This window comes from Anomaloglossus baeobatrachus, chromosome 5, assembly GCF_048569485.1.
Source record: "Anomaloglossus baeobatrachus isolate aAnoBae1 chromosome 5, aAnoBae1.hap1, whole genome shotgun sequence".
In the NCBI taxonomy this organism is placed as follows: domain Eukaryota; kingdom Metazoa; phylum Chordata; class Amphibia; order Anura; family Aromobatidae; genus Anomaloglossus; species Anomaloglossus baeobatrachus.
The window spans coordinates 25,794,122-25,866,210 of NC_134357.1; the positions used below are offsets into that span (position 1 = coordinate 25,794,122).

General features: G+C 49.4%; 1 protein-coding gene across 1 annotated transcript; it reads right to left on the reverse strand.

The window, feature by feature from the left end:
* Positions 1-18,315: 18,315 nt before the first annotated feature.
* On the reverse strand, positions 18,316-44,427 carry TNFRSF1A (TNF receptor superfamily member 1A). The gene is made up of 10 exons (XM_075348337.1): positions 44,112-44,427; positions 34,723-34,933; positions 26,849-26,977; positions 24,602-24,748; positions 24,392-24,473; positions 24,065-24,120; positions 23,788-23,931; positions 21,465-21,490; positions 20,680-20,824; positions 18,316-19,780 (listed from the first exon to the last, which is right to left on the reverse strand). Exons 1-10 carry the CDS (start codon positions 44,130-44,132, stop codon positions 19,521-19,523), a joined length of 1,221 nt encoding a protein of 406 aa, XP_075204452.1. The 5' UTR covers positions 44,133-44,427; the 3' UTR covers positions 18,316-19,520.
* Positions 44,428-72,089: the final 27,662 nt, after the last annotated feature.

The following is a 72,089-nucleotide window of genomic DNA, read 5'->3' on the forward strand; positions in this document are numbered from 1 at the left end:
TGGGGAGCAGGTTACCGGTGGAAACCCATTGGAGCCGTCTACACTACACAGGTGCAGGGAAAGGCAGTCACCGTCAACCCGCCGGGAGCAGAAACTACCGCAGCCGTCTGTGGGACCCGTCCATCCAGCCGTGTGTTTTACCAAGAACTGTGTCTTCATCATTGGCTGAGTGAGTACCACCGTGCCATGCGGCACAGCGCTGCCCCCGCGACCCTTCACCTCACCAGTACTAAAAGGATGGGCACAATACTACAAGGATGGGTACAATACTACAAGGATGGGCACAATACTACAAGGATGAACACAATACTACAAGGATGGGCACATTACTACAGGGCACAAGGATGGACACAATACTACAAGGATGGGCACAATACTACAAGGATGGGTACATTACTACAGGGCACAAGGATGGACACAATACTACAAGGATGGGCACAATACTACAAGGATGGGCACATTACTACAGGGCCCAAGGATGGACACAATACTACAAGGATGGGCACAATACTACAAGGATGGGTACAATACTACTGGCACAATACTACAGGATGGGGGACATTACTACAGGGCACACGGATGGGTGACACCACTACAAGATGTTGGCTAAGATTACTACATAATGCTGTTAATTGTAAAACAATATTACAGGAAGGTGATAAAATGTAAAAAAAAAACCCAAAATTTAAGCATGACATTATTTTTTTGCCATTAAAAATACTTTTTTATACAGAAACTTAAATAAACAAAAAAGTGCAGATTTGTCATAATAAGCAAGCAAAAACTGTTAAAAAAAAGAGATCCAAAGATGTATAGAAAAAATACATGGAATCACTAAAAATGTCACTAGGTCCTGCAAAGAATGTGGCCCCTCTCAATTTCTTTTTTTCTGTGCGTCCCATACACCCAGCTGAGTTTGAGACCCCTGATCTAGACCTAGCTTCCTGTCTCATTTTGCAGGGGGGCCACAGGACACCACTGTTAAAGCCAGAACAGTGTGAGCAGGTTCTAGGCTAGATGGCAGACAATGCTTCCAGTCTGTTTACCAGCACCACCCTGTCTTCCACAGGGTCCAGTCTGACTAGTCAAAAGTCAATATCACATAATCCTCACCCTGATCCTCCTTCCTCCCACCACGGCGAGTCTTAGGCTATGTGCCCACGCTGCGGATTTTGCGCGGATTTTGCCGCGGATTTGCCGCGGATTTTCCGAAAATCTGCAGCAGCGGCACTTCCAAGCCATTTCAATGGCATTTTGGAAATGCTGTGTCCATGCTGCGGATTTTTCCGCGGCGGATTTGCCGCGGATTTTGATCCGGAAATATCTGCAGCATGTCAATTATTGTTGCGGATTTTGGTGCGGATTTTGGGTATAGAATGGGGGAAAAAAAAAACAAAAAAAAACCGCGGTAAATCCGCGGCAAAAAAAGGTGCGGATTTGCCGCGAAAGTCGCGGATTTTCATGCAGAAAAATCCGCAGGTACATTCTACCGTGGACACCTAGCCTAAGGAACAAAGTGACCACACACTTGAACACTCTGAGGAGCTCATTACCTTTCCATTTATGGCTTTTTCTGGCCTCTCACCATGCACGTTTCAAGAGGTTCTTGGGGAGATTGTGTGCGGTGATACCCAAAAGTTTGAGCAGCCACAGTCAGAAGAAGGCAATGGTGATGAATGGCAATTACTGTCTCAAAAGGTAGATAATGATGACACCCAGTTGCCAACAAGTCATGTTAAGTCTACAACTCAGAAGGAGGATCAAAGTGCGGACGTGGAAGACGAGGTGGTGGACGATGAAGTCACTGATCCAATCTGACAAGGTGGCATGCATAGCAAGGACAATAGCTCAGAGGGAGAGGGATCCACAGCACCGCAAGAGGCTAGAGGGAAAAAGTGGACAACTGTTCCCCAGAGCAGCCACACGTGGTAAGATAGCAGGCCAAGAGTTAGGTGTTCCCTAGTGTGGCGATTTTTTTAAAGAAAGTGCAGAAAACAAGAAAACAGTGATTTGCAACTTGTGCGGTACCAAGCTAAGTAGGGGTCAGACCACTACCAGCCTGACCACCATCAGCATGCTCAGGCACATGTCATCCAAACACCCGACTAGGTGTGCCGAAAGCCTGGGTCTACAATTATTGTCTGTGGGTGACCCCACTGACTCTTCACCTGTGATACATGCTGGTCAAATCCCTGTCCAGGCGTGTATGCCTCCCACTCTGAATCTGTCTTTGCAAATTCGAAAACATCATCGATATCCATGTCCACTTCCTTGTCCCAGGCCTGGGAACACAAGTGGAAATACGCAGCCACCCACCCACAGGCCCAAACACTAAATGGGCACATTTGCAGACTGCTTGCCCTGGAAATGTTGCCATTTAGGCTTGTGGACACTGAGGCTTTCCGCAACCTGATTTTGGCTGTCCCTTGGTACTCCGTCCCCAGCTGTCAATATCTACTGGTGTGCCATCCTCGCCTTACACAAGCACATGTCTCATAACATCCCTTAGCAATGCAGTTACTGAGAAAATCCATTTAACCAAGGACACATGGACAAGTGCTTGTGGCCAGGGATGCTTCATTTCCCTGATGGCACACTGGGTGAACCTTGTGGAGGCAGGAAATGAGTTGGCGCCTGGGACAGCACACGTGCTACTATCACCTTGAATTGCAGGCCACAGTTACATGTCACAACTGCATACTAGGGATGCTGGCATCCCTCTGTGAATTGTGCAGTGTACCTGCTTCCATCTTCTCTGCTGTCTGCATGTAAGTGCAATCCCCAGTTTTTGTTCCTGGTAGATGCCCACGTGATGGTCGTCTCTGCTCCCCCCTAAACTGCAGGCTCTGCACATGTTGTGTGGGGTTTCACCTGTCTGAGTCTGGTGTCCTGCATGTAGTCCGGTTAACCATTGTCCCGGCGTGCTCAAGGAGCTACGTATTCAGGGACCGGCGTATCCAGTTCCTGGCAATCCCCCTGGACTCCATCCTGGTCCGGTGTCCTGTATTTCTGTTCCTGCCATGTGATTACCCTGATATCCTGCCGCAATGGATTACCCTGATATCCTGCCGCGATGGATTACCCTGATATCCTGCCACGAGGGATTACCCTAATATCCTGCCATGAGGGATTACCCTGATCTCCTGCCACAAGGGATTACCCTGATCTCCTGCCACGAGGGATTACCCTGATCTCCTGCCGCGAGGGATTACCCTGATATCCTGCCACGAGGGATTACCCTGATATCCTGCCGCAAGGGATTACCCCGATATCCTGTCGCGAGGGATTACCCCGATATCCTGCCATGTGATGTACCCGGATATCCTGCCATGTGATGTACCTGGACATTCTGTTGTGTGATGTACCCTGATATCCCGCCACGTGATTTCCCTGATATCCTGCCATTTGATGTACCCAGATATCCCGCCATGTGATTGTGGCGCCCTGGACTAGCCAGGTCGTCACAGGTACTGCACCAACACACCCCACACCCCGAGACAGGTACATCAGCCACACACAAAACCCTTGTTGCCTCCCTCCAGGGGCTGATGTCCACACCAGGTGGGGTGGAGCCAGGCGGTTGGCCCCACCCACTGAGGAGTTCACAGTCCTGGAGGCAGGAACACAGTCAGTTGGAGTTCAGTGTAGGAGTCCGAAGGTGTCGGACTGAAAGTTCAGTGGTAGACAGTGGAAGTGTGAGGAGCAGACTGGTGTCTGGGTCGGACCCTGGACACATCAGCAAGGTTGGCAGGCGGTGGTGGCCGTCTGCAGGAGGGCTGAATCAACGCGGAACCGTAGGATCGGGGTCGGGTGGTGGCCCGCCGGTACCGAACCGGGGAGCGAAGTGAAGCCAGCACAAACAGGCAGGGCCTGCGGACCCCGACCAGGCTTGGAGCCGCCGACAAAGGTCAAATCCGTTAGTGACCGGAACCCCAGGGGTTTCCTAGCCCCCAAGACCCGATAGAAGGCAACCGTCCAACCAACACAGGAAATACAGCTACCGCCAGAGCTAGAATTCCGAGGGCCAGCGCCTGCGGGCAAACAGGGCTCCTCTGGCAACTATATGCCGGGGAGCGGGCTACCGTTGGGAAGCCATCGGAGCCGAACACAGACACAGCTGCAGGGAAAGGCAGCCGCCACTAACTGTCCGGGAGAAGTCACAGCAGCCAGCTGCGGGATCCGTCCATCCAGCCGTTTTGGTTTACCAGAGACTCTGTCGTTAATCATCTGAGTGAGTACACCAGTGCCGTCCGGCACCGGACCACGCTGTCCCCGCGACCCTGCACCTCGCCGGCCCTGCAACCCCGACACCCCATCCGGGCCCGGGACCACCATCCCCTACCCACGGAGGGGGAAAACATCCCAGCTGCTCCCTAACAACGCTCCTGGGATCCCCGTCACCAGCAGCGGTGTTGTCCACCTTCACCACAAACCGTGGGTGGCGTCACGGACTGAATCCCCAAAACAAATACCCCTTTTCACTCACGGGCGCGGAGCGCCGCTCGAGTCCCCGGATCCAGCCCACCGCTTGAGCCACCGAGCAGCAGCAGCAAGCAGCAGCGCCGGACCCGAGCGTGGTGAGCGCAGCGCCCCCGCCGCCCGCGACATGATTACCCTGATATCCTGCCATGTGATGTACCCTGATATCCTGCCAGGTGATGTACCCTGATATCCTGCCATGTGATGTACCCTGATATCCTGCCATGTGATGTACCCAGATATCCTGCCGTGTGATGTACCCTGATATCCTGCCGTGTTATGTACTCTGATATCCTGCCATGTGATATACCTGGATAGTCTGCCATGTGATATACCTGGATAGTCTGCCATGTGATGTACCTGGATAGTCTGCCATGTGATGTACCTGGATAGTCTGCCATGTGATGTACCTGAAGTCGTGCTGTGTTACCTGATATCCTTCTGTGTGATGTACCCATAGTCCTGCTGTATCCTGTGAATAAAGTCGTGTTTATATGTTACCGGAAGTCTGGAAGTACCTACTGTGCTGACCTCACTCTGCTGAGTACCACGCCTGGTAGCCCACACCACCCTGCTGCGATTTGTGCTTATTGTTCTTGTGCTGCCCTGCTGTGGTCTTTGCCTGCTGTACACGATGTCCGGTGTCTGATGGCCTCTGCCCGATGTCCATGACCTCTGACTGAGGACCCATGCCGGAGGTCCTACTCCTGGTGTCTTGTGCCTGATGTCTCAGCTTCCACAGTCTCGGTCGCTTGCCCTGGGAGTGGCACCTGGCGTCCCGCCTCACAGCAGGCACTTAGCGAAGTCCCTCCCTCTGCTAAAGGGTAAGTCCGGGTTCCTCCTGTGGCCTAGAGGGTTCACTCTACTCCCGGATGCTCGTCGTCTTCCTGGATCCGTTGGCGGTGAGATCATGACATTACATCAGTGTTCCTCCACCTCCTACTCCAGTTCCTTTGGGTCAGGGAAGTCTTGCCTGTTGGGAGTCTGGCACACATGGCAGTCTTTATGTCCCGCTGCCTTTCCAGGAACAGCAGCGTTATACTTTTGAGCAACTCCGATTACTGATTGTGCATGTGCTGGTCAATCCCCTGTCCAGGATGTAGGCACGGATGCCTCCTGCCCTGAAACTGTCTAGGGCTCTGTGCGCACGTGTGCGTATTGCATGCAGTTACGCTGCGCTCTGCAGCGCAGCGTAACTGCATGCGTCCTGCGTCCCCTGCACAGTATATGGAGATTGTACAGGAGCCGTGCGCACGTGGCATTTTAGAGCGCAGCGCTTCGGCTGCTGCCCGAAGCGCTGCGTTCTAAGAAGTGTATGTCACTTCTTCCGTGAGCTTTGCATGCTGTCTATAGGGAGAGGCAGCATGCAGAGCGCACGAATTCTGCAGGCACCATGCGCTTCAGAATGCAGCTTTTCAGCTGCGCTCTGAAGCGCACCTTTTCTGTGCGGTGCAGAGCGCACACGTGCGCACATAGCCTTACACATTCACAAACACCACTAGAAACCATGTAGACTTCCTTGTCCCAGCTGTCTCTATCCCAGGCCTTGGAACACATGCAGTAATACGCAATCACCCATCCACCCAGGCCTAATTACTAAACGGCCACACTTCCAGACTACTTTCTCCACAAATGTTGGCATTTAGGCTTGTGGATAATTAGGTTTTTCACAACCCTATGGCAGTGGCCAGCCCTCAGTATTCGGTCCCCAGCCCACACTATTTCTCTTGGTATGAAGTCCCTGCCTTACACAAGCAAGCACATATCCCATAACAATAGTCGTTTTGCCTGAGGATAACAAAGCCTATGTTCACTTGTTTCAGTTTCTGTTGTGGTTTTTTAGCAGGATTTTTAATGAGTTTGCAGAAAGTTAAAAGGTGATTTTACAGTCCTAACAAAAGCTATTAGATTTCCATATGATATAGTCATTACACACAGAGGGATCTATTCCTATATATTATATAGAGTCATTACACACAGAGGGATCTATTCCTATATATTATATAGAGTCATTACACACAGAGGGATCTATTCCTATATATTATATAGAGTCATTACACACAGAGGGATCTATTCCTATATATTATATAGAGTCATTACACACAGAGGGATCTATTCCTTTATATTATATAGAGTCATTACACACAGAGGGATCTATTCCTATGTATTATATAGAGTCATTACACACAGAGGGATCTATTCCTACATATGATATAGAGTTATTACACACAGAGGGATCTATTCCTACATATGATATAGAGTCATTACACACAGAGGGATCTATTCCTACATATTATATAGAGTCATTACACACAGAGGGATCTATTCCTATATATTATATAGAGTCATTACACACAGAGGGATCTATTCCTATATATTATATAGAGTCATTACACACAGAGGGATCTATTTCTACATATTATATAGAGTCATTACACACAAAGGGATCTATTTCTACATATTATATAGTCATTACACACAGAGGGATCTATTCCTATATATTATATAGTCATTACACACAGAGGGATCTATTCCTATATATTATATAGAGTCATTACACACAGAGGGTTCTATTTCTATATATTATATAGAGTCATTACACACATAGGGATCTATTCCTACATATTATATAGAGTCATTACACACAGAGGGATCTATTCCTATATATTATATAGAGTCATTACACACAGAGGGATCTATTCCTATTTATTATATAGAGTCATTACACACAGAGGGATCTATTTCTACATATTATATAGAGTCATTACACACAAAGGGATCTATTCCTACATATTATATAGAGTCATTACACACAGAGGGATCTATTCCTATATATTATATAGAGTCACTACACACAGAGGGATCTATTCCTATGTATTATATAGAGTCATTACACACAGAGGGTTCTATTTCTATATATTATATAGAGTCATTACATACAGAGGGTTATATTCCTATATATTATATAGAGTCATTACACACAGAGTGATATATTCCTATATATTATATAGAGTCATTACACACAGAGGGATCTATTCCTATATATTATAGAGTCATTACACACAGAGGGATCTATTTTACGTGTTTATTTTATATATTATATAGAGTCATTACACACAGAAGGATCCATTTTGCGTGTGTATAATATATTATATAGAGTCATTACACACAGAGGGATCTATTTGACATGTTTATTTCTGTTAATGTTGAGGATTATGGCTTACAGCCAATGAAAGCCCAAAAATCATTATCTCAGAAAATTAGAATAATTATCAAAAAACACCTGCAAAGGTTTCCTAAGCATTTAAAATGGTCCCTTAGTCTGGTTCAGTAGGCTACACAATCATGGGGAAGACTGCTGACTTGACAGATGTCCAGAAGGCACTCAGTGACACACTCCACAAGGAGGGTAAGCCACAGAAGGTCATTGGTAAAGAAGCTGGCTGTTCACAGAGCGCTGTATCCAAGCATATTAATGGAAAGCTGAGTGGAAGGAAAAAGTGTGGTAGAAAAAAATGCACAAGCAACCGGGATAATCACAGCCTTGATAGGATTGTTAAGAAAAGGCCATGCAAAAATTTGGGGGAGATTCACAAGGAGTGGACGCTGCTGGAGTCAGTGCTTCAAGAGCCACCGCACACAGACGTGTCCAGGACATGGGCTACAAGTGTCGCCTTCCTTATGTCAGGCCACTCATGACCAATAGACAATGCCAGAAGCGTCTTACCTGGGCCAAGGAGAACAAGAACTGGACTGTTCTCAGTGGTCCAAGGTGTTGTTTTCAGATGAAGGTAAATTTTGCATTTCATTTGGAAATCGCGGTCCTAGAGTCTGGAGGAAGAGTGGAGAGGCCACAATCCAAGCTGCTGAGGTCTAGTGTGAAGTCACCACAATCAGTGATGGTTTGGGGAGCCATGTCATCTGCTGGTGTAGCTCCACTGGGTATTATCAAGACCAAAGTCAGCGCAACCGTCTACCAGGAAATTTTAGAGCACTTCATGCTTCCCTCTGCTGACAAGCTTTTTGGAGATGAGAATTTCATTTTTCAGCAGGACTTGTCCCCTGTCCACACTGCCAAAAGTACCAATACCTGGTTTACTAACCACAGTATCACTGTGCTTGATTGGCAGCAAACTCACCTGACCTAAACCCCATAGAGAATCTATGAGACACCAGAGCCAACAATGCAGACGAGCTGAAGGTGGCTATCAAAGCAACCTGGGCTTCCATAACACCTCAGCAGTGCCACAGGCTGATCACCTACATGCCACATTGCCGTATTGATGCAGTAATTCATGGAAAAGGAGCCTGACCAAGTATTGAGGCATTTACTGTACAGACTTTTCAGGAGGCGCCAACATTTCTGAGTTTAACATCATTTCTTCAGTTGTTCTTATATAATATTCTAATTTTCTGAGATAATGACTATGAGCCATAATCATCAACATTAACAAAAATAAACACGTGAAATAGATCCCTCTGTGTGTAATGACTCTATATAATATATAGGAATAGATCCCTCTGTGTGTAATGACTCTATATAATATATAGAAATAAATCCCTCTGTGTGTCATGACTCTATATAATATATAGGAATAGATCTCTCTGTGTGTAATGACTCTATATAATATATAGGAATAGATACCTCTGTGTTTAATGACTATATAATATATAGAAATAGATCCCTCTGTGTGTAATGACTCTATATAATATATAGGAATAGATCCCTCTGTGTGTAATGACTCTATATAATATATAGGAATAGATCCCTCTGTGTGTAATTACTCTATATAATATATAGGAAACGATTCCTCTGTGTGTAATGACTATATAATGTATAGAAATAGATCCCTCTGTGTGTAATGACTCTATATAATATATAGGAATAGATCCCTCTGTGTTTAAAGACTCTATATAATATATAGGAATAGATCCCTCTGTGTGGAATGACTCTATAAAAGGTATATGCGTTTCCCTTTTTGTATTGCATTTCTGAAGTAAATTAACTTTTTGATGATATCCTATTTTCTTGAGATGCACTTGTAGTTTTCAGGAGTGACCTGTGAGTAAGAGATGTGTCCAGGCGTCTACCTCATGCTATTCCCATTCCATTTCAATGGTGTTTCCATCCATTTCAGTAATTTTCAGGACCCCCTCAGACCTCCCGAGGGGGGTCTGCAGGAAAAGTGCTAAGATTTCCGAATGATTTCAATTATGATCATTACTAGAGACGAGCACCTGATCATTAGAAATTGCTCGACTTCAGTAGTGAGTAGAGTTGAGCGATGTTCGAGGTTCGTCAATTTTATGTTCGAGTGATTTTGGGGGGTGCTCGAGATCGAACTCGAATGCGAGCTTTTTGCTAAAAGCTCGATAGCTCGAGTTACGCTTGATAACGGTTCGATCAGCAAAAAGCTTAGCTAGTTACTAGCTGGCTTTTCACTGTAATAGTGTGAGTCACTGTGATTCACGCTATTATCAAATTTCAGTGTATAGTGTGCGGGGGGGACGCGGTTTAGATCTGTGCTACTGAGAGAATGACGATCGCCAATTTTTTTTTTCCTAAGCGCGCGTGCAGTGGGGCGGGCCAGGATGTCAGCCAATCACAGACACACACACAGCTAAGTGCATTTTTGCCAGACAAGCAAGGGCATGTGTCATAGGCTGTGAATGTCACATGTCCTTGCCTTATAAAATACGGCTATTTTCCCTGTCGCCGCCATTATCTCCTTTGTGCGTGTGGGTGACAGTCACCACTCACGCTGTTGCCGACGATCCTGCTGTGTGCGCTATAGACATAGTGCAAGCTACACCGCGCTGTAGGGATTAGGGACTGCTGGTTATTTCAGCCCTTTTCAGGGCTGATTTCCAGGCGCTCATAGCCATAGCTGACAGACAGGTCCATGCAAACGCTGTGTACAGCTTTAGATAACAGCGTCTGTGTACCTCAGCTCAGGGAATTCCTTGCTGCATTTCATCATTAGGAGGGATATAAAGTGAGGCTTCCTTTCCTGTCCTGGTACCCACAGAACCCGGGCACTCTACCCACCTGCCCAGTTTTGCCACGCAATTTTATTTGCCCAAAGAGCTGACACTTTTTCTGCCATCCTAAAAGTGTCTGTAATAGTAACTCAGTATTCCTTTTTTGTCCTGGTACCCACAGAACCCGGCCCCTGTACCCACCTGCCCACTTTTGCCACGCAATTTTATTTGCCCAAAGAGCTGACACTTTTTCTGCCATCCTAAAAGAGTCTGGAATACTAAATTAGTGTTCCTTTGCTGCCAAGCAAGGTACAACACATGTGCATTCTACACTCCTCTCCATTTCTGGAATGCAATTATTAACTGCAGGTAGTCCAGACAATCTGTTACGAAGTGCAGGCGTGGATATAATGTTGACTTCATTCAATGATGGTTCTCTCGATGTCTGACAGCTCAACAATACCATCTGTTTCCACTTCCAAAACAAGTGACGACCTGCCAATCACACTCCCTGTTGCGGGTAAAGGGGTGGAAGTTCAGCGTTAAAAAACATGTGTGACTGCTGTCCCCACAGTCACAGAGGATGAAGTGCACTTTATGGGGCAGGTGGTTTTTGCACAGCCCCGCTAGGCCGCATTGTAGCACAGTGAAATTCCCATTGCGACTTATGCTTCATTTTAAGTCTTGTACTTGGTGGGCTCCCCAGTATGCAGCAAAACCACGCAACAGGAAAAGGACTCTAGGCAGTTGGGTTGATAAATGATTGTTTAACTTTCCCAAAACAAACAATAAGAACCATGCATAAAACTGAGAGTATAGAACAGTCTATTCAGTTGCCTACTACCTGCTAATCCCTCTGCGTAGCAGTAATTGTGTGTTTGTGCGTGTGTGTGTGTGTGTGCGAACACGACTTACCAGTGGCGCATCAGAAGAGCTTCCAAGTTATCTACCTAAACATAGACAAAACCTATTCCCCCCCTGAATACCCTTGTTAGCTGAAGCCTCACAGATAAGGCAGATGATAACAGTGTGAATGCAAACCACACAGCTCTGCATCACAGTCATGGAAATCTTGTAAAGCAACAGTCAATGCAAACATGTGTCGCTGTCCCTCTATGATTTTAACTGTAAGTGACAATTTGACAGTGCAGAAGCAGCAAGTCTGATTGTCTATATAGTCGTCCTACCCAGAACAGATATGTGTTTTGCTAATAAAACAAAGTGTTGCGTGTACGCATGACTGTCTGGGCCCAGCCTAACGTACCTGGGTACTGTGGTGTCCATTTGCCATAAATACAGACTTTACGCTCCTCTCACGGTGAACAGTATAGACAGCACCGGAAGAATGTCGGTGTGTGACACAGGATGCTGCTCACAGGCGTTACGGTACTCCTCACCAAACTCCAACACGACTCCCCTCACAATTGACCGAAGTGTTTCCGCGGTGGCTCCTTGCAGTAACACACCTTTAGCTTTTCCTTCTGTTCGTAGACAGCATCTCCAAGGCCACAGACGAAGACCGTTTTGCTATTGCTATAGTGACCAAACAGACAAAGGCAGATGCAAAAAAACAGCAGCCCCTTGTGTGTAGTCTGCAACTATGCATGCAATGAACGGCAAATAAGCATGTAGCATTGACAGTGGCTAAAGCTGATCAATACACCTTCACGCTGTCAATTCATGTGACACTTGTGACATGTGACACTTCATGGACAAAGTACTCTAAGTAGTGAGTTTTTGGCCTCTACTTAGAGATTGGTTACAAATCTTACAGATTTCATGACTTGGGTAATCCTTTGTGATGTCAAAAAAGCCCCAGGCTAGGCAAGGCTTGGAGCCCATACGACCTGCAGAGCCACCACGACTTCTGCTCAGAGACAGAGTTGTGGCTGAGGATTCAGTTGTTGACGTGCTTCCAGTACTTTGTCTCTGAACAGGAAGACGCAACGTAACCTTGTCGTCAGTAGCATCCTCCTCCACCTCCTCTGCTGACCTCATCGGTCTCACTCTACAGAGCTCACCGTCCACAACTCCTCAGCGGTGTGACTCACATTTCCCATACATTTCAAAGTAAAGAGTCGACCGCCTGATGCCGTTGAGCTCTGCTGCCAGCATAGTAAGGAGGTGTGTGGGATTCCTTGTGCGCAGTTACAACGTGGGTGGCTTGAACACACAGGGTTTGGGCGGAGGTGGAGGACCCAGACGATGTTGAGGAGGCAGAAGCAGTGGAAGAACTTCTACATACAGAGTAAGGATTGACACACAACTCGTGTGGATGGCAAGACTTGTGCAGCAGACCCTTCACCATCTATCACCATAGTTACCCAGTACCCAGTCAGCGACATGTAATGCCCCTGTCCATGCTGACTGGTCCAAGTATCTGTGGTGAAATGCACCCTCTCAAACACACAGTTTCTCAAGGAAGCGGTGATGTTGTATGCGACCTGCTGGGGTAGCGCGGGCACCCCTTTCTTGGAGAAGGAGTGGCAACTGGGCATCGGCTCTTGGGGCACTGTGATGGGCATAAGGTCTCGAAAATCCTCTCGTCCAAAGGTTGGAAAGGCAGCATTTCTGTAGCCAACAGTTTGCAGATGCTGAAAGTCAACCTCTAAGCCATGTCATGTCCTTCGAAAATCATGTAAAACACAGCAAGGGGACTCCAACCACAGTCTCCCTTGTTTCCCAAAATTGGGCCACACACACAGCACTTGAGTGGCATCAGTTGACCCCCATTTTCAAGCTTACAAAGATGCTTTGCATGAAGCACTCTCAAAAATACACCAGCCTTTCACCTCCCCTGGCTGACACAGGGGAAGAAAAGTCCTCTGTGATCCATGTCTTGTTCATCTTGGTTCTTTTTCCAAAAGCAAGGGGACTCCAACCACAGTCTCCCTTGTTTCCAAAAATTGGGCCACACACACAGCACTTCACTGGCGTCAGTTGTCCCCCATTTTCCATCTTAAAAAGATGCTTTGCATGAAGCACTCTCAAAAATACACCAGCCTTTCGCCTCCCCTGGATGACACAGGGGTAGAAAAGTCCTCTGTGATCCATGACTTCCTCATCTTCATGAACGTTAGTCTGTCCACATTGTCAGTGGACAGACGCGTGTGCTTATCTGTCAGCACACACCCAGCAGCACTGAAGACAGGTTCAGAGACAACGCTGGCTGCGGGACATGACAAGATCCCCAAGGCGTAAGTGGCGAGCTCAGGCAATTTATCCAGATTGGAAGCCTAAAATGAGCAAGGCTCAAGTTGCACAGTAATGGCATCGATGTTCACTTGCATATACTCATATATCTGTGTCTCCTCCTCTTTTTCCTCGTCCAGCTGTTTATTTTTCGCATGGGGATTTGTCCTTGTCACTTTCCCATGTGTTTGTGTTGTCTTGGGAGTTGTTTGTCACCTTTTGGACACCTTTGAGGGTGATTTCCAGGTGGTTTTAGGTGTTCGTGATTGCCTCCCATTGTTTTCAATGGGGTTCGAGAGGTTCGTCGAGCGGCTCGCCGAACCGAACTCGAACGCGGCCTCCGTTCGACAAACCGAGCCGAACTCGAGCCTCTAGAGGTTCGCTCATCTCTAGTCCTTACTCATGTTCAGGATCTCCCCCAATTTGTCCTCCACTCTATATATGTGAAAAAGACCCATTCTGGTTCCTCACTCTCAGCAGTGCTAGGTACAGCAATTGAAATTTAATGTTATTGCGGTATAGTGCAGTGCACAATTTGCTTAATGCCTTTCTTTTGCGCGTTACCTCCGCTGAGTAGTCTCCAGTGATTAACACTTTATGTCCTTGCATGCGTAAGGGGGTTCTCCTGTCCCTAAATGCTCAGAAGATTTCCTCTTTGTCTTTATATTACAGATACTTTACTATAACTTGGTGCGACTTTATCATCCCCGTATTTTCCTCCTCACCTCACTCCCGTTGTATCACAATTGGATCTCTAGGTCATCCAGCTTGTCCCTCATTGCTTGAACCCCCACATTCATGTCATGCAGATGACCCTGCACCATTATTTTATCCTCAGCATTTGATATTCTCTGCTCTGCCTCGGACATCCTGACTCCTTGCTGAGAGAGCTGCTCCTGCAGGGAGGCCAGCTCTGACTGCACTGTAGATGCCAGTCACTCCTTGATCTCTGCCAGGTGAGCTGCCACTTCACTGGCTAAGCAGGCATAGTCTAGCTGTTGTCCCCAGCTCTGTACTTGTGCTCCCAGCCCTGGTCCCTGAACTGCGTTCTCCTCTTCCATCTGCCTCCACTCACCTCCCTGGTGTTCCTCCCGCAGAGTTTCTGGCGCCATCTTGGGCGTCTGCTGCAGCTACTCTCTCACCGCGGCCTCAGGTCCCACTGTCTTCCCTCATATCAGATATTGAGTTTTAAAAATGTAGCAGAGCCCAGGGAGCTGTCCCTCCCACCAGGCTCTCAATAAAGATTTTGCATTGGCAGTGAGGTGTCAATCACAGCAGTGGGGTGGGCCGAACTGCTGTGCACTTGAGTTTCTAGTCCTGTAATGATGAAAGCTGTATGACGGCCGAAATGCGCGTCGGGTGCACGCCTGGACAGCAATCACACTTGATCCACCAACGATCTGGCATCTGATCATCAGTCCACAGGGCGCATATTTGGATACCATTCCACTTGGTCCATCAACGGTCTGGCATTAGGTAAAATAATCCCATAATGTTAGTTATGTCATTATATGTATGGGCAATTTGTGTGGCGCCCCTGACCTGGTCAGGCACCACTGAGTTCTGCATCCACGCATGGTGAATGCAAACAGGTAATCCTGATGGCTGGAATAGGGTGTGAACACACAGACACATAGTGACCAGGTCTCACACACACCTTAGAGGGGACCCGTGGGCAGACCCAGGTGGGGGCGTGGCCTCCACATCTCAGCTAGTGGTGGAGTAGTGAAGTTGGAAGCTAGAGTTGTGCAGTGGCAGTCAAAGGAAGAGGAGCTGGAGGAAGCCAGTCTGAAGTGGGGACGCCGGAGAGCGGTCACACTAGTCAGACCCTGCATGTGTAGTGGCTGTTTGCAGGGGAGTTTGGTTGCCACACAGTCAGCCTGAAAGACACCTCAGGAAGAAGCGAGGCAGTTGAGTACGGGGACTCCTGGTAGACCAGGCACGCACGGGGACAGGTCCCTAGAGCCAGACATCCATTTAGTGGTCTGCTAAAACCTGTCGGTTAGGGCACTCCAGGTGTCTCACCAACCAACACAGAGTCCGCAGCATCCGCAGCACCGAGGGGGCCCGTAAGGAGGATCGAGCCTGAAGCTATCCACCTTGGTCCACGCTGCCAGCAAATGGGCCAGAAAGGGGAGAAAAGGCAGTTGCGACTTCCCTGGATGAATCCCATATACTTCAAGTCGGGGGTTATCCGAAACAAGAAGTGCTAGGAAGGCGAGCTTACAGTCACCCTTATTCCAGCCTGAAGGATACCTGGTTCTCCCTGCAGTTTGTCTCAGCATTACTCGGGTCGCCTCACAGTGATCAACTGAACGTGAGTAAAAACCGTGAAAGACATTCTGGACTGTGTGTGAGTTCTTCTGCAACCTGTGGTTCCACGCACATACACCCGAGCCCCTGGGGCCAGCCTCACTCTCGGGAGGCCATAACACCAGACTGCAGACACCATCAGCCCCTGACGCTCGTTAAACTGCAGTGGCGGTCACCCCTCATCCTGACCGCAAAACCGAGAGTGGCGTCACGATTCCTATTAAAGTTAACCTGACATACCTGTTGCCAGAAGATTTCCAGCACGTGAAGACCCTGCAGCGTCCCAGGAGGTGGAGAGAAGTCCCTGAGGTCCCGGAGGCGACCGCTGCAGGTGAGGGCTTCACATCTGCATGCAGCAGCTGGTACCTGGGTGGTGTGTGGTCGCCATCTAGTGACCATGTGCTATAATGCTTTCATGATTTGTGTAATGATAGTTCAATATCTCTATAGAACTCTTTATTCATGTGACATCTTTTTTTGTATATGGGTTATTTTGTTGTAATTTTCTATAAAAGGCATTTTTTCTTGTGTGCTGTTGCCATTTGTGTTAGTGGATTAAATGTTTTGTGATGATCTCTGGCTATATCACTTGCCCACTGTATGTTTCCAACCCTCCATTTATCTGGCTCTGTATACACCATGTAATAAATAAAAGCATACATTTTGGACGCACAATCGCTTTTTCTCCTTTTTTCTACTACAATTTGCGATTTGTCCTTATATAATATCTCCATGTATCCTTTTAATTTAATTTTTCTATTTTAGTCATTTGACTATTATTGTATCTATGTGGTTATTTAGGATGTATAAGTTTTCACTATTGGTCGCTTTGTTTCTCTCAGGCCAGGAATGTATGACCAGCCTGAGGAAGACATCTGTCCGATATTGAAACGTGTTGCCCTTATTCTTTTAATAAAATATTGTTAAGCTATTACCTGCCTGTCTGTCATCCCTTCTTTATTTTAATTTTCATAATATTTTTCATGTCATCACACATGTCTGCATTGGTCATACCTTCCATAGATATCGCTGCACTTGCAGTGCCAAACCAGTCTTTTGCAACATAAAAGTCTTGCATTGCCAACAGAGGGGACAGAACCATTGCGTATAAGACATCAGCCACAGGTAAATCTGACAGCACGAGAAGAGAAGTATAGTACAGAGGAGTCTACAGCGACTGTCATCCTGTGAGGGACATACATGCACTGCCTCCTGATACACTCAACCCTACACACTATAGCAAATAGCTTGCTGATCACTGGGGGGGTCACAATGATCCCAAGACTGGGGCTCTGAGATGTTATCATGAGAATGCCACGGCCTGATGTGATCTCAAGGGCATCTGGGATCAAAAGAGTACAACGTATCGTTGATTGCAGATCCGCTTCATTGCCCGCTCATCACTTACCCTGAGTTGGAGCATATTTAATTCCATCTGAAGGGGTTAAGGTTCATTTCTATCCTGTAGTGATCTAACAGGTAGCTGTAATCTCAGCTGCAGTCACTCCCTTCTGCTATAAATATCCGCTCCTCACTCCTCCCTATGCTGGCTATAGCTCATACCTATGCTGTCCACTTTGAAGGAGCCAGTCCTTGGAGAAGCTGAGGTGTAGCTTCTGTTGCAGCTAAGAAGTTTTTGGTGGAGGAGATGTGGAGTGTTATTTGTTGTGCCTTCCCCACCTGTTTGTCTTACCTTTCTTGAGTTGTCTTATTACAGCGGCGGGACTAGCGTCTCGCTGGCTTTCACTAGACAGGATGAGTTCAGCACCCACGAGGACTTACTTAGGTATGTGATGGCGGACGAGGGAAGGGCCCATCTAGGGACATTAGGGAGTGCAGGGATTAGCCTCAGGTGAGTATTAGGAGGTGACCTGGTTCCCCTCTCCGTAGCGCCAGTGGCTTCCATTGTATTGCTATCCTGGTGTTCCCTCTGTGTTGCGACACTCAACGTAAGTTCTCTTGTACCTTGCGTGACAACTGCAGTCACATTGTGACAGATGCCCATTTGGCATGGGGCAGTGGTCGCAGTGGGGCTGCCTGAAATTGTCAAGTGCTATACATGACTATTTCCACCAGTCCTTTAGGCAACAAATGTAGTGATGGTGTGAATGTACAACCTTTGCTCCATGCCTGCTGGGAATTTCAGAGCCCTAATCTTGGGATTGATGGGACCCTCTGCAATCAGCACGCTATCACCTGATAACCACCTGACTTAAGAGTATGGCTGCGTTCACATGTGTGTATTTCACGGTCCGTATATGGACCACAATGACTGTGGGTCTCCTGACATCTTCAGGTCAGGAGACGTATGGTCAGTCGAAGCATTGAAGACCATGAAATATGCCCGTCTGAACTAGGCCTTTCCTTTTAATCCACACTTATTTGCTACTTAGGCAAACCCACTTACTGAATGAGTCCTGCGTATTTACAATTTCAGAGTAAGACACAAGGGTCGTTATACATTAAATATTTTCATAACTCTGCTTTTCTTTTATATTCATCAATACATTTTTTTTAGGTTAATGTGTTTTTACCCTCATTAACAATTGTCATATAAAATCACCTATTACATTTATTTCATTGCGATTATCATTGAGAGAAACTTATACAATTTAATGGGGTACAAAAATATACATCTATGCTCTCAAAAATATATATACAGTATATTGCATAGGTAGATTTTTACAGGGGTCATTTATATCAAATAGAACGGGTCTTTAGAAATCAAAATCGAAGGTACAGAAAAGGAATCTATTCTGTTTCTCCTTGGTTGCATCCACATTTTCGGCAGGATTTGCAAATTTATTGGGTATATTCCAACTGTTTTATGATCTGCAGAATGGAAAAAGGAATTACAGTAATGGACACATGGTGGAACCAAGGTGAAAATGGGAAACGATGCAACAGAGTATTAATGGACACATAGTGGAACCATGGTGAAAATGGGAAATGATGCAACAGAGTATTAATGGACACATGGTGTAACCACGGTGAAATCGGGAGATGATGCAGCAGAGTAAAATTTTCATCAATGTGAATATGGGTCCAAAAAATGGATATTCAATATCAGATGTAGATCCTTCATGATGGGCGGGAAATCTGTCTTTGATGTTGACAGGAATCTCCATCATCTCCATCCGAGGAAGGTTCTTCATGACGGGTGGGAGATCTGTTCTGGAAATGGGATTATCTGATACTGTATGTCATCATAACCCATTGTCCATCTGTTTAGATTGACAATTTTTGTCTTTGAATTGTGGGTTGACCTCAAGGGAAGTTGATCCAAACAGCTATACGCATGGGCGAACCATGAAGACCTGTCTATGTCCTTGGTGGAAAAAGTTATATCTCACTGATAAACGGATAAGTAATGTAAAAATCTATTGTGCCACAAATATAAGTGGTGGGAATTTCGAGAAGGCCAGAACGATATATCTTAGCTGTAATAATGGAAAACATATAATTTTGTCCTCTTGAGAAAATAAAAAAGCATGAGTAATCAGTTTTTTTTCAAGGTCCTATGTTTTTACATCCAGTACAAGCCATGAGAGCCGTCACCAGCTTTCCTCGATCCTCTCTATACATCCTCCCAAGTTCATCTCTCTCAGCACTTTGAACATTGAATCCTTCGACTCTCTAGATGAACCAACGTTTTGGACCCAAAATGACAGCATTGCGTACTGAGCGTCTTTGCAATGTCGGTAGTCTTGCTCAGAGGTGTCAATGACGTGGTTACTGACACCCAAACGTCGAACAAACTCCCTCCAGCGACCATAAGGAATGAATTCAATGATTTTGTAGAGGTTTTCTGGACCTAAAAAAACAGAAACAGAAAGCTGAAGGTAGCTCAAAAATAACCAAAATGTTGTTCAGCTTTTTTGCTACATTGACTTCTACTATAGAAAATATGAGTAGTTCATAAAATCCCAAAACAAGGATTATAGTAAAATAATTAGTTGTTTGACCCCAATGCCTTAACGTTTTTAAGAAGACTTTTAGAGCACAAACCCCAACATTTGGCCAGGTGTTAAACAAAACAATATTTTTGTAGACTCCATAGTTTTCACATCTATCTTCTCATGGAAAGTACATTTTTAGTTCAGTCCTCTTTCTGGTCCACCCTTTACTTGAACCCAAAGTTCTTCCACATGACTAATTCATAGCCCTTGTCCAGTTCTTTTTCTGGTCCACCCTCTACTTGAACCCAAAATTCTTCCAGATGTCTGATTCCTAGCCCTGGTCCAGTCCTCTTTCTGGTCCACCCTCTACTTGAACCCAAAGTTCTTCCAGATGTCTGATTCCTAGCCCTGGTCCATTCCTCTTTCTGGTCCACCCTCTACTTGAACCCAAAGTTCTTCCACATGACTGATTCATAGCCCTTGTCCAGTCCTTTTTCTGGTCCACCCTCTACTTGAACCCAAAATTCTTCCACATGACTGATTCATAGCTCTGGTCCAGTCTTCTTTCTGGTCCACCCTCTACTGGATTTCTTCCAGATTCCAAATACATAGCTTAATCATCTCACTATCTGAAAGTCTTTCAGGTGCAGTTCTCTTTCTGGTCCACCCTCTACTAGAAATTCTTCTAGATTACATATCCTTAGCTCTGATCTTGCTTTTTTCTTGTCAATTATCTACCTGGTCTTTCATGATCTTCTACCTGAATTAAAGTTGACTGATTATGTATAACCCAGACCCTCGTATCTTCACTTACTGTATAGACATGGTGTCGTAGTCTGTAATGTGATGTCCGGTAACGGAAGTGTGGAATTTAGAGCTTCATTTTGTTGTTGAGGTGCATCTTCTTCAACAGAAATTGTGTGTCCCGGGAGATAATTTGATTTATTCATTGGTTCCATCTAAAAATAAAAAGATTTTTTTGTTATTTTTGATTTCTTTAACCCTTATGTAGGTCTCTATATAATGGGGTAAGTAATGGACTCTTTGCACCTCTGTACATCTATTAATTCAATGTGGATGTGTCCCACCACCTAGCACTATATAAACTTTCCACTGCCTTAGGAAAAATGGTGGACTCGGGCGCACAGGATTCTTAGTGAGATCGGTGGGATCGTCAATCGTGATGGATCAAAGTTTTTGTCCTTCGACTGGAGAGGACAGCAGCCATGGGGATTACACTTTTAGAGCTAACACTTAGCAGTGCACACAGTGACCTCAGACTTGACTGTAGACACCAATTCCATGGCCAAGCATCCATGAGTGTGCATGACATTTAATGCTCAGTGTTGCTTTCAAGGGCACCTCCTTTGATCAACTGTTGTTACTGTTAGCGGTAAACCTTTTTTTGTGTACTGACCTCTAAAGGAGGAATGTGGTATTACATGGTGGCCATATCAAGTGTATTGACTAACATGGAACACCTGGTCATGCTTAGTCCTCCAGAAAAGAAGACACTCTTCATTAGAGGTTCCCTGCTTTAGTTACATGATACAACCCCTCTAGTTCAATTATCTTAAAAAACAAATGTGTCATACATACCAGAGGGTCTCTAAGTTGGCCGACTCCTACAAAAGAAAAACAAATCAATTATTAAAATACGCCATAATTAAATGAATAAATTAATTAAATTAAATAATTGCTACAACCAATTTACATTTTTTTGCTATTATGTTTTTTTTCTTCGCTTTCATCCAAGAGCCATAACTTTTATTTAATCGATGTTATCACAGTGATACAATCTTGTATAGTAAAAGGAAGAACACCAGGAACTTTTTTTTGAAGCTTATTATTTTATTTATATTACAATAAAATACCCAAATAATAATAAAAAAATTGTACTACCCTGAAAAAAACAAGTAATTTTCTAAGCGAAACACGCGTCAGAGGGTTTTTTTCTAACACATGTGAAATGCTGTTTGAGGTCTTTGACCAACGGGTAAGCAGTTAGATGGTGTTATATCTTACTAACCATCACTGAAACTAATTTCTATGGACTACTTTAGTCTCTCTATAATGAGATAGATTGTGATCCTGCCCTGCATCAATGTATGTTGTGTGGTGGATTTATACTGATTCTTTACTGCAGGCTACCCTGGGTGTTTCCATACTCAGCCTTTCACATGTTGTGGGTGTCTATCCTTCTATATACCATATGTTGTTATTTATTCTGTCTGTGATGACTCTTCATATACAGGTAATACAAGTGTTTTTGGTTTTTTTGGGGGGTATTTTATTGTAATATAAATAAAATAATATGTTTTAGCCTCAAAAAGAGCTCCTGGTGTTTTTTCTTTTTCTATACTTGTTTATGGAGTGGCCTTTTCTGAAACTTTATTTATTACTCTAAGTGATTAAAAATGAGAATGTACGGAAAGAAAATATTTATGTATCTGATAAAATCTTGTGTAGTATTTTTAGACATTAGTGTTTCAAAAAAATTCTAACATTTGTAAAAAAAAAAAAAAAGAAACAAATGTGGTTTATTTCACCATATTGTGGGACTATTATCATCTATTTTCTCATCAATGGACCTATGTGAAGGCTTGTTTTTTGGGCAGTCGAGTTGTAATTTTTATTGGTAACATTTTGTAGGATATATACAACATTTTGATCACTTTTTATTGCATTTTTTTAAGGAAGGTGCAAGAAATAAAACTTTTATTTTTACTTCTTACCCTACTTTGTCATCCTCTTTAGGTATCCTTACCCTACTTTGTCATCCTCCTTAGTTATCCTTACCCTACTTTGTCATCCTCCTTAGGTATCCTTACCCTACTTTGTCATTCTCCTTAGATATCCTTACCCTACTTTGTCATCCTCCTTAGGTATCCTTACCCTACTTTGTCATTCTCCTTAGATATCCTTACCCTACTTTGTCATCCTCCTTAGTTATCCTTACCCTACTTTGTCATCCTCCTTAGTTATCCTTACCCTACTTTGTCATTCTCCTTAGATATCCTTACCCTACTTTGTCATCCTCCTTAGTTATCCTTACCCTACTTTGTCATCCTCCTTAGTTATCCTTACCCTACTTTGTCATTCTCCTTAGATATCCTTACCCTTCTTTGTATCCTCCTTAGTTATCCTTACCCTACTTTGTCATCCTCCTTAGGTATCCTTACTCTACTTTGTCATCCTCCTTACACTACTTTGTCATCCTCCTTAGCCATCCTTACCCTTCTTTGTATCCTCCTTAGTTATCCTTACCCTACTTTGTCATCCTCCTTAGGTATCCTTACCTTACCTTTGTCATCCTCCTTACACTACTTTATCATCCTACTTAGGTATCCTTACCCTACTTTGTCATCCTCTTTAGGTATCCTTACACTACTTTGTCATCCTCCTTACACTACTTTGTCATCCTCCTTACACTACTTTGTCATCCTCCTTAGGTATCCTTACCCTACTTTGTCATGCTCTTTAGGTATCCTGACCCTATTTTTTAAACCTTTTTAGGTATCCTTACCCTACTTTGTCATCCTCTTTAGGTATCCTTACCCTGCTTTATCATCCTGCTTAGGTATCTTGAACCTGCAGTCATTTGCAGATCATTTGTGTAAGCCAAGACGTGGCTTTCCCCGAATTATAATTTTACCACCGGAGACTGTGTCCCTCCATTACTTCACCTAGAGGGTGGTCCTGAGGGGGGATATCATGGAAGACAATGCTCCCAAATGTCTCCTGTGCATGGTGCACATTCAGGGATTAGGCAACTAGGGATTTTAAAAAAGTGTGGCCTGTAATAAGGGGTATGGTAATATATAAAATTTCCCGCAACGGCACCTAAAAAAAGGGTTAACAAATGATCAAACCATTTGAAGCATGGAGACCCCTGTTATTCACTACTCCCTCCATTCTGTACCTGATTCTTCGGTGATGGTGAGTGAACTCTTTTTCTGGAAAGCGGAAGAGAACTTCTTACGATTCTTGAAAACAAGAACAGCCACCAAAGCCAGACAAACGACACCCAAACCTCCAGCGAAGATCACCGATGTCATGTTTGACTCTGAAATGTAGGAATATAAATGATAAATAATGTAAAATGCGCCCCCATATGGAGCCAGGATTAAAGTAAAAAGTGTACGTGCCACCAATGTAAAGAGGAATTCCTGTACATGCAGACGTGATTTATCACTTACCTTCTGGCTTTGTGACGAGCAATTGGCAGTGAGGTGCACAGTCTTCATGATTACACCTAAAATTAAATATAATCATTACCTAATGTAATAAGAAAAAACGTAATTTGTACAAATATTGCTGAAATGGAAATTCTGCCTAAATTGTTCTCATTCTTCCTGCTTATGTACGTAATATATGGCCACATTCACCCTAATATTGCAAAATTTTCCAGCTGCAGTACCAAATATTACCACAGGGTGGCGATATAAGAAAAAAAATGTACATATTAGTTCCAGAAGAAACTAACCCTGACCCGGTGTGTTCCCCGCACCTCTGGTTATACTTACTCATCACATGAGCGACATTCTCCAGTGGAGTCCAGATAAAAGTGTAAGTGGCAATGACACACAGTGTTACGATCTGCTGTACCTAAAAAATTTTTAGACACAATGTTAAAATAGCTTTAATCCAGCACCTGATAATTTAGAATATCAAAATCTATAAATGAATGATTATCCAGTTAGAAAAGTAACCGAAAAGTAGGGAATAAAACTTACATTGGTAGCGTTCAGTCCCATTCTTACACACGGTGCATGGCAGACAGGTGAACTTCCGATCGTCATCAGACTTGTACTGACCAGCGGGACATCCGCAGACTGTGTCATTTTTTGTAGTGCAAGATTGTGTTGGAATTTGACCAAAATCTGAAAGCACACAATCGTTCAATAACGGTCAAAAATGTTAACGCTGTCATGTGTGGTGTAGTATATAGAGGATGTCTCCTGTATGGTGTAATATATAGAAGATGTTTCCTGTGTGGTGTAGTATATAGAGGATGTGTCCTGTGTGGTGTAGTATATAGAGGATGTGTCCTGTGTGGTGTAGTACATAGAGGATGTGTCCTGTGTGGTGTAGTATATAGAGGATGTTTCCTGTGCGGTGTAGTATATAGAGGATGTGTCCTGTGCGGTGCAGTATATAGAGGATGTGCCCTGTGCGGTGTAGTATATAGAGTATGTGTCCTGTGTGATGTAGTATATAGAGTATGTGTCCTGTATGGTGTAGTATATAGAGGATGTATGTCCTGTGTGGTGTAGTATATAGAGGATGTGTCCTGTGTGATGTAGTATATATAGGATGTCTCCTGTATGGTGTAGTATATAGAGGATGTGTCCTGTGTGGTGTAGTATATAGAGGATGTGCCCTATGTGGTGTAGTATACAGAGGATGTGTCCTGTTTGGTGTAGTACATAGAGGATGTATCCTGTTCGGTGTAGTATATAGAGGATGTGTCCTGTGTGGTGTAGTATATAGAGGATGTGTCCTGTGTGGTGTAGTATATAGAGGATGTGTCCTGTGTGGTGTAGTATATAATGGATGTGTCCTGTGTGGTGTAGTATATAGAGGATGTGTCCTGTGTGGTGTAGTATATAGATGATGTGCTATGTGTGGTGTAGTATATAGAGGATGTGTCCTGTGTGGTGTAGTATATAGAGGACATGTCCCTGTGTGGTGCAGCATATAGAGGATGTGTCCTGTATGGTGTAGTATATATAGTATGTGCCCTGTATGGTGTAGTATATAGAGGATGTGTCCTGTATAGTGTAGCATATAGAGGATGTGTCCTGTATGGTGTAGTGTTATGATCCAGAACCATGGAAGACAACCATCAATCATTGGTAAAAGGTGACAAGAGCAATGGCAACTAATCTGGCCGCCATCCCCTTACTAACCATCACAACTAGAAGTAGCCGAGGGGTGAACTAACATCCTGTGCACTGCGAACCCAGCCGGAGAACTAGCTAGCCTAAAGGAAGAAAAGATGAATAACTCTCTGCCTCAGAAAATAGAGAAAGAATAGCAAGCCCCCCACATTCAAAGACTGCGGTGATATAGGAAAACACAATACACAGATAGATGATAGGATTAACAAAAGGTGAGGCCCCCACTGACTAAATAGGACAGGACAGGAAAGGGACTGATGGTGGCCAGAGAAAAACCCTGGAAAAATCCAACAACCTGATAGTACAAAAAAGCAATCAGATCGCTAGATCTGAACTCCGTCCTATACCAGGCGCTCTTGTCGTACCAATAAACAGAAAGCAGGAACCATTACAAATTCAAAAAGCAACAAACACATGGACTTATAGGAGCAATACTCCAAACATAGCTGCAGGGAGCTTTCCAGCTAATTAACTGAGAGGGAAGATCCCTGCATGCAAATAAACTGACAATAACTACAGTAAATGACAAACTCAGATAAGAGCAAAAAGAACCAAACAAAAATAAAGAGCCAAGCACTTATCTGAGGTAGATGTAGTCTGGAGCAGGATGAAGCAGGCTGGTGAACAAAGAACAACTGACATCCAGCACAGCCTGCTAGCAGACCAGGGTTTAAATAAGCAGAGAGTTAGCAATGGAAACGCCCATTGCTCAACACACCTGGTCTCTGTCCAAACCATTCCTGGCCACAAGAGGGAGCCTCACAGCAGCCAAAACATAACTGACATTCACAACAGTGTAGCATATAGAGGATGTCTCCTGTATGGTGTAGTATATAGAGGATGTGTCCTATATGGTGTAGTGTATATAGAATGTGTTTGCACACATTAAGAAAATGTGTAAGTCTGGCCCTGAAGCATCACATCTCTCCGTAGCCCTGCAGGCTTTTTGGAACTTCACAGATTAAAGAAGAGAACATTTATAATAAATTGCGCTCAGGCTGCTAGTGTGAATATGGTGAATAATGGTAGTTGTAGTCCAACAACAGAAACATCGGCCTGATTGGCATGATCTATACGCACCAGATAAGCAGGAGTTACACGGTGAGCAGGATTTGGAGGGGTTCGGAGATTTTCTGTAGCGGCCCGGCTGACATGGGGCACATTCTGTTTTCATTCCTTTTCCTAAACAATTTTCGATGACTCTATAACCTGCAGAGATAATGATTAACCCTCGTTATATGGGTGCAAACCTGATACAATGATAATATACATCAAGGTCTTATATAATGGAGTCAGAGGGATCCTATTAATAACTGGAGAATGAATCACGCCCCTGACACCGGCTACGCCTGGAAAGAGAATTACTATGAGTTGTATCCACGCTATTATTAAGTCTCATCTTTTAATTTATATGACTGCAGCTTGTTTAAGTCTTCCCTTTAATTAAAAATGGTCATGTGGTCTGCGGACATAAATGTCATTCTCTTGATAATATACAGTCATGGTGGAAAGTGTTGGTATCCTTGAAATCGTTCCACAGGTGTCAATGGGATTTTCCGGCGGCCGCAGGTAAGGGGAGGTTCCTCGTTCCTCCGGTGTCACACATAGCGATGTGTGCTGCCGCAGGAACGACGAACTACATCGTACACACAGCAGCAACGATAATTGAGAAAAGGGGGGCATGTCACCGATTAGCGATTTTGAACGTTTTTGCGACGATTCAAAATCGCTCATAGGTGTCACACACAACGACATCGCTAAAGCGGCCGGATGTGCTTCACAAATTCCGTGACCCCAACAAGATCGCTTGAGCGATGTCGTAGCGTGTAAAGCGGCCTTTAGTCTCCTCTGTCCACAAGATGCTTTTCCAGTAGGATTTTGGTCATTTACATACATTTTGGCAAACTGCAGTTTAGTTTTTTTATGTCTCTGTATCAGCAGTGGGGTCCTCTTGGGTCTCCTCCATAGTGTTTCATTTGATTCAGATGTGGACGGATAGTTCGCGCTGTCACTGATACCCCCTGAACCTGTAGGACAGCTTGACTTTATTTGGAACTTGATTGGGGCAGCTTATCCACCATCTGGACTGTTCTCTGTTGCAACCTTTCATCACTTTTTCTCATCTAGGGAGATTAGTTACAGTGCCATAGGTTGTAAACTACTTGATTATTTTGTGTACCGTGGAATCAGGAATATCAAGATCTCTAGAGATGACTTGTACCCTAAATACTATTGATATATTTCAACAATTTTTGGTCTTAAGTCCTCAGATAGTTCCCTTCTCCTCTATCTGTTCTCCATGCTTAGTCTGGCACACACAGACACACAATGCAAAGATTGAGTCAACTTCTCCCCTTTTTATCTGGTTTCAGATGTGATTTTCTTATTGCCCACACCTGTTTCTTGCCACAGGTGAGTTTTATTGAGCATCACATGCTTGAAACAAAGTTGTTTACCTACAATTTTGAAAAGGTGCCAACAATTTTGTCCGCGACATTTTTGTTGTTTTTTTTTAAATTATGTCGGATTTGACTATTTTTTCTCTGTTATTTTTATGTTGTTCCAATAAAGAAATAAAAAAATCAATAATAAAATGAAATAATAATAATAATAAAAAATTAATAAAATAATAAAATAATAATAAAATAAAATAATAAAATAATAATAATAATAATAAAAATAAATAAAAAAAAAAACAAAGAAAACATTATAACTTTCTGGATAAATTCTTCATTTTCTAGAACAGTTTCAAGTGTAGCAACACTTACAGCCATGACTGTTTTTGTTTTTTCACTTATAGTATTTTCCTTTTGTTTTTAGTGGGGTTTTTTTTGTTTTTTTTTTTACTGCAGTATTTGAAAACAAACAAAATAACATTAATATTTGGAAACCACTGCTGTTGATGAGAATCACATGCTTGAAACAAAGTTGTTTACCTACAATTTTGAAAAGGTGGCAACAATTTTGTCCGCGCCATTTTTGTTGTTTTGTTTGAAATTATGTCACATTTGCCCCTTTTTTTCTGTTATTTTTATGTTGTTCCAACAAAGAAATAAAAAAAATAAATAATAAAATAATAATAAAATTAATAATAATAATAAAATAATAAAATATAATAATAATAATAATAATATAAAATAATAATAATAAAAATAAATAAAAAAAAAAAACAAAACAAAGAAAACATTATAACTTTCTGGATAAATTCTTCATTTTCTGGAACAGTTTCAAGTGTGCCAACACTTACAGCCATGACTGTTTTTGTTTTTTCACTTATAGTATTTTCCTTTTTGTTTTTAGTGTTATTTTTGGCATATTCACTTTTAGTCAATACTTGTATTCCGAAGAACTTCTCTTCTAATCCTTCCATTATGTTGTTCCTCTTGATTCATTCCCCACAGGAAACATGAAATTCCAAAGACATGACATAATCGAATCCAATACTGGACCCCGACAGGAACCCCTAATCGTTTCCCTGTAGGTACACCGAAGCTCCCAATGATCATCTTCAGGCATCTGGGACCACGGGCGTAGCCCGATGTGTCGTAAGGTGATGTTAAGAAATCTTGGCAGGGGATCATTTTCTCGGCGTAACGCTCGGTAACTCTGAGTTCTTATTATTTTTGCAGATTTCTGTTTGTTGTCATTGACGTCGCTCTGGCATTATATCAAACGCCCGGGGGGCTCCTCGTACAGTCTCCCTCCGCCCAATTCCCACTAATCTCAGCAATCCAGACGCATCCGGAGATGGGACCGAGCTTGTAAAAGAAAACACGCTCCTTGAGAAGTCGTAGATGATTTTCTCACAAGACTTCACTTCCCAGCAGTTTTCTCAAACCTCTTTCTGACAAGTTGACACCCCCGCACTCATGTGTCTGATTACCAAGACTGATGTCACTTTTAGGAATATATAAAGCGGGGTACGGACCCCCGAGGAGCTGTAATGGCCGACATATTGTTTGTTACAAAGCTCTCGACAGAAGACAAAGCAAAGAGGACACTGGTATCTCTGTAATGAGGACACTGCCATAGGGTCACTGTGGCTGTGATGGGACCAATGTGACGGTCTTTCTTATAGGGGCACTCTTATGGGGGGACTTTGGCTACTTCTCTTACCAGGGCATTTTTACAGCAGTACTGTATTCGTCACTTTTATACTTGTATTGTTATGGGGACACTGTGGAGAACTTTTACAGGAGCACAATGTCTTCTTCTTTTATAGGGACACTGTTATGGGGTCACTGTGAATATCTCTCTTAGGGACTCCTTTCTACAGGAGCAGTGTGTCTGCCTCTCTTATAAAGATACTGCTAATGGGTAACGTATCATGTTTCCTTAGGGGGGCACTGTGAATGTGTTTTTATAGGGCAACTGTTATGGGACCAGTTAGTCCTACTTTCTAAAGGGAACATCAATAGGGGCACTGTTATGGAGACCCTGTGGCTGTTCTCAGGGAGAAACCTTTACAGGAGCACTCTGACTGCCTCTCTCTATTAGGGGCACTGTTATGGAGCCACTGTGGCTGTTTTTCTCAGGGATGAACCTTTATAGGAGCTATTGGACTGCCTCTCTTATAGGGACACTGTTATAGAAACACTGTGGCTGTCTTTCTCAGGAATGAACTTTTACAGGAACACTCTGACTGCCTCTCTCTATTAGGGGCACTGTTATGGAAACACTGTGGCTGTATTTCTAAGGAGGAACATTTAGAGGAGCACTTTGACCTCTATTATAGGGATACTGTTATGGAGACATCACGGTTGTGTGGCGCCCTGGACAAGCCAGGGGCCACAGATAACTACACCAACACACCCCACACTCCCAGTCAGGCACACCTAAGTCAGACAAAACCCTTGTTGCCTCCCTCCAGGGGCTGATGTTCACACCAGGGGGTGGGCCCCAGGTGGTTGGTCCCGCCCACCGAGGAGTTCACAGTCCTGGAGGCGGGAAAAGAGTTTAGATTAGTGTTGGAAGTGAAAGTGAGAGGAAGGAAAGTGGTAGAGGAGCAATCTGAAGTTGGTCCGGGTGTGTGGCCCAGACGGATCAGCAAGGTTGGCAGACAATGATGACCGTCTGCAGGAGAGGCCTATCGGAGCCAACCGTAAGGACCGTGGACGGGCGGTGGCCCGACGGTACCGGATCGGTACGCAAAGAGAAGCCAGCACCATCCGGCAGGGGCTTACGGACCCCGGCAAGGCTAGGAGTCGCCGTGAATTTGCCAAATCCGTTAGCGAAGGGAACCTCCTGGGTTTCCCAGCAGCCAAGTCCCGGCAGAAGGCAACAGTCCAACCGAGAGAGGGAAATACAGTCACCGCCAAAGCTACAGTTCCCAGGGCCAGAGCCTGCGGGCAAAAGGGGCTCCTTTAGCCACCTTCAAAGCTGGGGAGCGGGTTACCGGTGGGAACCCATTGGAACCCTTACACTACACAGGTGCAAGGAAAGGCAGTCATCATCAACCTGCCGGGAAGAACAACACCGCAGCCATCTGTGGGACCTGTCCATTCAGCCGTTTGTTTCAGCAGAGACTCTGTGTACATCATTGGGCTGAGTGAGTACCACCGTGCCGTGCGGCACAGCGCTGCCCCCGCGACCCTGCACCTCTCCAGGCCCCGTAACCCACCTGCCAACCATCCCTACCCCATCACCGGGCCCCGGGACAACCAGCCCCCTACCCACGGAGGGGAGAACTAACATCAAAGCTGCTCCCTGTCATCGCTCCCAGGATCCCCGTCCAGAGCAGTGGTGGTGTCACCAATCTCACCACAACCGTGGATGGCGTCACGGACAATATCAAATCCCCACAACCAAATCCCCTTTTCACTCACGGGCGAGGAACGCCGCTCGAGTCCCTGGGATCCGGCCCACCGCTCGAGCCACCACCGAGCAGCAGTAGCAGCAGCCGGACCCGAGCAGTGGGAGAGCGCAGCGTCCCCTCCTCCGCCCACGACAGTTGTCTCTCTTGTAAGGGTCTTTCTACAGAATCATTGTGTCTGCCTTTCTTATAAAGGTACTGCTATGGGGTAAAGTTGAAGGCTTCCTTACGGGGCACTGTGAATGTCATTCTGATAGGGGCACTGTTATGGGACCACTGAGTCCTACTTTCTGAAAGGGAAGATCAATAGAGACACTATTATGGGGCCACTGTGGCTGTCTTTCTCAGGGAGATATGGGGATGGAAAGATATTTACTGTAGTACTCATTTTGCCTTTCTTATAGGGGCACTGTTGTGTGGTAAAGTGTCTGTCTTTTTTTTCTAGAGCACTGTTACTATATTTATCATAGGGGAATTATTATCGGATCATTACAGCTATCTCTGTTATGGGGGCACGAAAATAGGAGAATTTTGTCTGCCTCTCATATACGGGCATTGTTATGGGGCAAAGTGGCTGTCTCTAGTGTGGGGAGAGGTCTACATGGCGACATTCTAGGGCATATCTGTAGGTGTTGCAGGGGTCACTTGTACATTGGCACTGTTGTCACGGTTGTGTGAGCATAGAGGCGTTTTGTTCCCACTGTGGTTTTTAATGTTATAAGGACACGGTGGTTGACATTACTAGGTGTGGAGAATCTGTGGACTTTACGGGGGCTGTCACTGTCATAGAGACACTGTGGTTGCCGTTATGGGGGCACTGTAACTGGCATTGGGCACTGGCCAGGAATTACGATGGTTTGGTTCTAGGGTTTTGATGCAAATCTTACGCCTTATCTATTGTGTCCTTTTGTTGTATTTCACCCTTGAGTATATTCTGCTTTACCATAACCGCAGATATGACACTTAGATGATTCTCATAACCTCCTTTCTTTGACTTTCATTTTGCACTCTCCGCCTTAGTCATCATCACTGTGAAGAGACGAATTACCGGCTCATCGCTCTGCTCTGATGACTACAGTGCAGCGAACTTCACAGGTGCGAAACCTCAGACCTAAGCCTCCGAGTGATCTTCTATGCATGACTGCTTTAATTGTGGTTGCACATAGAAGCCCTCAGATCTGCCATTGAAAATGGCATTGTGTGCGGTGTGATGATGGGAGGAACGTCTTGCAAAGGGCAGATTTTTGTAGACAGAAACATCTGCATCTTGGTGTGTTGGGTGTCGGAGAAAAAAAATTGGAGGACCTTTTAGTGTTCTTCAAGCTGCCTCAAGACCCAAAAAGATCTCTCAACTGGACAAGTAAAATTTTGACGTTAGACTAGCTCACACTTAGCAACTCTTCAAACATCTTTTCCCTGAGATTGGGAAATATTAATTTGGAAACCCTTGCTCTCGTTCCAATAGGTCATGTTATATCCATGACACACTGAATATTCTTCTGGGCAATCCAAAGAAAAAGTTGTGGTTTTTTTTCCATCAAGTCCCACTGTGACATCTTGGAAATTTGTCAAGTCTTCTTGGAGTCCACGTCTATCCTTCTTCGAAAGTGCAAAGAAAAGTTGTACTTCTTTCGAGGTGGTCTTACTATGACATATGGGACATTTGCCAACTCTTCTGAAAGTCTATTAGGTCTCCCATTTCTCTAGGAGTGAAAAAGTTGTGCATCTTCCAGGGAGGTCCCTCTGTAACATTCAGGAAGATTGTCAATTGTTCTGCAAGTTGAGTAGGTCTTCACTTTTTTCAAGATTTGGTAAATGTGCATGATTTGTTTTGGTGTAGACATAAAGAAGAACATGTCCCAAAACAAAAGTCAAAATGGTGCATCCATCTGGTCGTCTGCTAGTTTTCATGACTTCATCGTTTCTCCATACAAGACCGGGACTTCACCGTCTTCATTGCCCTTTAATTCCTTGTTGGAGAAAGGATCTTCTGCCCAATGTATCCAACCTTTCGTGGTTTACTGTTTGTTTTCCTAATTAGTCATGAAATAAATGGAACTTGCCTAAGTCATTGGCACATCTCCAACCCAAAAATATTTCTGGCTGAAGTTCCCAAAAGGTTGGATCTTTAGGGCTTTCTTTGTCTACCTTCTCCAAATGATGACATCTCAGTAGGTTCCTGACACATGAAGTGTGAACCAGAAACCAATATAAACATTGAACGAGACTTGCACAAAAGCCTTATCCCCAGTTTAGGTGTCAAGCTTTGGATCCTCAGTTTTTTAACATTGATGTTGTCATGGGGTGCAATGGGATAAATGGGCTCGTAGGCTCCTAAATTAGTCCTCAGACTGGGGGCCCTAGCTGTCCCTAATCCCAGAGATATGTCTAATGATGACGATGTCTGGGCTGCCTTCCTAGCTCTGCTCCTGTACAACCCTGATCTAATACCCCTCTCCCTCACCCCGGTGGAGGGCTGGGAAAGGAGCAGTAGAACCAACAGATATGGACAAGCAGGGGAAACCAAAACTCGATCACACCACCTTCACACAGAGGTATTAGACAATAAATGAAAAGGAGGAAAATAAGAGGAGGAGAGACGAGGAGATAACTCCACAACAATTCCACGCACAAAGCAATACAATCACCAGAGGACTGGGATACAACAGCTCATGGACCGGTGTAGCAAAAGCTATCGTTGGCATGGGAAAACCGATTCCATCATCTTACAAAGGCGGGTAGCACCTGTGAGAGGTTTTCCCACAACATGTGATCCCAGAGGTAAGCAGTGGGACAGTAGAAATTAACTCATGCCAGCCTGATCACAAATGAACACACAGCTGTTTGAAGCCCGAGCCTGCCTATGTAACTCAGAAGCACCAGAGAAACCATAGGGGGAGTGATTGAGTCTGTTATGTGAACTGCGTCTGATGCCGCCATAACACCCTGCAAGTTATGAGCCAAACCGTGTGTTACAGATGGCCTCTCCTAATTATAGGTAATTATTTATGGCTGGATGACCCCTTTAATTACTCCATCCTCTAGATCCTGTATTATATACAAAAAATTAAAGAAGACATTTTTACAACTATCACATAACCATTTTAAGTAGAGTGCCCCTTTTAGATCCGCACATACTCACCGGCCAAACACTTGTTGCAGCAGTAGTTGGCATTTTTCGGTCTGTATTCATCGTCTTTGCAGGTGACCGTTTCATTAGATCTCTCTGATCTTTTGTGTCTGTGAGCTGATCTCGTCGTGAAGCCCACTGGTTCGCCTTTTATTAGCAGAGCCGACTCTAATGGAATGTCCCACGTATGACAAAGGGTGGGCAAAAGCCAGAATAGGGAAACCTGCAAAGTGATAAGATGGCGGTCAATAACGGGAAATGATACATGAAAGTAATGCATAGGGAATTCTAGGTGGTTACTCAGAATTTTAAAAGCAGACGTATATATAAGCATAACCCCAAAAACATATGCATATTTATTTATCTTGTCTAAGCGGTATGTGTCGGGAAAGACAACATCAACTATGGCCACCATATCACTGCAGCCTGTGTTCAAACAAGCCAAAGTATATAGCATAGATGTCAACATTTCTGGGGGGAAGATCATTTAAGCCGACCTAAACCACGTTCCTGTTCCCTGAATGCCTTAACTGCTTCCAGGAACACCTCAATTCACCCTTGGATTGCCCACTTTTTGATCGAAGTGTCTCAGAAAAGTTTACAACTATAGGGTCTCGAGGCCTTGTTCATGGATCCATTGGTTGGAGCCGACTCTGTATGGCTCTAGCTTAGATGATATCACCTTCATCTGTGTTCATTGCCCCACCTCTTCTCTGTTGCGCCCTTTTCCTTAAAAGTTTTCTTTGGGGTCCTGCCACTTTTAACAGAAAATCTCTATGGGACCAAAAACATGAAACTATATACTGTATATAGGGGAGCTGTCCCACTATCTCTGGAGGTCGGAGGCGTGTCCCACCTTTAACTGTATTGGTCTCCTCAAGACACAAATATAGTTTATTACAATGGTGGAGCAGGGAACTGTCAGATCCTCCCTCCACCATTCAGTTTGCTTAGAGACTGAGGGTCCTGCAAGAACCTTTAGAGTCATGTGACTATCTCCGGTCACATGACTGGTAGCAGAGAGGAAGAGGAGGAGGACACAGTGAAGGTGTGCATCTATTGTTGGGGCTGAGTGTGCATCATACTGCACGTGGGGGAATCATACTATGTTGGAGTCATTATACTGCATGGGAACAGTGTGGGGGCATCATACTGTGTATAGGGTCATCATACTATGGGTATGGGGCAGCATACTATGTGTGTAGGGCTTTCGGAGCCTCATGCTGTGTTCGGAGGACTGTGGTGAGCATTATTCGACATCGGGGACAGTGTGGGCGCTTAACACTATATGTAGGGGGCTATAGGGAATAATATAGTGTGTGGGCATAATACAGTCTTTGGGGGGCTGTAGGGGTTATAATACTGTATGTTGGGGCATCATCCTCTTTGGGGGATTGTGGGGGCATTATATTGTGCAGGGCAGTGTCAGGCATCATACTGTATGTGGAAGCTTTATACCACATGGAGGGCTGTGGGGGAATCATACTGTGTGTGGGTGCCACGATACTGCGTATGGGGAGCAATGAGGGCATCATACTGTGGGTGGGGTGGCTCTGGAACCTCGTACCTTGTGTGTGGGCCATGTTCCTGTGTGTGGAAGGCTGTGGGTCATCATACTTTGTGTGGGTTCCTCGATACTATGTGTGAGGGACAGTGGGGTATCATACATATGAACTCGCTGCCGCCCGACCACCGTGCGGAGCTGCCGCCCGACCACCGTGCGGAGCTGCCGCCCGACCACCGTGCGGAGCTGCCGCCCGACCACCGTGCGGAGCTGCCGCCCGACCACCGTGCGGAGCTGCCGCCCGACCACCGTGCGGAGCTGCCGCCTGACCTACACCCCACCTATTGTCTCCTCCCCATAATCCTATAGAATGTAAGCCCGCAAGGGTAGGGCCCTCTTCCCTCTGTACTAGTCTGTCTACTGTAACTTGTATACGTATTTTGTATGTAACCCCCTTCTCATGTACAGCACCATGGAATTAATGGTGCTCTATAAATAAATAATAATAATAATAATAATACTGTATGTGGGGGGCTCTGGAGCATCATTCTTTGTGTGTGGGTCAAGTTCCTGTGTATGGGGGGGTTGTGGGTCATCATACTTTGTGTGCGTGCCACGATACTATAGGGGGACTGTGGGGGCATCATACTGTACTGTCTGGGTGGGGGCCTCTGGAGCCTCATACTTTGCGTGTGGGCCATATTACTGTATGTGTGGGGGGCAGTGAGTCATCATACTTTGTGTGGGTGCCACGATACTGCATGTAGGGGGCAGTGGGGGCTTCATACTGCATGTGGAGGATCGCATTATGTGTGGGGCAGTGGGGGCATCATATTGTGTGTGGGGGGCTCTGGAGCATCATACTTTGTATGTGGGCCATGTTACTGTGTGTGTGGGGCAGTGGGTAATGATAATTTGTGTGGCTGTTTCGATACTGCATGTGGGGGCATCATACTGTGTCTGTGGGCTCTGGAGCATCATATGTTGTGTGTGGGCCATGTTATTGTACGGGTGTTTGTGAGTCATCATCATTTTTGTGAGAGCCACGATACTGCGTATGGGGGGCAGTGGGGGCATCATTCTGTGTGTGGTAGGCTCTGGAGCATCATACTTTGTGTTGGCCATCTTACTGTGTGTGGGGGGGATGTGGGTCATCATACTTTTTGTGGGTGCCACGATACTGCGTGTGTGGGGCAGTGGGGGCATCATACTGTGTGTGGGGGGCTCTGGAGCATCATACTTTATGTTGGCCATATTACTGTGTTTGAGGGGAATGTGGGTCATTATACTTTGTATAGGGGGCACTGGGGGCATCATACTGTGTGTAAGCTGCTGTGGGTGCAATATTTTATGGTGGGCAGTGTGGGATTAAAGAAAATGGTACTATACTGTGTGTGAACACTAAAGGCCGCTTTACACGCTGCGACATCGCTAGCGATCCCACCCGCCCCCGTCGTGCATGCGTCACGGGCAAATCGCTGTCCGTGGCGAACAATATCGCTAGTACGCATGACACGCACAAACCTTCCTAACGACGTCGCTGTAGCCGGCAGACAAACTATTTTTTAAGGGGGAGGGTCGTGCGGCGTCACAGCGACATCACACAGCAGGCCACCAATAGAAGCGGAGGGGCGGAGAGCAGCCGCATTAACGTCACTCCCACCTCGTTGCCGGTGGACGCAGGATCGCTGTTGTTCGTCGTTCCCGGGGTGTCACACATAGCGATGTGTGCTGCCTCAGGAACGACCAACAACCTGCGTCCAAAATGAGCAATGATATTTGGGAAAGAAACGACGTGTCAACGATCAACGATTTTGCCGTTTTTCGGATCGTTAGCGGTCACTCGTGTCACACGCAACGACGTCGTTGACGACGCCGGATGTGCGTCACGAATTCCGTGACCCCAGCGATTTCTCGTTAGCGATGTCGTTGCGTGTAACGGGGCCTTAGTGGGCAGCACTATGAGAGTATTTCTGTGTTGGCATATACAGTCAGGGCCAGAAATATTTGGACAGTGACACAAGTTTTGTTATTTTAGCTGTTTACAAAAACATGTTCAGAAATACAATTATATATATAATATGGGCTGAAAGTGCACACTCCCAGCTGCAATATGAGAGTTTTCACATCCAAATCGGAAAAAGGGTTTAGGAATCATAGCTCCGTAATGCATAGCCTTCTCTTTTTCAAGGGACCAAAAGTAATTGGACAAGGGACTCTAAGGGCTGCAATTAACTCTGAAGGCGTCTCCCTCGTTAACCTGTAATCAGTGAAGTAGTTAAAAGGTCTGGGGTTGATTACAGGTGTGTGGTTTTGCATTTGGAAGCTGTTGCTGTGACCAGACAACATGCGGTCTAAGGAACTCTCAATTGAGGTGAAGCAGAACATCCTGAGGCTGAAAAAAAAGAAAAAATCCATCAGAGAGATAGCAGACATGCTTGGAGTAGCAAAATCAACAGTCGGGTACATTCTGAGAAAAAAGGAATTGACTGGTGAGCTTGGGAACTCAAAAAGGCCTGGGCGTCCACGGATGACAACAGTGGTGGATGATCGCCGCATACTTTCTTTGGTGAAGAAGAACCCGTTCACAACATCAACTGAAGTCCAGAACACTCTCAGTGAAGTAGGTGTATCTGTCTCTAAGTCAACAGTAAAGAGAAGACTCCATGAAAGTAAATACAAAGGGTTCACATCTAGATGCAAACCATTCATCAATTCCAAAAATAGACAGGCCAGAGTTAAATTTGCTGAAAAACACCTCATGAAGCCAGCTCAGTTCTGGAAAAGTATTCTATGGACAGATGAGACAAAGATCAACCTGTACCAGAATGATGGGAAGAAAAAAGTTTGGAGAAGAAAGGGAACGGCACATGATCCAAGGCACACCACATCCTCTGTAAAACATGGTGGAGGCAACGTGATGGCATGGGCATGCATGGCTTTCAATGGCACTGGGTCACTTGTGTTTATTGATGACATAACAGCAGACAAGAGTAGCCGGATTAATTCTGAAGTGTACCGGGATATACTTTCAGTCCAGATTCAGCCAAATGCCGCAAAGTTGATCGGACAGCGCTTCATAGTACAGATGGACAATGACCCCAAGCATACAGCCAAAGCTACCCAGGAGTTCATGAGTGCAAAAAAAGTGGAACATTCTGCAATGGCCAAGTCAATCACCAGATCTTAACCCAATTGAGCATGCATTTCACTTGCTCAAATCCAGACTTAAGACGGAAAGACCCACAAACAAGCAAGACCTGAAGGCTGCGGCTGTAAAGGCCTGGCAAAGCATTAAGAAGGAGGAAACCCAGCGTTTGGTGATGTCCATGGGTTCCAGACTTAAGGCAGTGATTGCCTCCAAAGGATTCGCAACAAAATATTGAAAATAAAAATATTTTGTTTGGGTTTGGTTTATTTGTCCAATTACTTTTGACCTCCTAAAATGTGGAGTGTTTGTAAAGAAATGTGTACAATTCCTACAATTTCTATCAGATATTTTTGTTCAAACCTTCAAATTAAACGTTACAATCTGCACTTGAATTCTGTTGTAGAGGTTTCATTTCAAATCCAATGTGGTGGCATGCAGAGCCCAACTCGCCAAAATTGTGTCACTGTCCAAAGATTTCTGGACCTAACTGTACACAGCTCTGGCAGAGGATGGGGAGCGGAGTCAGCGTATAATAACAATTGACGCAAATCACTTCACTGTCTGTGTCTCTCTTATTTTTCAGAGTTGAGGAAGGATTTTATTTAGTAACGAAGCAAGAAAAATTAGAACAAGATCTAAATCTGTTTGAGGCAACATCTAAACTTAAAGGGGTCGTCATTCACGTTCACCAAGAATAAAAGAAAAACAATAACAATGGAGGCCCTGAAATAGTCTCCATGGCAACAAGTCACCCTGACAGACGTCAACACAGTCAGTAGTGCGGCCTCAGGCTTTCGGCCTGTGACTTCAGCTGTTCAGATCTCAGCAGAGAAAAGCCATATCGACATATGGTTTTCAGATTTTCAGAGTAAGACAAATAGTGAAGGATCCAGAACTGATGCCAGACAGAAGCCATGTGCGATTATATACATCATGGCGTCTGTGGTACAATCATATATAGTCCCAGTCTGGTGAAAACGTCTCTACATCATAATGTACACGCTACCGTCCATAATGAATCTGTATGAAGCCACAATGAGGGCATTGCAGTAGTGGTGGAGGAGGGGGGTTGTAGCACAGTCTCGGTATTGTGCACCCCGCCTGTGATTCTGCAATTTCCCGTAACACCAGCGGCTTTCCTAATCCAGGAAACACATTCTTGTTCCTCCATTGCTGTCCAGCAAACTGGCATGAACCTGACACTGACACAATCACGTGGCTAGGTGTAGCAGAGTGGAATTTGTCACTAGTAACCCTTTGAATTCTGTGGATTTAAACAGTTGTAATAACGGCAGCTAAGGCGGCTTTCACACATCCGGTTTTTGCTGTGCGGCACAATCCGGCTCTTTGCAGAAAAAACGCAAGCTTTTTTTTTGCCGCAGGTTGCGTTTATTCTGCATAGACTTTCATTAGTGCCAGAGTGTGCCGCATGGCCTTGCGTTCGGTCCGTTTTTTGCCGGATGCGGCATATTTAGCCCATGCGGCAGCCGGATGGAACGTTGCCTGGCACGTTTTTTTGTCCGGCAAAAAAAAAAACGCATCGTGCAGCATCCGGCTGATGCGGCGCTTTTTCCAATGCATGCCCATGGACGCCGGATGCGGCGAAAACCGCATCCGGCCGCCTCATGCGGTTTTTTGCACTGCGCATGCTCAGTAGCGTGCCGCAACCGGCAAAAACCGGACGGGCCGCATGTAAAAACTTATGCAAAGGATGCGTTTTTTTCGCCGCATCCGTTGCATAGGTTTTAGAGCCGGACTTATACCAGTTTCACACATCCTTTTTTTTGCCGGTTTGCCGGATCTGGCGCTCTCCCGTACAGTGTATACAGTACACTGGCAGCGCAACAAGCGCCGGTCACATGCTGTCATGTGACCGGCGCATGTGACCCGGAAGTAACAGCGCTGTCATTGTACTGTATTCACTGTACGGGAGCGCGCCGGATCCGCCAAACCGGCAAAAAGAAGGATGTGTGAAACTGGCTTCCGCCGCACTGCTAAAACCAGATGTATGAAAGTAGCCTTAATAGGAAAGGGTTCTTTTTAGTTAGAGCAGTCAGACTGTGGAATGCCGACCACAAGAGGTAGTAATGGCAGATACTAGAACAGCTTTTATATCAGGACTGGATGATTTCCTCAGTACACAACATTATCTGTTATAAATTACTTAATGAGAAAATAAATAGGTGGTGGAGGGAGGGTTGAACTAGATGGACCTAGGTCTTCTTTCAACCTATGTAAAATGCAGTCCCATGCAAAAAAAAATAAAAATTACAGATTGCACGTCAAAGTTTTACATACTCAGCTCCAGTAAGTGAGCACAAAACGATGTAGCAGAGCTAAACTTGTTTTACTTGTTTCTTCAGTACATTGTGACTACCCGCCGTCATCTGGTATATTATGATAAATTGTGCTCAAACACACGCTCGGCTCTGCTACATCTGTAAGCCGTTAATGTGTCCAGCATGTGACATATATGATCTTTATGGAGATGTAGCAGAGTTGGATTTGCTATTTATCGTTTTTCTACGCATTGTGCTACGTGTACAGTAGTATAATATGGGCGTTTGTGCCGGAATGCAAACTCAACTCACCTACATCTATACATCTACATGTGCTTGGTGAAAAAAAAATACTGATGTAGCTGAGCTGAGTATGTAATTCACCTTTTTCAGAATAATCAGCCTGGGTTCACATATTTTGCAGTGTGTCCACTTGTGTCATCTCTTTGACCCCAGAGGCTCAAAAAAAAAAAGTTAGAAAAACGGTAAAAAAAAAAAGCATTAAAGAAACTACAGCAACACTTCGCGTTTCATTAAGGAGGTTTTGCAAACATTACAAAAATAGAGGGAGACAGATTTATTGCATTTGCATAAAAAATGACTGTTCCAGATTTAGCAATGCTTTAATATTTTTTTAATAACGTAAAAATGGCGATAAAAGAGGGCATGTATATTCTAGACAGGTCATAGCAGTCGTAAAAAAAAGTGTGGAATAACAACATTTATGTTGCAATTATTTACATTCACTTGTGACATTTAAAACTTTGGTCTCGGGGTCTAATATTGGGAAGGGAAGTATCTTGAATATTTTGATATATTGATATTATATATATTTATTTGCACCAAATTTATCAATGTGTCACACGTCGTTTGATAAATAGCCTTACATCTTAAAGAAGTAAAGTATGTTCACTCACTGCATCTTTTCTTAACCACAAAGATGCAGCAATTTTGGCCCCAAAAAATGCACCCACTGCAAAAACGCATAAAAAAAGCATTCATTTTTTGCCGCATTTTATCATTTTGCCCAATGTGTTTTTTAAGTCAAATCTATTAATTGAAAGGCTCAAAAACGCTGGAAGAATTGACATGCAGCATCTTCAAAAACGCAGAGATGCAGATTGTGAACATTATTATTATTATTATTATTAATTATTATAGCGCCATTTATTCCATGGCGCTTTACAAGTGAAAGAGGGTATACGTACAACAATCATTAACAGTACAAGACAGACTGGTATAGGAGGAGAGAGGACATAGCCTAATGCTTCCGTCTAGAGACATTCCTCCGCTTTTCATCCCTCTCCTTCCTGGTAGTGAGTTTGCAACTTTTTTGGGGCAACAAAAAGTTGCAAGTTTTGCATAATAGGGGAAAAAAAAGAGAAAAAATGACTAATATAAAATAATGATGCAAAATGCATTAGAAGTGGCACGACTTTTATAAGTATGTCTAAAAGGTTTTAAAAAAGGACTGAAAAATGTTGCAAAAAAGCAGGAGGAAAACAAATAAACTCCCTAAATTTCCTAAAAAATAAATGGTCGCAAGTTACCCCATTTTTGCTAAATGTCAGCCAGTGTGTGTGTAAAGAAAGCTTTTTGGATCTGATGACATCTGGGCGGGTCTCCTTCCAGAAATTCAGCTCTGCAAAATGTGGCAAAAAAAGCAGTTGGAAAACGAATAGGCTATGTGTCCACGGTAGAATGTACCTGCGGATTTTTCTGCCTGAAAATCCGCGACTTTCGCGGCAAATCCGCACCCGCGGATTTGCCGCGGATTTCGATGCAGATTTTTTTTTTTTTTTCCCCATTCAAAACCAAAAATCCGCACCAAATCTGCACCAAACAATTGACATGCTGCAGATTTTTCCGGATCAAAATCCGCGGCAAATCCGCAGCGGAAAAATCCGCAGCATGGACACAGCATTTCCAAAATGCCATTGAAATGGCTTGGAAGTGCCGCTGCTGCAGATTTTCGGGAAATCTGCGGCAAATCCGCGGCAAATCCGCGGCAAAATCCGCGGCAAAATCCGCAGCGTGGGCACATAGCCATAAACTCCCTAAATTTGCTAAAAATTGTGACGCAAGTAACACCATTTTTGCTAAATGTTCACCAGCGTGTGTAAAGAAAGCTTTATAGATCTGATGACATCTGGGCGGTTTTCCTTGCACAAGTTCAGCTCTGCTACATCCGCATGCACCTTGGGTTCTCTACATACCAATAATAGGGATTTTTTTGTCTAGTCTTATATATGGAATGCTGTCAGTAAAAAGTCAGTAAAATTGATGCATATGATTGGCGGATAAGCGGACGGTATGTTACATGGACGGTGTCGTAGATCGATCTTCAAGAGGAGGTTTTGGCACTGGATGTTCCCTTAATTTAGGGTAGACCATTACAACATACAATAAGTAAGGTGTCCTTATACGCCGTGACATGGCGGTGATACGTAAACCCCCGACTACTCACCGTATAGAAGAATCCGGTCATTTTTCGTTATTTCCGCCGCACAGTCGGACAAGCAATTTTACTCATTTTTTTCCGAGGCTTGTAGATGAATAATATCCTCAGGGCAACATTGATCTCCGATTTCTCGTCTCCTAAGAAAGTTAACTTTTTATATTTCGGAGCGGTGAACCAGTTCGCTTTAACCCTTACAGACTCAGGACCCCCCAACCCTCATGTCAGATCTTAAGAGAAGTCTGCCTGTCGCCTCTCTGCCCAGTATCCTGGTTCTCTGCCTCTACGTCAGCTGCCTGCTCTCCTCCCTCCCCGTCCTCTAACTCTGTATCCCAGAAACAGAGAAAAACAGAAGTCTGTAGAGAAACTCAGGAAGTGACAAAACTGAAGAGTCATCAGGTATGGAGGCGGATATGCTGCAAGAAAGCAGAGGAGTGGAGCAGTAACAGCCTCAACCATAATGTAAAAGTTCACTGATGGTTAAGAATAGCAGCCGTGCACAATCTGCGGCCCGTGAGCCACACGACGCCCACAACGCTGCTCAGAGCGGCCCTGATTATTGATAAATGCCAGGAAAGGTTCCCCACATTAATCTCCGACAGAGGGATAAGACGTATAAATTCTACAGACATACCCCGGTATCCGTAACTCTAATTGTATGGACACACAAAGACTTTTTACAGAGTTTACGGAGCAGAACCTACAAGTTTTTGAGCTTTTTTTCTAGAGGATTTGGAGTCTCCACCAGACTATGTGCACATGACATCTTTATAAGACGGATTCTGCCAATAATTAGACTGGAAATGCATTGTAACAGTGCCCCAATATACAGATTACACAGAATCTGTGTAATCTGTGTAATCTGAGATACAGAATGCACAGCAATGTCAAAACAGTGGTACTGTGTAGAGCTCATGTCAGCGTTCGGAAACCCTGAGGCGGACATGTTCACGACATCAGGTGCGATGTTACCTCCATCTTATCCCTTACACTCCACACCTTAAGCTTTTATTATAACAAACAACAATAACTTATCAATCATAATAAAAATGGAGGATGGTGGTCGAAGCCCTTGATCTGCAAAGTGCAGTATACTGTATATACAACTGCTCAGGCAGAATTTTTGCCTCGAGCCATTTTAACACCTGTTAACCACCCTGGTTTTCTTAACGTAGTCCACTACCTGCAGGCCCCTCCAGCTCTGGACACGGGGGTACCACTACCTGCCACTGTGTCGCCCTGGGCAAGCCAGGGGACACAGGTCACAACACCACCACACCCCACACTCCAGGTAGGCACACCTGCTAACCAGAAATCCTTGTTGCCTTCCTCCAGAGGTTGATGATGCACACCAGGGGGTGGGCCAGGCGGTTGGCTCCGCCCACCAAGGAGCTCACAACTCTGGAGGCAGGAGGAGACCAGGCAGTTCTGTCAGGGAGGAGGAAGTGGAAGGAGTGGAAGTGAAGCCCAGGCAGGGGCTAAAGTAAACAACAAAGTGAAAGTGAAGGGAGTAAAGGAGGAAAGCAAGCAAAGTGACAGAAGGAAAGAAAGCCTGAGAGCCCAGCTTTGTGTAGGGCCAGAACAGCAAGGTCAGCGACGGCGGTGACTGTTGGAGGGGGACAGTTTGGAAGTTCCTGGAAGGACCCCGTTGGCTGTGTGCCCGGTGGTCTGGAGCAGTGTTCCGAAGGACAGTCAGCACCAGGGCAGGGGCCTCTCGGACCCCGGCAAGGCTAGGAGTCGCCAGATTTGCCAAATCCGTCAGTGACGGGGACGCAGATCCCCCAGCAACCAAGTCCCGATTGACGGCAACAGCCCGACCATTACCGGGGAGACACCGCCACCGCCAAGGCACAAGTTTCCCCAGGGCCAGCGCCTGCGGGCAAAGTGTAGAGCTCCTCCGGCCCAGATTGCAGTCGGGGAGCGGGTAACCGGAGGGAATCCACCGCTACCATCAGACAACACAGGTGCAAGGAAGAGAAACGTCACCGTTACCTACCGGGAGTGCAGGTGCAGCCGTCTGTGGGACCGTCCTACCAGCCGTTGGTTTACCGTACAAACTGTGTCCGTGTGTCAGGCTGAGTGAGTACCATAGTGCCGCAAGGCACAGCGCTGCCCCCGCGCCCCTGCGCCCTCCAGGCCCTACACTTCACATCTCATCACCGGGCCCCGGGATCACCAACCCCTACCCACGGAGGGGCAACACAACACCTGGCTGCTCCGCATCACCATCCCCGGGACCCCCACACTGAGCAGCGGTGGTGCAATCACCACAACCGTGGGTGGCGTCACGAACTATAACAATCCCCACACCCAACAAACACCCCCTTTCACTCACGGGCGAGGAGTGTCGCTCGAGACACCCCGGGATCCGGCCCACGGCTCGAGCCACCAGGAGCAACTGCCGGACCCGAGCAGAAGGGGTGAGCGCGGTGTGCTGACACCCTCCTCCCCGCCCGCGACAACTTGGCGTCACGAACAGGATCTTACCGCTCTGCCGTCTGGTAGAGGTGCGCCTTGTTACCGCCGGAGGTATCCGGCAGAAAAATTTCAGAAGCCGCCATCTTTGGCGCGAAAAGTTCCCGCTCGAGCGTCTTCTCGAGCAGTAGAGGCGCGAAGGCCAAAACCCCGCCCCGAGAGAGGAGGGGCCAGAAAGAGCTAAGGGGGACGCGATGGCGGCCGGCCGCATATAGCCGCGGCTATAAAAGCAAGGACGCCAGGACCTTGCCAGAAAACCGTTCCTGGAAGCAAACAGCAAAGACACCATGTGGATGCCGTCCCGAAACACCGTGGCCCCCGCGCCGGGAACCGCAGCGTGGGTGGAGATCCGGACTGCGCAGCTCCATCTGAGGCTGCAGGTCAAAATGCAGCTCCTCCTGGAGGAGTGGGAGACCGACATGGCGGACGTTTTGGCAGCCGTGCGGAGACGCGAGGAGGAAGCGGAGGAAGGGAGGGTGAGTGACCCACGCCCCTATGTCCCGGAGGGACCGGTCGCTGCGGCTGAGGGACCCGGTCCAAGCCCTCTCCCCCCGTTGCCTCCCTCGCCACCCGTCTCGGAGGCCGTGACCCCGCCACTAGGCCCGCTACCACCGCAACCGGTAGCGATACCCAGCCCGTCCGCCCCAGCGGACCGACCTGTAGCCGGAGCCCGTAGCAAACCGGAGGCATTGCCTTGGAAGGCCCCAAGGATTGTGCCAGAGACAGTCCCCGAGCAGCTTCCCGAGCCGGAGCCGATGACCCGCTCCGAGCCGAGGGCCCAACTGCGGAAAGCCCCTGTGCCCATCCCCCACACCTCGGCTGAGGTGGCGCCGGGTTGTCGCTGCAAGGCAGCGCCCAAGGCCATGACACCGCGGGATACGCTACCCACCTTCCTGACAGTGGGTAGCGTGCTGGATGTCCCGCGGGGCTCAACCCGTGCGCCGGAGCCATACTGGGACAGGGAGCCGACCAAGCTGGGCCTGGAGATCGCGGAGAGGGAGCGAAGGAAAGCCGAGCTGGTGGCCCGAGCCATAAGGGAGAAGGAAAACCTGCGGCAAGCGACCTTCCGTGTCCGGGGCCCGTTCTACGAGGGGCAGGTGAGGCGATTCGATATCCGCCGGGGCTACGGGTTCATATACGAACCGGGCCTGGAGGCCGAGGTGTTTGTAGCCCGGCGGGATGTACATGCTCACCTGCCCGAAGAGCATCCTGGCCGCAATTTGATACCGGGAGACATGGTGCGGTATACTCGGCACTGCGGAGAGAGGGGGTGGTTTGCCCTGGATGTGAAGCTGAGGGGCAGCCCGGAGAGCAAGGTGAGCTCTGCACCCCCTCCCTCGGAAGAAGCCGCAGACGGACCGGAGTAGGGCAGCGGATGCCCGTTGCACCGTCCCCGTGGGGACCACCAGAAGTTTGCTGTTTGTTTGAAAAAGTTGAAAGTTTTGAAAAATGGAAAAACACTGATTGAACCGAGTTTTCACCTGATTCACCGTGTGATTTGCAACCGGCTGGAGCCGGCACCGTTGTCCCCGTGGGGACCGTTTAAGTTTTGCATGGGAACTATCCATGGACAAGCCCGTGAACTCTGCAGGGCACCACAAACGTTAAGTGGCTTGTAAATATGTTGGTTACCGTTACCGTTTCCGCCATGCCATCTCCGGAGAGGCAGGTTGGAGGGAGGGCCCTGAGCAGAGCAGGCTAGGGCCCAGCCACCAAAGGAACCGGTGGCTACCCTCTGGAGGGGAAGAACAGATCCCGCTCGGGTAACTTGTGCTGGACTGTGGGTCAAGGGGTGCTGCCTGGGCTTTAGGGGCAGCATCAGGGCCAGGTTGCTTGGGTGGGAGAGAGCGGAAACCGTGACCGTAAACCGTTGCAACGTTTAAGTAAATGTGCCTCCCATCTTGGGAAGAGTTTTGATTAAAAATGTATTTATGTTTTGCTTAACCCTTGTTACCCCCTTTTACAGAAAAATAAAACCGGTGTAGGACGGCAGCCCGCGGATGGTCTGCATTTTGCTAAGGGGGAATGTGTCGCCCTGGGCAAGCCAGGGGACACAGGTCACAACACCACCACACCCCACACTCCAGGTAGGCACACCTGCTAACCAGAAATCCTTGTTGCCTTCCTCCAGAGGTTGATGATGCACACCAGGGGGTGGGCCAGGCGGTTGGCTCCGCCCACCAAGGAGCTCACAACTCTGGAGGCAGGAGGAGACCAGGCAGTTCTGTCAGGGAGGAGGAAGTGGAAGGAGTGGAAGTGAAGCCCAGGCAGGGGCTAAAGTAAACAACAAAGTGAAAGTGAAGGGAGTAAAGGAGGAAAGCAAGCAAAGTGACAGAAGGAAAGAAAGCCTGAGAGCCCAGCTTTGTGTAGGGCCAGAACAGCAAGGTCAGCGACGGCGGTGACTGTTGGAGGGGGACAGTTTGGAAGTTCCTGGAAGGACCCCGTTGGCTGTGTGCCCGGTGGTCTGGAGCAGTGTTCCGAAGGACAGTCAGCACCAGGGCAGGGGCCTCTCGGACCCCGGCAAGGCTAGGAGTCGCCAGATTTGCCAAATCCGTCAGTGACGGGGACGCAGATCCCCCAGCAACCAAGTCCCGATTGACGGCAACAGCCCGACCATTACCGGGGAGACACCGCCACCGCCAAGGCACAATTTTCCCCAGGGCCAGCGCCTGCGGGCAAAGTGTAGAGCTCCTCCGGCCCAGATTGCAGTCGGGGAGCGGGTAACCGGAGGGAATCCACCGCTACCATCAGACAACACAGGTGCAAGGAAGAGAAACGTCACCGTTACCTACCGGGAGTGCAGGTGCAGCCGTCTGTGGGACCGTCCTACCAGCCGTTGGTTTACCGTACAAACTGTGTCCGTGTGTCAGGCTGAGTGAGTACCATAGTGCCGCAAGGCACAGCGCTGCCCCCGCGCCCCTGCGCCCTCCAGGCCCTACACTTCACATCTCATCACCGGGCCCCGGGATCACCAACCCCTACCCACGGAGGGGCAACACAACACCTGGCTGCTCCGCATCACCATCCCCGGGACCCCCACACTGAGCAGCGGTGGTGCAATCACCACAACCGTGGGTGGCGTCACGAACTATAACAATCCCCACACCCAACAAACACCCCCTTTCACTCACGGGCGAGGAGTGTCGCTCGAGACACCCCGGGATCCGGCCCACGGCTCGAGCCACCAGGAGCAACTGCCGGACCCGAGCAGAAGGGGTGAGCGCGGTGTGCTGACACCCTCCTCCCCGCCCGCGACACCACCACTTAATGGAGACCACTTGGGGGTCCAGAACCTTGTGGGCTCCCCCCACCTATCGGCCACTAACCTAATCCACTTACTTCGAGAACCTTCCCCCTCCTCTTGCCACATTACTATGGCTGAAAAGGTTTTAAAACCCAAACAAAAAGAAAAAAACAAACAATATATGCAACAATTGTGTGGCGCCTATGAGGCTTCAGTCGCCACAGAGGTACTGCATCTCAGCCAGAGGTATGGTGCCCCATCCTTGAGTAAGGAAGAGGTCATCCACCGGTATGGACACAAACACACAACCCTCTCATTAGCAACAGTCCACTGGACCGTGGTCAGGGCAAGTTGCACCTTTGATATCGCCATAGGAATGCACAGTCCGAGCCAGGCAGGGGGGTGGAGTCTAGTTAGTGGGAGCAGCCTGTAGAATGAGGGACAGTCGGAAGGAGCAGTGGAGGAGTGAAGACATGTGGCCTGGAGCTTGTGCAGCTCGGCCTAGGCATACGAGAGAGGGGGTCCTGGAGCCCGCGGGAGGTGCGCCGTACACCCGTGGTCTCGTTCCACATACTACATATTGGAGTGGAGGGACATGGCCGCAGACAGGGATCCGGTCCCTAGAGGATAAGAACCAACATGCTGATCTAGTAAAATCGGAAGCTAAGGACACATCCAGTACTGAAGCCAACTCTACACATGAATCCGCTGGAAGGTGACTACATAGTGCCAAGAGATAGAGCTTCAATCCACCCGTAAGGGTCCGCAAACACCGGCTCAGGTAGGCGCGGGACAGGCGGGCAAGAAGTCAGCGCAGGAAGACAACCAGGGAAGGAGCATAAGAAGGGTGCACCGGTCTTGACCTCCAAACTACCCGGGATCGACTGGAGCCCATCACAGTCGAACCCAGCACTCTAAAGGTGGTCACTGACTAGTCGTGTTACCTTGGAACCGGCTACAGTGAGTAAAAACCTTGAGACTATGTGCCGTCCCGTGCCAGCAGCCGGCGCAGCTCGGGTCCGGGCCTTCCGGGGTGATGGCTCGAGGGTCTCCGGACCCGGGGGTCTCGCGGACACGCCAAATAAAAATGGGGGGGACGTAAATGTACGGGCTAAACCTTATTAAGTTTGTGACGCCACCCACGGTGTGTGGTGAGTTCGGACACCACCGATGCTGTGATGGGGCACCCGGGGGAGGTGTAGCGGCAGCAAGTTGTTAACCCCTCTGTGGGCAGGGATGGTGGCCCCGGGGCCCCGTGGCACTAGTGCAGGGTGTAGCGACGGCAGGGGAATGCTTGTTTACTCACAGTTAATAATTCACACTAGTCTCTGGTAAACCAAGGTGATGGTGGCCGGTGCCGCGGCCGGTTGCATTCAGGTCCCCCACCCGGCTGGTGGTCTCTATCTCTATCTTCTGTACTGTTTTGTGTAAGAATGACTTCCTAGTGTGAAACGTAGGAGTCCGCTCCCGGCTGGATGTGGCCTGAGGAGCCGTGCCCGCAGACGCTGGCCCGTGGGATCTATGGGCCCTGGCAGTGACCTCTTATCCCTAATCGGTGGGCTGTTGTCTTCTATGAGGGACTTTGGGTGGGACAGGACCTCTAGTCCTGGCCTCAGTCGGTTAATTAACCAGTCCGCTTGGTTCCGTTTTCTGGCTTCAGGTTCCGAGTATCCCCCTTGTGCTACGGTTTCCGGGCCGGTTCCCCGTGTCGGTATCGGCCGGCTACAACCCTGTCCCGGTCCACCTCGGTTCCACCGAGCCATCTTCCCATCTCCTGTTGACGGAGACCACCGTCTGCCACCTAGCCAGAGGCACCAGGGCTCCTTCCCTGGTACTGTTCAATTTGGACTACTCCTAATGGATCTACACTTAGCTCCAGCCCACACTCCTCTCCAACTTGAACTCCAAACTTCATCTGCTTGTTTTCCCGCCCTGGGCTGTCTAGACCCCTAGGTGGGCGTGTCTCAACTGCCTGGTCACGCCCACTGGTGTGTCTATCTGTCCCTAAGGGGGGGTGACTAGGGTTTCAGGTCGGCTGTGTGTTGCCTAATGAGGGAAGGTGTTATGCAGGGGCCTAACTGTGACTACTGGTTTTGCCAGGGCGTCACAACTGCATCCCTGTGTCGCTCCATTATTCGCCCACGCTTCTGGCCCTGCTCCCCCGCCATCACCGATTACTACTCCCATTGGCCCTGGGGCCCAGCTCTACCCTTTGGAGAGCTATATCAACTCAGCTGCGTCACTATCTGCCCCAGAGGTCCCATCCCGCAGCGTCGGCTATATCTAGCCGAGTACCACAGGTGGCGTCACGAATAACTATAATCATTCCTTGTAAATAACCCCCTTTTTATAACGACACCGCCGGGGTCACAGAACTAAGCCTTGCCACCGCGACATCCTGCCCAAGACAAGGACCGGCCGGTAACGAGTGCCCCACGGCCCCTATGCGGGCGTGTCAATTGCCCCCCACACTTTCAGTCCCAAAACCTGTCATGTCGGCCTCCCTGTTATGGCGGGATCCAGTATGGCCTCGCTTTCTTCACAGTGTAGAGTAAATGACACAGGGTACAGGGTCTGCGCAAGAAGGACGGCAAAACCGCCAGGAAAGCCATTTCAGGAAAACAATCGCCTGCATTTTTCTGAAGCAGCTTCGCCTGGGAGAATTTGGCGCCTGCACAGCTACGACTTAAGGCCACTTTACACACACAGATAAATCTGTGGCAGATCTGTGGTTGCAGTGAAATTGTGGACAATCAGTGCCAGGTTTGTGGCTGTGTACAAATGGAACAATATGTCCATGATTTCACTGCAACCACAGATCTGACAAAGATTTATCTCTATGTGTGACAGGGCCTTAAGGGCTACTGCCAGCTCGAAACGCGTCAGCGATGCTTTTAATGTGAATAAAAGCTATGAAAAATATCCCTATAGTGTGAACAGTCCTCTTCATCTCATATTCTTGTTGGATGCCGGACACTTGTGTGGCGCCCCAGGACCTGGTCGCCACAACAGCATTGCCCCTCCAAAGGTTTAATGCTGAGCCTGGAGGTAATTGGGAGGTCTATTGGCCAGTAAGTTTAACATCCAACGCAGTTCTCCCTCAGGCCAGCAGGGGGAGCTCTGAACCTGGAGTTCCAGGGAGCATTCCTTAAGTCTGGCCTGAGGGAGGAGTTAGTGTTCAGTCTGTAGGAGAAAGCAAAGAGTGCAGACGCAGAGTGTGCTGTCCTGTGGAACTGGGGCCTAGAGCTGGAGCAGCTTGGCCCAGTGAAACAGGAAGAGCAGAGAGGCACAGAAGAGACTCGGACATTGGAGTCTGTGGCCACCAGGGCCTAAAACACTCCCTGGTAGCCGAATCCGAAGGGCAGGAGAGCTGCAAGCACCTGGCCCATAAACAGCCCGAAGGTACAGCTGCATCATCAGGGCCCGGTGTGGACTCCAGCAGAGAAGCACCAGAGAGGACCTGCGCAGCCTACCACAGAGGGAAAGGGACGTACCACCGGTCCCAGCAGCAAGAGGGCCATTGCTAAATCCAGAGAGCAGGGTCCTAGCACAGTAAGGGAAGAACAGGAGTAGGCCTCATACTCAGCTGGCCAAAACGACATCTCCGTTACTTCCAGGCCGGCCGGAGCCCTCTACCACCTGTAACGATCTCCCAGGACTAACCGTTTGTGAAGTAAAAGAGGAGAAGGTAAAGAGACTGTTGTTTGTGCCTGTTTCTTTCTTTCCCTGCACCGTGTTATCCACACAACACCATAGACTCTCACGAGCACCAACAGTGTCCCCGGTCACCGCTCCACCTGTGGGCAGCAGTACCACCATTGCTGCCATATCATCACCCCGGAGGCCTTACACAGCAGCGGCGGCTTAAAGGGAACCTGTCATCAGAAATTTAGCTATCCACCTAAAAGTTTCCCCCTCTGCAGCTCCTGGGCTGCATTCTAGCAAGGTTCCTGTAGTTTTTCTTGCCCCTTTTAGCCCAAAATAAACACTTTATAAAGTAGTACCTGCTCGTATGTAAATTTTCTCATTTTTCCATGTGGGCGGTCTGTCTGGTGTCTGTGCCTGTCCTCCTACCGATTTACGCCCCCCCCAGAACGCAGAATTTCAAACCTCAAGACGCCGCCCCTGGGCGCCTGAGGTCCTGCGCATGCGCTCTGCTACCGTAGCGGGACAGTGCATAGCGTGCACGTGTGACCGCTGGTGACGGTATGCGCAGGCACGATGTTATGGGCGGCGCTGTGAATGTCCTCAGCAAGTGCCGCCCATAACCTCGTGACCGCACTTTCCTCTCTTCCTCCATCGTTCTGCGCCAGCGCTCGCTGGCGCGGTGACCCGACGTCACCTCCTCCCATCTTGCCGCAGCAGGGCAAGATGGGAGGAGGTGACGTCGGGTCACCGCGCCAGCGAGCGCTGGCGCAGAACGATGGAGGAAGAGAGGAAAGTGCGGTCACGAGGTTATGGGCGGCACTTGCTGAGGACACTCACAGCGCCGCCCATAACATCGTGCCTGCGCATACCGTCACCAGCGGTCACACGTGCACGCTATGCACTGTCCCGCTACGGTAGCAGAGCGCATGCGCAGGACCTCAGGCGCCCAGGGGCGGCGTCTTGAGGTTTGAAATTCTGCGTTCTGGGGGGGGCGTAAATCGGTAGGAGGACAGGCACAGACACCAGACAGACCGCCCACATGGAAAAATGAGAAAATTTACATACGAGCAGGTACTACTTTATAAAGTGTTTATTTTGGGCTAAAAGGGGCAAGAAAAACTACAGGAACCTTGCTAGAATGCAGCCCAGGAGCTGCAGAGGGGGAAACTTTTAGGTGGATAGCTAAATTTCTGATGACAGGTTCCCTTTAATAGCCGCATACCACAGGTGGCGTCACGAACACAAACCCCAAGTCACCAGCCATATTTAACTGACACCCACCAGGGCCACGGAGTCGGGCCCCCCCACCACTGACGACCCCCGGACTAGTCCGGCCCGGCACTGGGTGTCCCATAGCCCTGGGGTGGGCGAGTCAACTGGGAGTTAAGTATAATAGACTGTGTGATGAGCACTGTTATGGGGACATTGTTATAGAGCAGGGGTGGGGAACCTCCGGCCCGCGGGCCGTATGCGGCCCGCGATGACTTTTTGTGCGGCCCCCGGGCTGACTCCCGGGGACTGCAGTGCTGGGGCGGCAGCCACATCTTGCTGGCTGCTGGTCCTTTAAAACCCCACACAGCGCGTTCAATGCTGAACACTGCATTTCCTAAACCTGAAAGACTACGTCCCCACGCTGGCACTGCCTACGTGAGGACGTACTTTGTAGGTGGGGTCGGCGTGAGGAGCGCTAAAATCAAAAGGAGAGGATTGACTGCCAATCATCCCCCAGGTCTTACTGTGCCAGGCAGAGCTCTGTGCCCAGCGGCAGTGGCTCCCTGTGCCCGACGGTTGAGGCAGCAGCTCCCTGTGCCCGGCGGCGGCTCCCTGTGCCCGGCGGTTGCGGCGGCAGCTCCCTGTGCCTGACGTTTGCGGCGGCTCCCTGTGCGGCGGTGGCTCCCTGTGCCCGGCGGTTGCGGCGGCGACTCCCTGTGCGGCGGTGGCTCCCTGTGCCCGGCGGTTGCGGCGGCGACTCCCTGTGCGGCGGTGGCTCCCTGTGCCCGGCGGTTGCGGCGGCGACTCCCTGTGCGGCGGTGGCTCCCTGTGCCCGGCGGTTGCGGCGGCGACTCCCTGTGCGGCGGGGGCTCCCTGTATCCGGCGGTTGCGGCGGCAGCTCCCTGTGCCCGACGTTTGCGGCGGCTCCCTGTACGGCGGTGGCTCCCTGTGCCCGGCGGTTGCGGCGGCGACTCCCTGTGCGGCGGTGGCTCCCTGTGCCCGGCGGTTGCGGCGGCGACTCCCTGTGCGGCGGTGGCTCCCTGTGCCCGGCGGTTGCGGCGGCGACGGCGACTCCCTGTGCGGCGGTGGCTCCCTGTATCTGGCGGTTGCGGCGGCGGCTCCCTGTGCCCGGCGGTTGCAGTGGCGGCTCCCTGTGCCCGGTTGCGGCTCCCTGTGCCCGGCGGTTGCGGCGGCGCCTCCCTGTGCCCGGCGGCTACCTGTGCCCGGCGGTTGCGGTGGCGGCTCCCTGTGCCCAGCGGCTCCATGCCCGGCGGCGGCTGCTCCTCTGTGCCCGGCGGCTCCCTGTGCCCGGCGGCGGCGGCTGCTCCTCTCTGTGCCCGGTGGCGGCTGCTCCTCTCTGTGCCCGGCGGCAGAGCTCTCCGTGCCCGCAGCCACCTCCAGCGCTCAGTGATGCCAGCCTCCCCCAGTTCTCTAACTACCTCCAAGCTCAGTGCTCTGTGCCCCTCTTTCCCCCAGTGATCTGTGCCCCCCCCCAGTGATCTGTGCTACCCAGTGATCTGTGCTACCCAGTGATCTGTGCCCCCCAGTGATCTGTGCCCCCCAGTCTCCCCAGTGCTCTGTCCCCCCCCAGTGTTCTGTGCCCCCCCCAGTCTCCCCAGTGATCTGTGCCCCCCAAGTGATCTGTGCCTCCCCCCAGTCTCCCCAGTGATCTGTGCCCCCCAGTCTCCCCAATGATCTGTGCCCCCCAGTCTCCCCAATGATCTGTGTCCCCCAGTCTCCCCAGTGATCTATGCCCCCCTAGTGATCTGTGCCCCTCCGTCTCCCCAGTGATCTGTGCCCCCCTAGTCTCCCCAGTGATCTGTGCCCCCCAGTCTCCCCAGTGATCTGTGCCCCCCCAGTGTTCTGTGCCTCCCCCCAGTCTCCTTAGTGATCTGTGCCCCCCAGTCTCCCCAATGATCTGTGCCACCCAGTCTCCCCAATGATCTGTGTCCCCCAGTCTCCCCAGTGATCTATGCCCCCTAGTGATCTGTGCCCCTCCGTCTCCCCAGTGATCTGTGCCCCTCCGTCTCCCCAGTGATCTGTGCCCCCCTAGTCTCCCCAGTGATCTGTGCCCCCCCCAGTCTCCCCAGTGATCTGTGCCTCACCCCAGTCTCCCTAGTGATCTCTGTGCCCGGAGCCTCTCCCAGTTCTGTCTGTGCCTTCAGCCTCTCCCATCCTCCTCTGTGCCATCTGTGCCCCCAGCGTCTCCCTGGCTTGTCTGTGCCTCCAGCCTCTCCCATCATTCTCTGTGCCCCCAGGGCTGTCTGTGTCCCTCTGGAATCCCCCAGGGCTGTTTGCCCCCGGCTATGTATATAACCTCAGCAATATTTGTGCCCCCCAGCTATGTCTGTGCAACCCAGTTATGTGTATATACCCCCAGTGAAGTCTGTGCCACCCAGTGATGTATGTACCCCCAGTGACGTCTATGCCCTCCTGCTTCCCTAGTGATGTATATTCCTCCCAGCCCTCCCCAGCAATGTTTATGCTCCCCCAGCTATGTTTGTGCTCCCCATCAATGATGTATGTATCCCCCGGTGATGTATGTACCCCCCAGTGATGTCTATGCCCCCAGCCTCTCCAGTGATCTATATTCCTCCCAACCCTCCCCTGTGATGTATATACAGCAGTCCCAGCCAACTCAAACCTGGAAAAGCAATTGTGAAAAGAAAAAAGATCAATATCGCCTAATATTACAGCTGCACCAAAGAGTACAAGCTCCAGCCGCCACAGTGAGTTAATTGTTTGACCAAATATATTAGGGTAATTTTTAAAGTGGATAATTTTGTGCGGCCCCCGAAGCTTGGTAGAAATTTCCAAATGGCCCCCGGCAGAAAAAAGGTTCCCCACCCCTGTTATAGAGGCACTGTGTGATGAACACTGTTATGGGGCACTGGTACAGAGGCTCTGTGTGATGAGCACTGTTATGGTGGCACTATTTTAAAAGTACTGTGTGATGAGCACTGTTATGGGGGCACTGTTATAGAGTCACTGTTTGATGCGCATTGTTATGGGGACATTATTATAGAGGCACTATGTGATAAACACTGTTATGGGGACACTATTATAGAAGCACTGTGTGATGAGCACTGTTATTGGGGCGCTATTATAGAGGCCCTGTGTGATGAGCATGTTATGGGGGTACTGTGTGATGAGCACTGTTATGGGGGCACTGTGTGACTGGCACAGTTATGCAACACTTTGTGGCTTGCGCTGTTGAGGGGGCACTGTGTGGCTGATAATAGTACAGTATTAGAGGCACTGTGGAGCTGGTACTTATATGAAGGTACTGTCTTCTTAGTCCTTATATAGGGGCACTATATTTATAGGGGTACTGTGTGGCTGGAAATGGTATTGTGGACTGTGTGGCTTGCGCTATTATGGGGGCACTGTCTGGCTGGTACTATTATTAGGGGCACGGTGTGGCTGGTACTAGTAACTTCCTGCCTAGTATTGAGAGGGGGAACTTTGTGGATGGCATTTTTATAGGGGCATTGTGTGGACGGAAATGGTATGGGGCTCTTTGTGGCTTGCGCAGCTAATGGGGCACTGTATGGCAGTTGTTGTATGACACATCCTAGCTGCAAGAAACGTGTCATGTCCATGATGTTGTGGCGCCCCTGAGCCTTCAGTCGCCACATGGTACTGCACCTCACTTAAGGTGCGGTACTCATCCTGGGTATTGAGGAGGTCGGTGCCGGTTCCACACCCAAACATTCCATAAATACACAGCAGGTTGCCCTCCCCACTGGGGACCGGGCTAGGGTCAGGTCTTAAGGTTGCCACCAAACACTGGGTCATCCACCCAGTAGTGACAGGAACTTGGGGTTGGGAGGGGACGCCACTGGGGGAGATGGAGCAGGACACTTACACAAAGATAGTCATGCCCTGACAGAGGTTGGGCAAGGAAGCAAGAGAGCTTACCGGTGGAATATGTGGAACACAGGAAAAAATACGGTCGCCGAGGGGAGAGCTTAGTTGCTCCCTCGGGACCAGCACAGTTCAGGGTGCGGAGCCCTAGGATGCGTATATTTCAAGTTGCGCCACCAGAATCCCCAGGATAGGGGGATTTTATGTTCTCCCGGCCACCACCAGATCCCGGAGCACAGTAGCAACATAGAGCCTGGAGTCGTGATCACAGTCAGGACCCAAACGGACTTCCGCTTCCTGCAGACGGGACGGGAACCTTAATACTGAGCAGGGGTCTCCAGGCACTTCAGGTCACGGGGATCCACACAGAAAGTGCAAGAAGGAAGGGCGGTGACCTCCGAATTATCCAGGATCGGCAGGGGCCCATCATGGCAGAGACCGGCACTCCAAGGGTGACAATCGGACTGTGAGTAAAAGACCTTGAACCGCAACCACCGTGTCAGCCCATCAATCCCAGCGTCGTCGCCCCGCGCTCCCAACGGCCACTACCGCCCCCATCATCCTCCCTGGGGCCTAGCTTTACCTGTGGGGAGCTGAACCATCCCGGCTACAATACCATCCGCCCCAGAGGACAGCACCCGCAGCAACGGCTAATCCCTGGCCGCCTACCACAGGTGGCGCCACGCGACAACTACTCCCAACATCCTTAACCCCTTCATTCTCATCATCCCACCATCATCCATCCCCTTTGTGGACACCTCGGGGTCACGAAACCGGGCAGGGCCACCCGTGACATCCCCTGACCCTTACCGGCCCGGTGACGAGTATTCCCAAGACTCTGTGGGGTGCTCCAATGTGAATATGTTAAGGGGTTTTCGGTCTACAAATAACAAATGTTCGGGATCCGTCTATAAAAAGTCTCTAATGATTGATGATTGTAGGTGGAAATAAGGGGTACTTTGCACACTACGACATCGCAAGCCGATTGCTGCGATGCTGAGCGCGATAGTCCTCGCCCCCGTCGCAGCTGCGATATCTTGTGATAGCTGTCGTAGCGAAAAATATCACTACGGCAGCATCACACGCACTTACCTGCCCTGCGACGTCGCTCTGGCTGGCGAACCGCCTCCTTCCTAAGGGGGCGGGTCGTGTGGCGTCACAGCGATGTTACACGGCAGGCGGCCAATAGAAGCAGGGGGGCGGAGATGAGCGGGACGTAAGCATCCCGCCCACCTCCTTCCTTCCTCATTGCAGCCGGAACGCAGGTAAGGAGATGTTCCTCGCCCCTGCGGCTTCATACACAGCGATGTGTGCTGCCGCGGGAACGAGGAACAACATCGTAACATCGGTCCTTCCGAAATTATGGAAATGACCGACGCTACACCAATCATACGATTTCGACGCTTTTGCGCTCGTTAATCGTAGTAAAAAGGATTCACATACTCCGATGTCGACAGCGACGCCGGATGTGCGTCACTTTCGATTTGACCCCACCGACATCGCTCCTGCGATATCGTAGTGTGCAAAGTACCCCTAACAGTGACAAATTCAAAATAAGAAAGTTAGGACTCTAAATTTTGATTTTACCAACAGTTTAAACTTTTTTGTCCTCCATTACCTTTTGTCCAAATTACTAGTTCATCTGTGCACTTTCTTGAGGCTCCTCCGCTCATTTACGGGGAGCTTCACTTTTCGATGAGTTGATTCACGCCTCGATAAGTGCATTGAGGAGCGCTGTACCAGGGGGCACTCGGCGCCGGCATCTTTCCAGCCTTGGAGAGGGAGTTAAATGAACCGGTTCTCAGGAATTCTCACATTATTTACATTTCGCCTTTTGTCATCTCTTACAGGCGTTCACAGGCGTGCCGCAAGATTGTTGTGTCAGCTTTCTGTTCTTTCTAAAAATATCTTTCGGAAAGCGGTGACTGTATTTACTGATTCACCATCGATTACAGAACGATTCACATTTCTCACCGGCACAGAATGGTTGGTAATAGACTTCAGCGCACATAGGCTGCTATTGGTCTCGGCAGCACATGTTCTGTTTTCAGAGGACTATGTGCTGCCGAGAAAAATTTTGGAACACGTTTAGAGTTTATGTCTCCCAACGAACGGGTGGTTTTCTCGTTTGTCTGTTGATCAGCAGTCTTTTTAAAGGAAGATTATTGGTAATTGGGCGTTCCTGGGAATGCCTTTTCCCATTAATTGGTGCAATACACTGGCGCAACAATAGCGGTCGGAGAGATCCCGACTGCGACCAGGCCAGATAGGGTTAGGGGCCCGGCGCCCACCCTGCAGAGAAGAAGCCAGCTCCTCTTTGTGAGAGAGGAGCTGCGCTATTCAGTGACAGACCAAATGGCTTTTATGGGGCCCATGAGTTAGGGGGGTCCGGTGCCAGAAGTTGCACTGGGCTCCCCTTGCCCATCATCACACAAAGTAATGATGAAGGATGGAGCAGAGCCCTCCGCTCCCTCCTTCATCATGCTGCCCTTGTGCCTGCCCTCGATGTCTCAGTGCAGCAGAGCGGGGTGACGTCACTACATCGCAACTGCTGAGCTGAGACTGCAGAGCGCAGGACGGTAGGACGCTCTGATCAGAGAAGTGGGGGGAACGAGGAGAGGGGAGGACTTGTTTTTTTTTCTTAATCAGTGAGTACACGGTGGCCAGAGGCCTATGGGGGTGCATTAAATGGTATGGGGGCTGCATAATATAATATGAAGGACTATGTGGCTGCATTATAGTACATGGAGGCCTATGGGGTGCATTAAATGGTATGGGGGCTGCATAATCTAATATGAAGGACTATGGAGCTGCATTATAATATGTGGTGGCCTATGGGAGTGCAGTAAACAGTATTTGGGCTGCATAATACAATATAAAGGACTGCGGGACTGCACTATAATATATGAAGGGTGTCACGCTCCCCGGGTCCCCTGTCCAGCTCCCCGGGTCCCCTGTCCAGCTCCCCGGCTCCCCTGCCACGCGCCCCGGCTTCCCTGGCTCGCTCCCCGGCTCCTCTGTCCGGCGTCCCCCGCTCCATAGCCTCCAGGCCTCCTCACCTATGATCCCCAGGCGTCCCGGTCCCCGCTCCCAGCGTCCGCCGGCAGCTTCGCTCCAGCCCGGCTCCCCTGCCTCCTGTTCGCCGCTCCCTGCCCTGGCTTCTGGCACCCGGGCCTCGCGCATGCGCATTAGGGCGCGCGCGCGGTCATTGACCCTTTCTTAAAGGGCCAGCATCCACAGACAGGATATTGAACACACAGGTACAGGGTATAAAGGGGTTTAATGTCCAAGGGGGCGGGGCCTGTTCTTCGTGTTTCCTAAGCTAGGAGTCAGGTCTCCTTGTGTCTCTGTGATATACTCACCTATCTCTCTTCTAGAGCCGCTCCTGCCTCGCCATCCGGCCCTGCCGATTCCCGAACCCCGAACGCTGACCATCTGCCATCCCGTCAGTCCGTACCATCTGTGATCCCTGTGGTGACCCGTCCCCTCGCTCCATCGGTTCCGGACTCTGCCTGACAACATCTCGGCCTCCGAACCTGAGCTCCGTCACCCGGACTACCATCAGTGACTCCGTGGTCCCAGGGACTTCTGCATTCCACTCTATTGAACGGACTGTCCTGCTACCTATTGTGCTCCGGCTACCGGACCCCTTGCCTTCAGTAAGGTGTTTGGCCCAGTGGATCCACCTCCTGGGTCTGCCCGTCCACCTGGCCCTAACAGTAAGAACAGGCCATGGATCCCGCCGAAGCACTAGCGGCCTTGCAGGAGGAACTCACACGCCAGCGTGAGACCCAGACCCGCATGCTGAACTTCATGTCTTCTGTGGACGCCCGGCTGAACGCGCTACAAGCAGCGGCCACATCCTCGACATCTCGAGCTTCCACTGGACAATCCACGGCCGCAGCTCCCGTGGCAGCCTCCTCGGATGCTTCCAGACTTCGTTTGGCCTCACCACCCCGGTACGCCGGAGATCCCAAGACCTGCAGGGGATTCATAAATCAATGCTCCCTCCATTTCAAGCAGCTCCCGCACTTGTTTGCCTCCGACCAAGCCAAGGTCGCGTTCATGATGTCCCATCTGGAGGGAGAGGCACTGGCCTGGATGAACCCCTTGTGGGAGAAGGAGGATCCGGTGACCACCAACATCCAGGAGTTCCTGCAGGCATTTCGTGGCACCTTTGACGAGCCCGGACGCGCCTCCGCGTCTGCCTCATCTCTCCTCCGGCTACGTCAGGGGACTCTGACGGTGGGGCAATATGCCATCCGTTTTCGCACCTTGGCTTCGGAACTCGGGTGGAACAATGAGGCTCTTACCGCCGCCTTCTGGGAAGGTCTCTCGGGTCGAATTAAAGATGAGCTGGCTGGTCGTGACGTGCCGTCCACCCTGGATGCCCTGATTGCCCTAGCGACTCGAGTGGATCTTCGCTTCCAGGAACGATCCAAAGAGGTGTCCCGTGAGAGACGTCCGATACGGCACTCCTCTCCTCCGCAGAAGCCCGCAGTACTCCAGTCAACTTCATCTGGTGTCTCCGTCCACGAGCCCATGCAGATCGACCGTTTACGGCAGTCCGAACAACGCCGAGCAGAACGGCTCGCCAAGGGTCTCTGCTTCTACTGCGGAGAGGGTACACACCTTCTACGCTCCTGTCCAGAGAGGCCGGGAAACTCCAAAGCCTTGGGTTGGTAGGAGAGGCCACCCTAGGTGCTGGGACTCTCTCAGACCCGGTTACGTGGACTGTTCAAGTGACAACGGGAGAGACGCGGTTCACGGCCGAGGCGTACCTCGATTCCGGGGCAGCAGGCAATTTCATCCAGCAGGCCATGGTGGACAAGTACCATGTGCCTGTTACTCCACTCGACAAACCCCTCGTGATTGCCTCCGTGGATGGGAGACCCCTCTCTGACACCATCTCGTGGATCACCAAGCCGGTGGAACTGCGTATCGGTGCCCTGCACACCGAGAACATCGCTCTCTATGTCCTCCCACACATGTCTCATCAGATCCTGCTGGGACTCCCCTGGTTACGGACACACGAACCGTCAGTCAGCTGGGGTACTGGCGAAATCACCCGATGGGGCTCCTCTTGCCACGAGAACTGTCTGAAGACCATACAACCCATCCGACGACCTCCGGTTCCAGAGTCCCTACCGGGACTGCCCTCGGCCTATTGGTCCTTCGCGGACGTCTTTGATAAAAAGGAGTCAGAGTTACTGCCGCCACATCGTCCTTACGATTGTGCCATCGACCTGCTCCCGGGAACTACACCACCTCGAGGACGGATATATCCGCTGTCTCCTGCCGAAACAAGGGCCATGTCTACCTACATCACAGAGAACCTGGCAAGAGGATTCATTCGGAGGTCCTCCTCTCCTGCTGGAGAAGGCTTCTTCTTCGTTAAGAAGAAAGAGGGCGACCTACGCCCATGCATTGACTACCGGGGATTGAACCAAATCACCGTGAAAAATAAATACCCCCTGCCGCTCATCCCCGAATTGTTTGATCGGCTTAGAGGAGCTCGTGTGTTTACCAAGTTGGATCTTCGGGGTGCCTACAACCTGGTCCGCATCCGCTCTGGGGACGAATGGAAGACCGCGTTCAATACTCGCGATGGGCACTATGAATACTGTGTGATGCCCTTCGGCCTGTGTAACGCACCAGCAGTCTTTCAAGAATTGGTGAACGACGTGTTCCGGGACCTTCTCTACATCTGTGTGGTGTTGTATCTTGAGGATATCCTGGTCTTTTCTCCGGACCTCCAGACCCACAGAGAGAACGTGCAGCTGGTACTACAAAGACTGAGGGAAAATCGTCTGTACGACAAGTACGAGAAGTGTGTCTTCGAGCAGTCTTCTCTTCCCTTTCTGGGCTACGTAATCTCCGATACCGGTCTGCAGATGGATCCGGAGAAGGTCTCTTCCATTCTCAACTGGCCCCCTCCTTCTGGACTGAAGGCAATCCAACGCTTTCTGGGATTCGCAAACTATTACCGTCAGTTCATCCCTCACTTCTCTGCTCTGACTGCACCTCTCTCCGCCTTGACCAAGAAGGGGGCTTATCCAAAGGACTGGTCACCTGCGGCCGACGCCGCGTTTATCTCTCTGAAACGGGCATTTGCTTCCTCCCCTGTGCTCCACCGCCCGGAGTTAAACCGACAGTTCACCTTGGAGGTGGATGCCTCCTCCTCGGGAGCCGGAGCAGTGCTCATGCAGAAGTCCTCCTCCGGGAAGATGGTCACTTGCGGTTTCTACTCCAAGAGCTTCTCAGCGCCTGAACGCAACTACACCATCGGTGACCGAGAGCTATTGGCAGTCAAACTGGCTCTGGAGGAATGGCGCTACCTTCTGGAGGGAGCAGTGTAGCCAGTGATCATTTACACGGACCACAAGAACCTGGAATACCTGCGGTCCGCTCAGCGACTGAACCCACGGCATGCCAGGTGGTCCTTGTTCTTTGCCAGGTTCGATTTCCAGCTCCATTTCCGACCCGCGGACAAGAATGTACGCGCAGATGCCTTGTCCAGGTCATTCATGCCCATGGAGCAGGAGGAGGAGACATCCCAGCCCATCATCTGTCCTAGTAAGATCATTCCGGTGGCCCCTGTCACCCTGGCCCAGATACCGCCCGGGAAGACCTATGTCTCTGAGACTGACAGGCAAAAAGTGTTGCACTGGGGCCATGCCTCGAAAACAGCCGGCCATGCTGGTCAGAAGAGAACATGGAGTACGATTGTACGTCATTACTGGTGGCCATCCCTTCGCACGGACGTCGCTTCGTTTGTCTCAGCCTGCTCCTCTTGTGCCAGGAACAAGACACCCAAACATCTGCCATATGGCCGTCTTCTGCCTCTGCCTATACCCTCAGTTCCGTGGCAACACATTGCGATGGACTTTATTACGGACTTGCCACTGTCCTCCGGACACACAGTCATATGGGTCGTGGTGGATCGGTTCTCCAAAATGGCTCATTTCGTCCCTATGGCTGGACTGCCCTCAGCCCAGGAACTCGCTGACGCCAACATACAGCACATCTTCCGGTTGCATGGCTTTCCATCACACATTGTGTCCGACAGGGGAACTCAGTTTACCTCCCGCTTCTGGAGGGCCCTCTGCAAACATCTGGGAGTGACTCTGGACTTTTCTTCAGCCTACCATCCTCAGTCGAATGGCCAAGTGGAACGAGTCAATCAGATCTTGACCTCCTTCTTACGTCACTACGTCAACGCCCATCACGACGACTGGTCCACGCTTCTTCCTTGGGCTGAATTCTCCCATAACCACCACGTCAGTGAGTCCTCCTCCAGCTCTCCCTTCCATGTCGTTTACGGACTTCAGCCTTCCGTCCCATTACCTGTATCCTCTTCCTCGGATGTCCCTGCTGCTGATGCTGTAGCCCGTGACTTTGCAACAATTTGGGACTCTGTCAAGGCGTCCCTTGGACGTGCTTCCCTGCGGATGAAGAGACACGCAGACAAGAGGCGTCTGGATCCTCCGTGTTTCTCTCCAGGAGATCTCGTCTGGCTTGCTTCCAAGTACGTCCGATTGAAGCTACCATCATACAAGCTGGGTCCTCGCTACATCGGGCCGTTTAAAGTCCTCAGCAAGATCAATGAGGTCTCCTACAAGCTGCAGCTCCCGGCCACGATGAGGATACCCAACTCCTTCCACGTCTCCCTGCTCAAGCCGGTTGTCCTTGGTCCCTTCTCCGCTGCTGCCAGTTCGGCTCCTCCTCCTATTGCTGACGATGACATCTATGCGGTAAGGGATATCGTGGCCATGAAAACCATACGGGGCCGACAGTTCTTCCTGGTGGACTGGGCAGGGTATGGTCCTGAGGATAGGTCCTGGGAACCCCGGGAGAATGTGGGTACTCCTCTGATTCGTGCCTTCCTGTCCCGGTTGCGGGGAGGGAGGCGTGGGGGAGGGGGTACTGTCACGCTCCCCGGGTCCCCTGTCCAGCTCCCCGGCTCCCCTGCCACGCTCCCCGGCTTCCCTGGCTCGCTCCCCGGCTCCTCTGTCCGGCGTCCCCCGCTCCACAGCCTCCAGGCCTCCTCACCTATGATCCCCAGGCGTCCCGGTCCCCGCTCCCAGCGTCCGCCGGCAGCTTCGCTCCAGCCCGGCTCCCCTGCCTCCTGTTCGCCGCTCCCTGCCCTGGCTTCTGGCACCCGGGCCTCGCGCATGCGCATTAGGGCGCGCGCGCGGTCATTGACCCTTTCTTAAAGGGCCAGCGTCCACAGACAGGATATTGAACACACAGGTACAGGGTATAAAGGGGTTTAATGTCCAAGGGGGCGGGGCCTGTTCTTCGTGTTTCCTAAGCTAGGAGTCAGGTCTCCTTGTGTCTCTGTGATATACTCACCTATCTCTCTTCTAGAGCCGCTCCTGCCTCGCCATCCGGCCCTGCCGATTCCCGAACCCCAAACGCTGACCATCTGCCATCCCGTCAGTCCGTACCATCTGTGATCCCTGTGGTGACCCGTCCCCTCGCTCCATCGGTTCCGGACTCTGCCTGACAACATCTCGGCCTCCGAACCTGAGCTCCGTCACCCGGACTACCATCAGTGACTCCGTGGTCCCAGGGACTTCTGCATTCCACTCTATTGAACGGACTGTCCTGCTACCTATTGTGCTCCGGCTACCGGACCCCTTGCCTTCAGTAAGGTGTTTGGCCCAGTGGATCCACCTCCTGGGTCTGCCCGTCCACCTGGCCCTAACAGTAAGAACAGGCCATGGATCCCGCCGAAGCACTAGCGGCCTTGCAGGAGGAACTCACACGCCAGCGTGAGACCCAGACCCGCATGCTGAACTTCATGTCTTCTGTGGACGCCCGGCTGAACGCGCTACAAGCAGCGGCCACATCCTCGACATCTCGAGCTTCCACTGGACAATCCACGGCCGCAGCTCCCGTGGCAGCCTCCTCGGATGCTTCCAGACTTCGTTTGGCCTCACCACCCCGGTACGCCGGAGATCCCAAGACCTGCAGGGGATTCATAAATCAATGCTCCCTCCATTTCAAGCAGCTCCCGCACTTGTTTGCCTCCGACCAAGCCAAGGTCGCGTTCATGATGTCCCATCTGGAGGGAGAGGCACTGGCCTGGATGAACCCCTTGTGGGAGAAGGAGGATCCGGTGACCACCAACATCCAGGAGTTCCTGCAGGCATTTCGTGGCACCTTTGACGAGCCCGGACGCGCCTCCGCGTCTGCCTCATCTCTCCTCCGGCTACGTCAGGGGACTCTGACGGTGGGGCAATATGCCATCCATTTTCGCACCTTGGCTTCGGAACTCGGGTGGAACAATGAGGCTCTTACCGCCGCCTTCTGGGAAGGTCTCTCGGGTCGAATTAAAGATGAGCTGGCTGGTCGTGACGTGCCGTCCACCCTGGATGCCCTGATTGCCCTAGCGACTCGAGTGGATCTTCGCTTCCAGGAACGATCCAAAGAGGTGTCCCGTGAGAGACGTCCGATACGGCACTCCTCTCCTCCGCAGAAGCCCGCAGTACTCCAGTCAACTTCATCTGGTGTCTCCGTCCACGAGCCCATGCAGATCGACCGTTTACGGCAGTCCGAACAACGCCGAGCAGAACGGCTCGCCAAGGGTCTCTGCTTCTACTGCGGAGAGGGTACACACCTTCTACGCTCCTGTCCAGAGAGGCCGGGAAACTCCAAAGCCTTGGGTTGGTAGGAGAGGCCACCCTAGGTGCTGGGACTCTCTCAGACCCGGTTACGTGGACTGTTCAAGTGACAACGGGAGAGACGCGGTTCACGGCCGAGGCGTACCTCGATTCCGGGGCAGCAGGCAATTTCATCCAGCAGGCCATGGTGGACAAGTACCATGTGCCTGTTACTCCACTCGACAAACCCCTCGTGATTGCCTCCGTGGATGGGAGACCCCTCTCTGACACCATCTCGTGGATCACCAAGCCGGTGGAACTGCGTATCGGTGCCCTGCACACCGAGAACATCGCTCTCTATGTCCTCCCACACATGTCTCATCAGATCCTGCTGGGACTCCCCTGGTTACGGACACACGAACCGTCAGTCAGCTGGGGTACTGGCGAAATCACCCGATGGGGCTCCTCTTGCCACGAGAACTGTCTGAAGACCATACAACCCATCCGACGACCTCCGGTTCCAGAGTCCCTACCGGGACTGCCCTCGGCCTATTGGTCCTTCGCGGACGTCTTTGATAAAAAGGAGTCAGAGTTACTGCCGCCACATCGTCCTTACGATTGTGCCATCGACCTGCTCCCGGGAACTACACCACCTCGAGGACGGATATATCCGCTGTCTCCTGCCGAAACAAGGGCCATGTCTACCTACATCACAGAGAACCTGGCAAGAGGATTCATTCGGAGGTCCTCCTCTCCTGCTGGAGAAGGCTTCTTCTTCGTTAAGAAGAAAGAGGGCGACCTACGCCCATGCATTGACTACCGGGGATTGAACCAAATCACCGTGAAAAATAAATACCCCCTGCCGCTCATCCCCGAATTGTTTGATCGGCTTAGAGGAGCTCGTGTGTTTACCAAGTTGGATCTTCGGGGTGCCTACAACCTGGTCCGCATCCGCTCTGGGGACGAATGGAAGACCGCGTTCAATACTCGCGATGGGCACTATGAATACTGTGTGATGCCCTTCGGCCTGTGTAACGCACCAGCAGTCTTTCAAGAATTGGTGAACGACGTGTTCCGGGACCTTCTCTACATCTGTGTGGTGTTGTATCTTGAGGATATCCTGGTCTTTTCTCCGGACCTCCAGACCCACAGAGAGAACGTGCAGCTGGTACTACAAAGACTGAGGGAAAATCGTCTGTACGACAAGTACGAGAAGTGTGTCTTCGAGCAGTCTTCTCTTCCCTTTCTGGGCTACGTAATCTCCGATACCGGTCTGCAGATGGATCCGGAGAAGGTCTCTTCCATTCTCAACTGGCCCCCTCCTTCTGGACTGAAGGCAATCCAACGCTTTCTGGGATTCGCAAACTATTACCGTCAGTTCATCCCTCACTTCTCTGCTCTGACTGCACCTCTCTCCGCCTTGACCAAGAAGGGGGCTTATCCAAAGGACTGGTCACCTGCGGCCGACGCCGCGTTTATCTCTCTGAAACGGGCATTTGCTTCCTCCCCTGTGCTCCACCGCCCGGAGTTAAACCGACAGTTCACCTTGGAGGTGGATGCCTCCTCCTCGGGAGCCGGAGCAGTGCTCATGCAGAAGTCCTCCTCCGGGAAGATGGTCACTTGCGGTTTCTACTCCAAGAGCTTCTCAGCGCCTGAACGCAACTACACCATCGGTGACCGAGAGCTATTGGCAGTCAAACTGGCTCTGGAGGAATGGCGCTACCTTCTGGAGGGAGCAGTGTAGCCAGTGATCATTTACACGGACCACAAGAACCTGGAATACCTGCGGTCCGCTCAGCGACTGAACCCACGGCATGCCAGGTGGTCCTTGTTCTTTGCCAGGTTCGATTTCCAGCTCCATTTCCGACCCGCGGACAAGAATGTACGCGCAGATGCCTTGTCCAGGTCATTCATGCCCATGCAGCAGGAGGAGGAGACATCCCAGCCCATCATCTGTCCTAGTAAGATCATTCCGGTGGCCCCTGTCACCCTGGCCCAGATACCGCCCGGGAAGACCTATGTCTCTGAGACTGACAGGCAAAAAGTGTTGCACTGGGGCCATGCCTCGAAAACAGCCGGCCATGCTGGTCAGAAGAGAACATGGAGTACGATTGTACGTCATTACTGGTGGCCATCCCTTCGCACGGACGTCGCTTCGTTTGTCTCAGCCTGCTCCTCTTGTGCCAGGAACAAGACACCCAAACATCTGCCATATGGCCGTCTTCTGCCTCTGCCTATACCCTCAGTTCCGTGGCAACACATTGCGATGGACTTTATTACGGACTTGCCACTGTCCTCCGGACACACAGTCATATGGGTCGTGGTGGATCGGTTCTCCAAAATGGCTCATTTCGTCCCTATGGCTGGACTGCCCTCAGCCCAGGAACTCGCTGACGCCAACATACAGCACATCTTCCGGTTGCATGGCTTTCCATCACACATTGTGCCCGACATGGGAACTCAGTTTACCTCCCGCTTCTGGAGGGCCCTCTGCAAACATCTGGGAGTGACTCTGGACTTTTCTTCAGCCTACCATCCTCAGTCGAATGGCCAAGTGGAACGAGTCAATCAGATCTTGACCTCCTTCTTACGTCACTACGTCAACGCCCATCACGACGACTGGTCCACGCTTCTTCCTTGGGCTGAATTCTCCCATAACCACCACGTCAGTGAGTCCTCCTCCAGCTCTCCCTTCCATGTCGTTTACGGACTTCAGCCTTCCGTCCCATTACCTGTATCCTCTTCCTCGGATGTCCCTGCTGCTGATGCTGTAGCCCGTGACTTTGCAACAATTTGGGACTCTGTCAAGGCGTCCCTTGGACGTGCTTCCCTGCGGATGAAGAGACACGCAGACAAGAGGCGTCTGGATCCTCCGTGTTTCTCTCCAGGAGATCTCGTCTGGCTTGCTTCCAAGTACGTCCGATTGAAGCTACCATCATACAAGCTGGGTCCTCGCTACATCGGGCCGTTTAAAGTCCTCAGCAAGATCAATGAGGTCTCCTACAAGCTGCAGCTCCCGGCCACGATGAGGATACCCAACTCCTTCCACGTCTCCCTGCTCAAGCCGGTTGTCCTTGGTCCCTTCTCCGCTGCTGCCAGTTCGGCTCCTCCTCCTATTGCTGATGATGACATCTATGCGGTAAGGGATATCGTGGCCATGAAAACCGTACGGGGCCGACAGTTCTTCCTGGTGGACTGGGCAGGGTATGGTCCTGAGGATAGGTCCTGGGAACCCCGGGAGAATGTGGGTACTCCTCTGATTCGTGCCTTCCTGTCCCGGTTGCGGGGAGGGAGGCGTGGGGGAGGGGGTACTGTCACGCTCCCCGGGTCCCCTGTCCAGCTCCCCGACTCCCCTGCCACGCTCCCCGGCTTCCCTGGCTCGCTCCCCGGCTCCTCTGTCCGGCGTCCCCCGCTCCACAGCCTCCAGGCCTCCTCACCTATGATCCCCAGGCGTCCCGGTCCCCGCTCCCAGCGTCCGCCGGCAGCTTCGCTCCAGCCCGGCTCCCCTGCCTCCTGTTCGCCGCTCCCTGCCCTGGCTTCTGGCACCCGGGCCTCGCGCATGCGCATTAGGGCGCGCGCGCGGTCATTGACCCTTTCTTAAAGGGCCAGCGTCCACAGACAGGATATTGAACACACAGGTACAGGGTATAAAGGGGTTTAATGTCCAAGGGGGCGGGGCCTGTTCTTCGTGTTTCCTAAGCTAGGAGTCAGGTCTCCTTGTGTCTCTGTGATATACTCACCTATCTCTCTTCTAGAGCCGCTCCTGCCTCGCCATCCGGCCCTGCCGATTCCCGAACCCCGAACGCTGACCATCTGCCATCCCGTCAGTCCGTACCATCTGTGATCCCTGTGGTGACCCGTCCCCTCGCTCCATCGGTTCCGGACTCTGCCTGACAACATCTCGGCCTCCGAACCTGAGCTCCGTCACCCGGA

Excerpts from the sequence above, each read along its gene's own strand:
- TNFRSF1A (XM_075348337.1), bottom strand. The coding sequence starts at position 44,132 with ATGACCGGATTCTTCTATACG. Across the intron at positions 24,749-26,848 it reads GTGTAACTCCTGCTTATCTG|ATTTTGGTCAAATTCCAACA; the intron begins GTGCGTATAGAT and ends GTGTGCTTTCAG. Across the intron at positions 24,121-24,391 it reads GAATGTCGCTCATGTGATGA|GTGTAATCATGAAGACTGTG; the intron begins GTAAGTATAACC and ends ATTTAATTTTAG.